The following is a 72089-nucleotide window of genomic DNA, read 5'->3' as shown; positions in this document are numbered from 1 at the left end:
GGATAGTGAATCCATGGAGGCAGGCGGACAGGCAGAGAACGGTGAGTGAGATGATTCCGGTGGTAAGAAGGATTGGAGGGAACAGTTATGATTTGATTTTTTGAAAAGCAAGAAGAAGAAGACAGTTAAAAGATGGGAAAATAGTTAGAAAGAAAACAACGGCTACAGACCCAACATTGGGCACAGTGTTTATCTAATTATATTTTTTGGTTTAACAGATTATATTTTTTTCTGTTAAATTTAACATTAAACAATAACTTTCAAAAATTTTAAAATAATAAATAAATAAAAATACTGGCCAAGTAGTTAAACTAAACCCCTATTTTTCTAAACAATCAGGTAAAATAACATTTTTTTTGGCTGAGGTTAACAGAATGTTTTTGTTTTCCTTATTTTTCAAAAATGCACACAATATTTTTTGTATATTTTTAACAGTTTGCAGATATTATGGAAAAAATACTCTCATGTACAGCTGCCCAAATAATACACTTTACTGCACAATTATAGTTTTAAATAACTTAAATAAATGTACTTGATTATCATAAGTAGATTTTATTTATTAAATTAATTATTTACACTATATCTTACCATCTTACATGAAAAATAATAATTTTGTCGACACTATCATATACAAATTATCCACAAAAAATGAATAATTCAATTATATGCAGATCCAGATAGAATGAAAAGTGCAAAATACAAATATTACACTGTTGTCTCGCAAAAGAAAATTAAAACTCAACCATTAAGAGTATATATCCTTATTTTTCTTTTTTTACAACTTTTAGACATGTGTTATCTTTACCTATCAATAATTTAGAGATTAAATTTTAATATTTTTTTTATTTAACTCAAATTTAAATTGTGCATGCTTTATTTTTCGAATATTGATTTTTAGTCTATTTTTGGATTAATTTAAGAACGAATTGCAGTTAGATTATCAAGATTTCTTAAACGTTCATATATTGTATTCAGTATTTACTTTTAATTATTAACAATATTATTTACATTAATTGAATATACATATTAATAATCTCAAACAATAATTAATAATATTTTTTCTTTAATTATTTATTGTATTATTTTTAAATAAAACACATCTAGCATAAAACTTAGTATATATACGTGCCTTGCACGTAGTATTCTACTAGTATATATATATACACAAATGTTGTATTATTTTTTTGGCCAATTAATGTAGCGATCTGGTATAAAAGATAATAAAATATTTGTGCTCTTATTATTGTACGTAGGCCGTCTTTTGTTATTTCGATGGAAAGTAAAAAATTGTACGCATTGCAAAGGAATCAATTAATACTAGGGAGAGGGGTTTGGTTTCTCATATCGATCGCAATGTCCTCAAATACAAGGAAATTAGTTAACAGCTTCATCAAACCAACCAATGACAACACTACTATGCTTTATACGTACGAATGTTCAAAAAAGAAAAACAAAATATTCAGCACATTCTCCTTGTGTTTAAGAAACAAACAGTTGTTATATCTACCTTTCTCATTAAAAGATTCTCCACGTCTTCATCAAAGTTTTCTGTTCCTAAAAAGCAATATATAATTCTTAATTACTACATATTTTTATGTGATACTCCTCTTTGTATGGTGTAATAACTTGATTCGTATTTTGTATAGGACATCCTCAAGAAGCTAAGGACCTCTTCATCCATACCAACGTCCAAACTTTTAACTTGAACTACAAGTTAATTAATCTCAAACGACAAGAAATATCTTCTCATCATTTTCGTCTTCCTCTATCATATTCATATTATATATAATCAAAATAATGTTAACAATTCTCATCAAACAATCAAATTACCAAAACAAACCCATCAATTCTTATACCAAAAAACGACATAAATTTGTGCTTAACAAAATGGAGCTTCCTTCTTATAGTAAAACGACAGAGAATATTGTGTTCTTTGACTTAGAAACGACAGTACCCAGAAGAGCCGGTCAACGGTTCTGGGTACTAGAATTCGGGGCAATTGTGGTTTGCCCTCGAAAGCTAGTGGAGTTGGAGAGCTTCAGTACGGTGATCAGGCCTGGAGATTTGTCTGTCGTGTCGTTGAAGTCTTCTCGGTGTGATGGGATTACTCGTGAGAAGGTATCCAAAGCGCCGTCGTTTGAGGAAGTTGCTGATAAGATATTTGAGGTTTTGGATGGCAGAATATGGGCAGGGCATAACATACGAAGATTTGATTGTGTTAGGATTAAGGAGGCCTTTGCTGATATTGGTAGGCCTTCTCCTAAACCTGTTGGTATGATTGATTCTTTGCCAGTTTTGACTCACAAGTTTGGCAGAAGAGCCGGTAATATGAAGGTATTTATATCTAAATCAAAATTAATTAACCAAAACCCTTGTATATATTTGTTCATATTATTACAAGCTTTTATTTCCTAGATATATAGTGGTTATTTATTATAATGTAATATTTGAGTTTTGTTTATTATATATCATGTTTAGATGGCAACATTGGCTGATTATTTCGGGCTTGGGCAGCAAAAGCACAGGTATATACATATATACAATTATAAGACTATTAAGTAATTATATTGATCATGTTTTAATTTATAAATGAAATCGAAGTATCAAACTGACTAATTATATTGATAATTAATTTTATTTAACAAGTACAATCTACTTTCTTAATTAATTAACAGAAGCCTTGATGATGTTCGGATGAATCTTGAAGTTCTGAAGCACTGTGCAACTGTTCTTTTTCTGGTATGAAAATCAAAAGTCCTGACATTCATATTATAGCTATATTATTATATAAAAAACGTCATACAACATATATAAATACCAAAATCTGTATACCAATTATTTATTTTTTCTCTTCATTCAAAAAAAAAATTATTTATTTTTTCTCTCGTCAAATTATTGGCTGTTCAAATAAATGAATTTGACATAGAAAACAATGCGGGTTTTGTTGTTGAATAATTAATAATTAATTAAGGAGGCAAGCCTCCCAAGCGTATTGAATAATGGAAGCTGGCGTATGGAGTGTAGTAGTCCTATAATGACAAGAAGTAGAAGCCATGGAAAATTCTTGTCCCAAGAACGAGAACGAGAAGAACCAATAAGTCGAAAATCTCCCCCAACTTCTTATAGTAATATTGGATATCAACGACCTGTTCCTTACACAAGGGCAAGTTTGGGAAAGGTTTGCAATATTATCACGATAAATTCTTATAAGATCAACATGCATATATAGATATATATGAACTGAAATTGATAATATATATGTATGTATATACAGATGACAGAGAGAGTAAAAAATCTGGTGCTATGTAAGGGCAATGGAAATCAGCCTTTAATCAGCCAATTACTAAGGCATTCTCATTCGCTGCTCCGCTAGCTGATCACAAATTAAATCTACACAGTACAGAAAGAGACAGAGAGTAATGAATCGCCCGACCACGTCGATTTTTGCTGCCTCATCACAACTCCTATAATTTAATGTATTTATTAATGAGTATTCTTTCTTCAGTTAATGCATGTATAGTACAGATATGTTTAGATTATTAATATAGATCGATATATATTTTTTTTTATTGTTGATTTTATATCATTAAATACTAGTCCCTCATTCATTTATTAAATTGGCAGAAGGAAAAAAAGAATCGGTATCATGAAAAATAATATTACCTCACATTCTTCAGCTTACACAATTGAACAAAGATGCTTGTTTTTTATATATAGATCGGATATTGAATACTTTTTCTCTTAGGGAAATAGATCAAATATAATCTAATGGCTGTAAATTTCAACTACATATAAAGCTAGCGTATTTTGCAATGCCATGCGCAGCAGTGAATTTCCAGTTCTAGGATTATAAATAATGTGCAATGATTATAATCAAGAATTATGCCTTCACAAAATGGTCAATTGTAATGTAGATGTGGACATTCGATTCTAGGGAGATAAGATAAATCACCACAAGAAGAAAAGAGTTTAGGTGGCTAACAAAGGTCGGCCTTAAAATTTCTTAAAGTTACTAAAAATATTAAAGTCGTCCCTAATAATCTTTGTCCAAATAGTGTAAGAGCATCTTAATGGTAGCATCTTTTAAGAATGCTAAAAATTTACACATAATCTAAAAATATATTATTTTATTTTATCTTTCTTCCACATCGTTTTTGGCACTCTTACTTCTAAAAACATTCTAATGTATAACACTCTTTAAAAATACTATAATTATGATCTCATACATTATTATTTAATATATATATATTTTTTGAATAAAACTTAGCAACTTTATTAACTAGCAATCATTAATAACAATAGAACGCACTTCGTTGGAACAATCCTCCAACTGAAGCACACAACTTGTAGAGAAACAAGAATCCCTGGCCAAAACATGAGCCAGCTTGTTTGCAGATCGTTTGACAAAACACAACTCAACATTATTTAAGGATAAGAGAAGAGTACGAACATCATGAACTAAAAGACCAAAAGAGATTGACAAAGTAATTTGGCTTTGCACGGCTTGAACACAAACTAAGCTATCAGCTTCCAAAATCACTTGTCCCCACAAATGACGGTCAATCTAGCTTAAAGCTTATTTGATGCCAACAATTTCAGCTATTTCACGTTGCAGCCGCCCCATCTTTCCCATCGCGTAAGCTTCTACCAAATTACCGTTGGAATCTCGAGCCACACAACCAAAACCAAACCGGCCTTCTCGCTCAAAAAAAGCACCATCAATATTAACTTTGATTAGCAGGTGCAGTCCAACGCTCAAGCACACGGTCCCCATCAATCAACGGAGACAGAGAAAGATCCTTTCTTTTTTGAGCGGATTTGTATTGATCAAGCAGAGTTCTTGCTGAAGCAAACACATTTGCAGCAGTACGGCTCCTTTGTTGCCAAACAAAGTCGTTACGGGCACGCCAAATTGACTAGCTAACAACCGCGACTTCCTCCGTCTCTTCCTGCCTACCACGACTGAACAAAACCAGCAACCAATTGCAGAATGTGTCGTTCAAAAGGCTGCCCACGTCTACCATAGTTTTATGCCAGCACGCACGAGCAAAATCACACCCCACCAAAGCATGGTAGATCGTTTCAACTAAAGCATTACACAAAGGACATGTAGAATTAATAGGAAAATGATTGTTCTTCAACTGAAAACAAGTAGGAAGCGAACCCGAAGCTGCCCTCCATAGAAAATTACTGACTTTTGGTGGAACCTTCAGATTTCACAGCTCCTTCCAAAAATCCGAACCACCATCATATTAGGCCAGGCCCCTTTCATTTCTTGCAAATATTTATAAGCACTCTTGATCGAGTACTGTCCGAGGCTTTCATATTTCCAACTCCCACAGTCATTTGTAGCAGTTGTACTTAGTTGAATAGATAGAATCAGCTCCTGATCTCAAACATTAAAGAGATCTCTAATAATCTCCTCATCCCAAGCACGGTCGTCCATTTTAAAAAGGTTGCTAACATACTAGTTTTCTAGAGCAGGATGAGTTGAAGAGACAAAACTATTGGTCTAATGAGGAAGCCAAGGAACCCTTAATATTGAGATTTGATCACCCGTACTAATAGTTTGAGTGACACCTGCTTGTAACAGCCCTTTAGCTTCAAAAATACTCCTCCATATGAAGCTTGGGTTATCTCCCAACTCAGCCGAAAAGAAAGAACCGTGAGCATAATATCTTGCTTTGAAAACTTTACTCACCAAGGAGCAATCATTGACTAGCAAACACCAACATTGCTTTCCAAGAAGAGCCAAGTGAAAATCCCGCTAGTTTCGGAAGCCAAGGCCTCCAACATATTAATTTATAACGGCTCAACCGGTCCGAACTCATCCAACTAACACCTGCTTTCTGAATAGAATCGGTTTGCCACCAAAATTTTGTCATAAGACGCTCCAATTCCTTGCAAGTGTCCAAAGGTAACAAAAAAACACTCATAGCATAGCTGGGAATTGGTTGCGCAACCGATTTCAGCAATACCTTTCCTGCTCGAGATTAAATTCGTCCTTCCCAACCCTGAATTCTCTTTCTTATTTTGTCTTTCAGAAAATCAAGAATAGCGTTCTTGTTCCTATACCAACCGAATAAGGGAGCCCCAAATAAGTGCCATTCTCATTCGCCTCACATATATCGAGCATTTTGCAAATTGTATCTCGGTGATAAGTGTTGGTGTTGTTACTGTAGAAAACAGTCAACTTGTTAAAATTAATCTTTTGCCCCGAAGCCATCTCATAAGTGTACAATAATTCTTTCACATTATGTGCTTCTTTCTCTGTAGCTTTACAATAGATGTAACTATCATCTGCAAAAGCATGTGTAAAATAACTAGAGCTCCTCTAGCAATTTTGCAGCCCGTTATTAAACCACTTTGTTCCTAGCTACGCAACTGCTTGAGAACCCCTCAGCACAGAGGATAAATAGATACGGTGAAAGAGGATCACCTTGACGAATGCCTCTTTGTGCAGTAATAGGACCTAACTCCTTACCCCCATGGGAAATCATGTAAGAAACGGTACCCACACAAGACATAACTAAATTGATCTATCTTCCATCAAAATCAATCCTCTCGAGCATGGCCCGAAGATATCCCCATGCAAGACGGTCGTAAGCCTTACTTATGTCTAGCTTGAGCGCCATAATACCATCACGACCCCTTCTTTTCCTTTTCAAATGATGTATTATCTAATAGGAGACCATAATATTATCGGATATTAGATGACCTTGAAGAAACAGACTTTGAGCATCCGATATAATAGAAGGCATAACCACTTTAAGCATATTAGCAATGACTTTTGAAACAATCTTATAAAGAACATTACAAAGCGCAATAAGTATTAAGTCACCCATATCCATAGGTTGTTTCTTTTTAGGTATTAAAACCAGATTAGTATTGTTTAAACCCACAAGAAGATTTCCAGAACTAAAAAAATTACGTACCAGTTGTATGACATCTCGATTAACAACCAGCCAACATTTTTAGAAAAATGCTGGTGTCATTCCGTTAGGCCTTGGAGCCTTGTCAGGATGCATTTGGAACAATGCTTTTCAGAACTCATTATCGGAAACCGGCTCAAGCAACTCCATATTCTGCTCTGCTGTAACACGAGCTTGCACACTACTTGTACCTTCTCTCCAGTCCGCATTAGATGAAGCAAAAAAAGCAGAAAATAACCCACCATTATTTGTGGAAAACCCGAAGACCGATCCACCCAATTGACATTCGATTCTTTAAGCTTTGAAATGAAGTTATTACATCTTCAATTAGTTGCAAAACCATGAAAAAATTTACTGTTGTTATCACCTTCTTGCAACCACAATTGCCTCGATTATCATTGACGCCAAAAAACCTCACATTGGGTATAAGCTTCATTCAGATTGTTCCTTGCCAGTTTATAATTTTCCACCGAGGTATCATCTCTCCCCAACTTCCACCTTTGCACTTCATTTTTACATTGTTGAATTTGTTGGGTTTTATGCCCTAAATAAAACTCATTTCAATATAATCAGATTTACTTATTAATATAGATCAGAAATAACATTTAATGTTGCATGGTTCACATGATTTATTTCATGATTATATGTACATAATGTATAAAGTCATCTGAAACCCTTTTCACATACTTGATCCTGTTTATTGTGCCGTCAACACATTGGAAAGTAAACATGACTATGTGAATAAAGTTTCCTAGATTTATCAGACACAGGGTTTTACTGATATTATAATCTACAACAAGAGTTTACTTGCATTTGGAGAAGTGCTATGTTCTTTCCAGAGCATTGGTTAAAGTAAAGCTCAGGTTGGATGCATGGAGTATGCATCGGAAGGGACCGATATTGAACGTTGACTTAGATTTATTAAATTTACCGTAATATCTATTCAAGTCAATATCGTCTAGTTGATCCTAGATCAAATGATCTTAATCCTGTTATGATTAGGCTCAATCTTGAAAGGCTATTCGTGTTCTTTGATTTGTTAGTTAAGCCTACTTTTAGGTCAGGGTGATACGTACATTTTGGGAACACGGTAGTGCAATTGAGTGGGAGCGCTATCATAAACATGGAATCTATAGCTTCTATCTGGCGAATAGCAAAGGATGATCTCCTTCGAGCTTGACCAAACGAACATAAATGGTGGAGTACTCATTTCACATAAGCTGAAATATCATTTATACGGGGTCAAGTGTTTTAAGGAATAAATACATTGTAGGGTGTAACGGTAATTTAATCCCTTTACAGTGTAGATCATTCATATAGAGGATCATTGATCACATTAGGATTATAACAATAGATAACTAATGATGTGTATATATGGTGGAACATATAGAGCATTCTATATACTGAGAGTGCAATTCTAAGTTCTATGCGTGGATTCAACGAAGAATTAATAAGTTAGTGAATTTTAGTGCTAAATTCTTGATCTACTTATTGGAAGCTCGGTTATATAGACCCATGGTCCCCCCACTAGTTGAGATAATATTGCTTGTAAGACTCATGTAATTGGTTTTGATTAATCAATTATAATTCTCAAATTAGACTATGTCTATTTGTGAATTTTTTCACTAAGTAAGGGCGAAATTGTAAAGAAAGAGTTTATAGGGGCATATTTGTTAATTATGATACTTTGTATGGTTCAATTAATAAATATGATAAATGACAATATTATTTAATAATTATTTATAGTTATTAAATAGTTAGAATTGGCATTTAAATGGTTGAATTAGGAAATTGGCATTTTTGAGAAAATCAGATACAAAAGGTGTTAAAATTGCAAAATTGCAAAGCCCAAGGCCCAATCCACTAATGCTTGGCCGGCCACCTATTGTAGCTTTTTTAAATTAATTTTTTTCATTATTTTAATGCCATATAATTCAAATCTAACCCTAGTGGAATGCTATAAATAGATAGTGAAGGCTTCAGAAAAATTACACTTTTCTTCTGACACTTTTTGAATCAGAAAAAACTGACCCTTCTCTCTCCCTATCTTTAGCTGACCACTCTCTCTCTTCTTCCTTAGAATTTTGAAATCCTTAGTGTATGAGTAGTGCCCACACACATCAAGCAATACCTCAATCATAGTGAGGAAGATCGTGAAGAAAGATCATCAGCAAAGGAGTTTCAGCATCAAAGATTCAGAGAAAGAGATCCAGGTTCAGATATTGATAATGCTCTGCTACAGAAAGGAATCAAGGGCTAGATATCTGAACGGAAGGAGTCATTATATTTCGCTGCACCCAATGTAAGGTTTCTTAAACTTTATATGTGTTTATTTCATCGTTTTAGAAAGTTCTTATTTAGGATGTTAATAAACATACTTGTGAGTAGATCTAAGATCCTGGTAAAAGAATTTCCAATAACTGGCCTCAGAGCCATGACAATTGATTTACTTGCAAGAAATTTGGACTTTAAAACGATTGTTTGTATGTTTTTTGGATGGTATCATGTTGTATTGAGTGTTATTTGATGATTGATTGATGTTTGTGAAATTTTCGTGAAAAATAATTGCGATTTTATCTCTGGAATTATTTTTATTGGATAGTATGGAAAAAATTAAGCAAGTTAGCCTTTTTGAATTAGTTATGATTTTTTGAAGATTTGGAAAAATTGGGGCTGTGCTGATTTTTTCCTGCGATCGCAAATCTGTCCGTACAGTTTCGAATTTTTTTGTTTTTCTTCAATTTTTCATACTTTTTCATGGAATTAACTTCCAATTTTTTGTATAGTTTTGTATTTATACTATTACTATTCCTAATTCAATTCTAATTATCATTTTGAATTAATTTAATATTTTTAAATTTAATTCAAGATATTAGTGTAATTTGAATTTGAATAGAATTAGTATCTATCTTCTTGCTTAAAAATCTATCTTATTTTTAAATTTGATTATATCTTATCTTATTTTTAAATTTAAGGTCAGATTTTATAAGATATTTATAAAATCTTTTAAGATATTTTTAAGATATCTTATCTTTTAAGATATTTTTAATTATATCTTATCTTTTAAGATTTTTTTTTAAATCTTTTTAGATATTTTGACCTTATTTAAATTTAAAATAAGATATTTATAATCATGTAATTTTAAATAGATGTAAGATATTTTGCTAACTTTTAAATTTTGTTATTTTATTTATTTAAATTTAATTTGAAATCTAAAAAGATATTTCATTTATCTTTCCTAATTTTTATTTAATTTTTATTTATAAAATAACATTTAAAATTTAAAAGTAGTTAGCAAATTTTTGAAATGATATTTAGGTTGGTTGAAACCTAATTTTTCAAAAATGGTAGGTTTAATTTTAAATTTAAATTTTTTAATTTTTCGAATTTTTTTATTTTTTTTAAATTTTCGAAAAATAAATATTTTATTTATTTAATTAATTATTTCGAAATTAATTATTTAATTTAAAATTAAATAAATCCTACATCCAACTATCCAGCTAACCTTGTTGCAGGAGTATGTGTTTTAGCTTATGACCTAGCAACATGATAGGACCCATCCAAAGTGTGCCTGTGTGAGCCTATGTGTTTAATTTTATTATAGATGCATATAGGTTAATGTTGCTAAAATAAATTATCATAGTTCTTGATAGAATTTATTTAGGCCCATTTAGTTTTTGGGCCTATTCAATTAATAACAGTTGTTCTTATTAAGGTTAAATTCCTCTCTTTTGGGCCTTGTGTGAGAGTTGGGAGCCATAGAAGTGGGTACGACATACTGAACCCAGCACCCCCTCACATGAACCACCCCAATTGTGAAGGCCCATTTGCCTGATTTGAACAACTGCACTAGGTTAATTACACTAGTTTAACCTAATAAAATTGATTAGCAACATAATTAATTTCATTTATTTTGAAATTAATTTAAGAAAATTATAGTTTAAAGAATTTTTTATTCTAAGCTAAACTATATGTATTTTCTTGTATTTAATTAAATATAGAATTATAACCATCTAGATTCTTTCTAGAGCTTAATTTAAATTTTTCATTAAATATTCCTATTTAAGTTGATATTTAGTTATCTACAACTAACCAACTTAAATCTGAATATCTTTTGAATTTCAAATTTCAAAATTAAGTTGAGGAATTTTAGGTATTGGTTATTAAGATTCTTTAGATATTTTTTAAGTTAATATCTTTTCGAATATTAACTTAAAATGAAATATTTTAGATATTTTTTAGGTTAATATCTTTTCGAATATTAACTTAAAATGGAATATTTTTGAATTAACTGGTTACAACTTAATTTTTGATATTTAATTAAATTTAAATTTGAAAAATATTTAAGTTCTAGATTTTTTCTAATACAACTTAAATTAGATATTTGTTCAAATTTTGTGGAAAAGATACTTAGTCAAATAAGATATTTTCTAGATAGTTATTTCTAGACTACTTATTATTTCTAATATTAAATAGGAAAAGTATATTTTTCCTAGTATTAAACAAGAAATTAATAATTAAGCCTTCTCTACACTTAATTATTTATTTCTTGAATTTAATACATTTAATTAATTTGAAAATTAAATATCTAAGTTGATTTTTATCATCATACTTAAATATTTCTTTTTTCATGACATTTAATTAAATAGAAAATTATTTTTAGTTGAAATTTATTTTTTCAACTAAATTTAAATAATTTTCAAAATATATTTTTTTCTTTATTTTATTAATCAATTTTCGAAATTTCATTTCTTAAATGCTGGAATTTCGAATTTTATTTGAAAAATAGATTAAAGTTGTAAATTATTTATTTTAATTTTGGACCAACTTAAATCAATGATTTTTTCATTAATTGATTAATTTAAAATAAATTGAATTAAAGTATATTATTAGAAATTGAATTAATTAGTCAAAAGAAAATCTAGATAGGTGATATTTTTGCTTGAAGTATTTTTCTAGTGTATTTAATTAAATAGAAAATTAATATTTAAGTTGATTTTAATCATCATACTTAAATATTTAAAATTTTTCTTATATATATTTAATTAAATAGGAAAATTATATTTTTTGTTGTAAATTAATTTTATTAATTAATTTTGGGCCAACATTATTTTAGAATAATTTTTCCAGGATTTATTTTTTATTTTAATATGCATTTTTTGAAAATTGTATTCTTATATACTTTAATTTTTCGAAATGCAATATATATTTATAGAAAATTAAATTTGAGTTGTAAATTAATTTAAATTAATTTTGTAACAACTTAAATTGAATATTTTTCTAAATATTTATTGGAAATTATTACTAAGATGGAAATAATTCATGTTATTTTCATATCCATCTCAGTAAAATTTATAAATATTAAATTAAAATTTATATTTAGAATTTTTCATTCTAAATTGGAAATTTTAATTAAATAAATATATATTTAAAATAAATAGAATAAATAAAGAGAATCAAAGAAAATACAACTCACTTTAAATAATGAGCTTGATTATTATTAAGACATTCGATCTCCATTGTGGGTTTTACACCGCGTTTGTTTTAGTGAGTAATCCTCCCTAATGGAGGAACGTTCATTAGCAATTTCGCACCGTTTAACCTCGCATGATAAGTAGTTTGTAAGTGTTTTGTATGGTATGGATCACCCTAATGGTGGCGACCATACTTGACTTGCAAATTATGAAACAATGGTGGAAGCTCATAAGATAGAATTGCCTTGACTCTCGCCTAAACGGGACAACGCTGAATTCCAATCTTGATCGAATAAAAGGTTGCTAGAATGGTTATCATTTTAGATGAGCTGACAACTCTATTCAATGGATGATGCTTTGACTCTCACCTAAACGGGACACTGTATCAGTTTGTTGAAAAACCTTGGAAATTATTTAGGATTGTATGTTTTAGTATTTTCACTTGTCATTCCTACTTGCTATATGCTTATAATTTCTGAATTGTGTATGAATTTATATTGAACCATGTTATTTTCTGTTACTAAGTTGTAGTTTAATTTCGAATCTTCATTGTTGGTCTAACTTGGCTTGTTTATCTAATGAGATAAATCCCTAGTGGATTTTCACCATTAGACATACATAATAGTGTTAGATCTCGAAAGATAAATATTGTATATGCGACATCTAGCTGTTCATCAATTGATGAAACCTTAGACTAGTATTTTTACGATATGAAACAAGAAGATTATATAAATAAGATTACTTTGACTTTCGCTAATCGAAACATCGTTAGATTCTTATTTTAAACGAAATTATTCTAATTCCTCTTAGCTTATTCATTTCGAATTAGCTCAATAATATATCATTGGATGAATGGTCTATAAATCATTTCATGTCATTATATTTTCTCTTAAGAAATTAAATGACGCTTTTGATTATAATCCCGAAATTCTATTCCCAATTGATATAAATCCTCAATCTTAGAAATCTCCTACTTGTATGGGCAAATCTGACTTAGAATTTGTACTAGTAGTGGTGGTCCAAGATAGAATTACTCATAATATTTGGTATAAATTTAAGTCTTTGACTTTAATTTTAGAATCCAAACAGAAATTTTATTATATTTCTAATTCCAGAATACAATACAGTTACACTTTCTCAAGTGTTTAATATCCATCTTTTATTAATGGATTCAAACTGTATGGAATATGAGTTAGGTATTCTGTGACCAGGATCCACTTGCACTATACTAAGAATTCTTTTATAAACCTATGTCATCGAAAGACACTACCACATTTTTTTAATCTATGGCATTTGTATCTTGTTCATAGTGGATTTGACAAGATCAATCTCTGCAAAGAGTTAATATGCCTATATCCACTGAAAGTAGTTCATCTCATTCGCAGATGGATATACATTCAGGGGTGGATATGAGTTTTTCGTTGTATTCTTAAAACGATAACTCTAGATTATACCTTTTAGCAAAGAAATTTGAAATGTTTGAAAAATTTCATTAATTTCTATCAATGGTTAAAACCATTAAGGTAAGTGGTTAAAGATCTTGCGAACTGATAGGGGTGGAGAAATAGTTAGTAGATATGCAGTTCAAAGATCATTAAATTGATTTTTGAATTATATCCAAACTTACCTCCCCAGAAATTTCGAGTTGCATATTGATGATTAGTTACTAGTCGTTGCCTAATTCCTTCTATGGTAATACAATTTCAGAATGATGTAATGGTTGGCTACTTAATGTAAATCATTACTAGATTCATGGATGACCTAATCATAATCTTAAGAAAAGCTAGAACTGTTAACCATGGTTTCTTAGCTATTCTAAGTGATTAGGGGTGGACCATCCCATTGTCAATAGATAAGAAAGTGTTTGTTCAAACAAATACTACTTTTCTAAGAAAATGACTAAGTCTGAAAAACAAGTAGCAAATAAAGGAGATATTTTTCTTGATTCCAAAAGTGTTCTATCATCTTATTTGATATATGATGATCCCACTGCCTCTGTTGTCTTGTCACAACCGAAGAGATCAATACCATTTAGTTTTCTTAGACATAATTCACGGTACCTTGTCGTAGTGGGAGAGTTTCTAGGAACTCACCTTCTTATGACTTGGGAGACACTAGTGATTAAAATCCATTGTGAGTTTAAACAAGTAATGGATTGTCAAGATAAGAAACTAAGAAGAAAGCCAATAGAACTATGGTTTAATCCATTCACATGGAATAACCTAAAGTTTTCTATTACAAGGACATAAAAGGAAATTTTTGTTTATAAGTCCATTCAATGGACTTAACAAAACTTCCTGTTCCTAGTATTATAGGTTTGAGTTTATCTAAACCTATGGCTTGTGGTATACCTGGTAATTACTTACTCTAATGCAAGCAACTTACTTTAGTAAGATGCTGAAGCATTTTCTTTCTAATGGCAATCTATAGAAGCTTCACAACTTCTTAGACATAGATTTTATTTATCTAAGGAAAAGTCTTAACTATTTCAGAAAAGATAAAGCCATGAAAGAATTCCTTATATCAACAGTGAGAGGTCTTAGATATGCTTTTGTATGCCTTAGACCAGACACCTGCTGTTGAGTAGGAGTAATGAGTAGGTATCAGATTAATCCAGGAGAAGAACATTGGAAGACAATCAAGTAAATCTTAAGATAAAGAAGAGGAACTATATGTTAGTCTATAAGGGTGTGTTTAAAACTCTTAGACTACACCATATCAGATTTCGAAATTTGCCTTTGTGCTAGTAAATCTTTCTGATAAGATGGTGGTTACTCTGGGGGTGGAATAATGATTTTGGAGAAGTGTAAAAGCCTATCTGAAATCTCTAGGTCTACCAGAGAGGGACTGAATGTTAAGCTGCAGGAAATGTACTTATTCAGTCTAAGGAAAGTTATATACATTTTTGGCATCATTCCAAATTGCCTTAAACTACTAGTGTTAATTTCCTGATTAACCAAAAGTAGTTGCCAAAGATATAGAATCCAGTATCCCAAGAGAGTAGACATATAGAGAGGAATTTCACATTATCAATGATTTTGTGATTAAGGAAGAGTAATGGTGGAGAAAAGGTTGTGGTTAATTCAACCTTTCAGATCCTATTACGAGGAGTTTACTACTACTACACTTGATTTGTATATCAATGTGTTGAGATTATTTGAAACACACTTTTTGTTTTATATTAGTGCAAGTGGGAGTTTGTTGGGTTTTATGCCCTAAATAAAACTCATTTCAATATAATCAGATTTACTTATTAATATAGATCAGAAATAACATTTAATGTTGCATGGTTCACATGATTTATTTCATGATTATATGTACATAATGTATAAATTCATCTGAAACCCTTTTCACATACTTGATCCTGTTTATTGTGCCGTCAACACATTGGAAAGTAAACATGACTATGTGAATAAAGTTTCCTAGATTTATCAGACACAGGGTTTTACTGATATGATAATCTACAACAAGAGTTTACTTGCATTTGGAGAAGTGCTATGTTCTTTCCAGAGCATTGGTTAAAGTAAAGCTCAGGTTGGATGCATGGAGTATGCATCGGAAGGGACCGATATTGAACTTTGACTTAGATTTATTAAATTTACCGTAATATCTATTCAAGTCAATATCGTCTAGTTGATCCTAGATCAAATGATCTTAATCCTGTTATGATTAGGCTCAATCTTGAAAGGCTATTCGTGTTCTTTGATTTGTTAGTTAAGCCTACTTTTAGGTCAGGGTGATACGTACATTTTGGGAACACGGTAGTGCAATTGAGTGGGAGCGCTATCATAAACATGGAATCTATAGCTTCTATCTGGCGAATAGTAAGCAAAGGATGATCTCCTTCGAGCTTGACCAAACGAACATAAATGGTGGAGTACTCATTTCACATAAGCTGAAATATCATTTATACGGGGTCAAGTGTTTTAAGGAATAAATACATTGTAGGGTGTAACGGTAATTTAATCCCTTTACAGTGTAGATCATTCATATAGAGGATCATTGATCACATTAGGATTATAACAATGGATAACTAATGATGTGTCTATATGGTGGAACATATAGAGCATTCTATATACTGAGAGTACAATTCTAAGTTCTATGCGTGGATTCAACGAAGAATTAATAAGTTAGTGAATTTTAGTGCTAAATTCTTGATCTACTTATTGGAAGCTCGGTTATATAGACCCATGGTCCCCTCACTAGTTGAGATAATATTGCTTGTAAGACTCATGTAATTGGTTTTGATTAATCAATTATAATTCTCAAATTAGACTATGTCTATTTGTGAATTTTTTCACTAAGTAAAGGCGAAATTGTAAAGAAAGAGTTTATAGGGGCATATTTGTTAATTATGATACTTTGTATGGTTCAATTAATAAATATGATAAATGACAATATTATTTAATAATTATTTATAGTTATTAAATAGTTAGAATTGGTATTTAAATGGTTGAATTAGGAAATTGGCATTTTTGAGAAAATCAGATACAAAAGGTGTTAAAATTGCAAAATTGCAAAGGCCAAGGCCCAATCCACTAATGCTTGGCCGGCCACCTATTGTAGATTTTTTAAATAGATTTTTTCATTATTTTAATGCCATATAATTCAAATCTAACCCTTGTGGAATGCTATAAATAGATAGTGAAGGCTTCAGAAAAATTACACTTTTCTTCTGACACTTTCTGAATCAGAAAAAACTGAGCCTTCTCTCTCCCTATCTTTAGCTAACCACTCTCTCTCTTCTTCCTTAGAATTTCGAAATCCTTAGTGTATGAGTAGTGCCCACACACATCAAGCAATACCTCAATCATAGTGAGGAAGATCGTGAAGAAAGATCATCAGCAAAGGAGTTTCAGCATCAAAGATTCAGAGAAAGAGATCCAGGTTTAGATATTGATAATGCTCTGCTACAGAAAGGAATCAAGGGCTAGATATCTGAACGGAAGGAGTCATTATATTTCGCTGCACCCAATGTAAGGTTTCTTAAACTTTATATGTGTTTATTTCATCGTTTTAGAAAGTTCTTATTTAGGATGTTAATAAACATACTTGTGAGTAGATCTAAGATCCTGGTAAAATAATTTCCAACAGAATTCTCCCTTTAAAATTACCTGTAAACTCCTTCCCCCAAACCACCAACCGCTGCCCACATCTTTGAATTTCTGCTACACTTTAACAGCACCGCAACCATCCCAATAATCTTTGCTCAATTGGTAACAAAGTGGTTCACGTAACCATGCATTTTCAAAGCGAAAACAAGTGACCCGTTGCTGAACAGCAGTAGTAAAAAGTTCAAGCAAAATGGGCGAATGATCGGATGTCGATATCTCAAGATTGTGAAGTTTAGTCGAACTAAACATTTGCAACCAAGCAAGATTCGCTAAGCCTCTGTCCAGACGAACTTCAATCCAATTCGAAGTACCCCTACCCCTTTCCCAAGTAAAAGGATAACCACAAGGCTCCATGTCTTGTAACCCACTGTCATTCAAAGCTTGTTGAAAACCATTTATTAAGAAATCAGGATACCGATTCCTCCCCTTTTATCCTCATGAGCACACACATTATTCATGTCGCCCATTACGCACCATGGTAAGCTTGAGTTAGCAGCCAAAGAGCGCAAAACATTCCAAGTTATCATACGAAGCCCTCTATTTGGTTCCCCATAGAGCCCCGTAAACCTCCATTCTGCCATACCCTCAATTAAGACTTTTACATCAATATAATTAAGTGAGAATCCTAGGACCGAAAGCTCCTTTTCAACCTTCCAAAGTAATGCCATACCTCCACTTTTTCCTTGCACATCCACCACCATCATTCCTTCAAACCCCAAGGAAACCTGAACCCTCTCAAGCTGAGCTCGATTATTGAGAGTTTCAGACAGGAAAATTAAACTGGGTTGCTTTTTGATCACAAGATCCTTAAGGAATTGAACAGCCCATGGGTTCCCAAGCCCATGGAAATTCCATGATAAGATTTTCATAATGGGCAATGGGCCTGGATACCAGCACCGACTAAGCATGTGTTTGTTGAACCCTTCTCAACTTCGTTCATATCCACCTCATCCCCCACTTCATTCGGCTCATCTATTAAGCCAAACTCCATTCACCTTCTCTTTGAATCAACCACCAATAAACAATCCTCTTCATTTTGAGTATTTATTTCATGATTTAAATCAGTCAATATATCCCTGTCCATGTTTATAGGGATATTTCTAGTACTCATTGATCTTTCTAACTGTCCACATTTATCTCCTTGTTGACCCATGTTTTCCTCCACAATCATAGGGATTTTCATGCCACCACCTGTAGCCGATTCTTCCGTTGCCTTGGAATGATGAACCAATCCGACAGCCATGGTAGCATCATTACCAGAATCATCTTCCATAGCCACCATGAATTACTTCAGCTACTTAGCTCCAATTATATGATTCTTACATACTGGCTTGACCCTCATCCATTCCCCATATTGTTTAACAATTCTTCCATCTAGGACATTAAAGGGTCAAGGGAAAAATTTATCTGAATGGCCCATTATCCCACATATGAAACAGAATGTAGGAAGGTGTTCATACTTGAAGTTCACCCAAAATTGGATACCCTCTGTGTTTCGCAACTTCATACGCCTCTTAAGTGGCCTCGTAATATTGATGGTAACACGAACACGTAAATAATCTCTCCATAACCCTAAGAAGTGCTTCTTATTCGATTCAACAAACTTACCAATGTAATTTACAATATCTGTGACTATCGTTGCCGTTTTAAATCCCGATCAAAGATCATGTAACTGTACCCACATATCGACCTCATTTAGCTCTAGCATTCTCTGATCTTCCCCCGTCCTCAGCCTTTTGAAAATCAGCAAGAACTTATTGAACATGCATAGGCTACGATCAATCATGATTTGGATATCTAACTCATGGTAGAATGAAACAAATATCGATTAGTATCCAATTCTTTAACGAACATTCCTTTACCCAGTTGCCAAAGAGATGCGATCAAATGTTGCATAGCATCAAAATGAATGGATCTTTCTGTCAAGAACCTTCCAACGATGCACCATCGATCATCATAATTATTTCCCCGTAGTATCACTAGCATCATAGGATAATAATGCCTCTTCTTCATCATCGATAGTGACAATCATCATAATCTCCGCTGCCTCCATTCGTTGATAACTACTCGACGCCATGGACAGCCAAACGAACCCATAACCAAGAACCAGTAACTAACGTCAGAAACCAATAAAACAAAACCAATTAAAGAAACTATAGAACCATGTCAAAAGACAAGATATTTATACTAGTATAATACTAATCCTAATACTAGTATAATACTAATCCTAATACTACAGAGACGGTTAAAACTACTAATACTAGTATAATACTTAGGCTAAAAAATAATCATTAAAATATTAATACTAGTATAATACTATTCCTAATACTAAAACTAGTTAGGGCCTACACGAGCAGGGGAGAACACTTTATTCATAATAAGTTTAATCTTTCTTTCCCTTCCTTTGAGATAAGAAAAATACTCTAAGCTTTTAATATTACAAAGGCAAGACTTGTTTAAATTGAATAACCAAACACTTTCGAAAACAATTTGTCAGCACATTGCAAAGATTTTCTTCTTCTCTTTTTTTTTTTGAAACCAGACAGATTGCAAAGGTTCATAGACCAACGTCTCCAACATAGCATCAATAACTTTTTAGCTTCAATTTTTATTAAAAAGAATGAATAGCATCAATGCTACAACATAGCATCCATGCAAATTTCTAGAATGACATCCTTTTTCTCTCCAATGGTATAGCATCTCAATATTTTGCCATATAATATGTCCACCTCACTAAGCATCCTCCAAATTTAAACCATTGGAGATGCTCTAAGACCTCCGTCATAAATGTGGTGAGACCCACTTTTATTATTTAACATCAACCCCATCTTCTCTCTCATCCGTACAAGCTTCTATCTCTTAAGCTCTCTTTTTCTTTCTTTTAGCAAAACCCACAACCACAACTATAGCGAGTGGAGCTTCAGTGAATATTTTCCAACTACCATACGAACTAACGTACCATGTCATTCCTAGGCACGGAAGATCTCACTCCCAAAGCGGATCCTCCTCATTCGCCACCTTTAGCAAGAGATTTTGAGTTAAAGTTTAGAGATTCAAACTTTGAACATATTTTTCCGTTACCTCCTGTGTCCATTCGTCTTCAATAGTTGACTCAACTCTTTGAGAAGAACAATCTCCACTAAGCTATTTCGCTCATCTTATTACTTTTTTGGGTGATGCTTTTATAGCTTTGCTCTTTTGTACCATTTTGACAAGTAGTTGGTACAAATGTGATTTACTCATCGAGGTGGTCGTTTTGATATATACTACCCTTATTTTTTAGCGACATTTTCAGTGCACCGATATCTATCGCCGCCGATCATCATTTTGCATCGCTTAAGTAAGGTTTCATAAATACAAAATTTAAATATAGCTATATTACATGTCGTTGTTGGACTTGGTTTTGAATATAGAATGTAATGATGATAAGAGTTTGCTCATTAATTTGATGGAAAAGGTAATATTTAGGATTTTGACTAAATAATTAGAACTTGCAACTTGAGAGCTTAATATCACATTTTTGAACAAAGTTTAACGACATGCTAAAGGTAGGGATTAAACTTAATTATTAACTACTAGAAAAAGGATCTTTCTCTTCCATTTTTAACTTAGTTTATCTTTAGTTTTTAAAAATACTCGCTACTGAAGTCATTTGAGGCGAAGATGTAGGGTCGGAATAAATCAAAGAGTGCCTATGTCTTCAGTTATTACAAAATAAGCGAAGACAAATGTGGAGTCTAATTTCAAGGTTGCGTCAGGGAAGATCCTATGTCTTCGATTATTACATAATAACCAAAGAGATAGGTCTTTTTTGTCTTCAAAGAGATAGGTCTTTTTTGTCTTCAGTTATTATGTAATAACCGAAGACGTAGGGCTGCTCGTATGTTTTTCTTCTTTTGTAATTATTTGTCTAAATCAGAATATTATTTTAATTTTAATTTAATTTTAATATATTAATTTTTTTGAAATAATAAAAATCTAATTATAAGAATAAACATTTATTTTGAAAGAAAAAAATCAATTTAATTATATTTCAAAGTTAAAGGTTACAAAATATAATTTAATTATATTATAACAAAGTTAAAGTATACTTTATAACATGCTAATAAGTCCTTACTAATAAAAACACAAAAAAAGTACTATTGCCTAAAATTAAAAGTCTAAATCTAACTAGTACATGTGCTGTGTATATATCGATAACCATTGATATTGCAATAGTAGTAACTCTGTCTCCACATCGTATTTTTGCTTCTTTCTAAACTACAATATTAAAATGTACATTAGTTATATAACACTTAAATATAAATAACTTACCCAAGTGATGCATTAATGTTTGACACATGGCAAAAAAAAAATATCTTGGAGTTGAGTAGTCGAGTCATAGCAGTCGACTTGGGAGGGGTTCTTAGTCCTGCGGTGAGGTTGACTTCGAAAACTCTAGAATGGGTGTTTAGATCGAGCCAAGTTGTTTCCAAATTACTATATTTCAGTATTTTGTACCATGAAGCATCCAAGTCCAAGGCCCGCAAGCTGAAAATACACGAAACAACACCTCAGAAGTCAACCTAGGAGCCTAGGATTTCACCTAGTGCCCAAGTCGACACCCCTACTAGGGTTTCAGTTTTTGAGACCATCTTAGTGCAATTGGGTCAAACTTTATATGGGGACATGAATTTAACATGTCACAAAAATATTTGAGGTATCAGAATCAGATTCGAAGCTCCTTCATATTTTAGCACCTAGAGCACCAGGTGCCCTAGGCACCTAGTCCCAGGTTGACATATTTTCAACCTAGGGCAGTTCCAAACATCAAACTGAAGAACCATCTTGAAAATTTTGTCCATCTTCATTAAAAATGTGGAAGCAAGTGCTTTGAGGGAATCAATCCGGAGGCCGAAAGGGGAATCCAGTGCTCAGGTTGACATTTTGTCAAACTCTAGCCTTTCCAAGGAGCTTTTCTGAGAATTTTTCCAGGAATATTCTCCATTTTTGTCAAAGATAATTAAGATACAAGTGTTTTCAGGAATCAAATAGAGCCATTTTGTGCCAAAAACTAGACCTAGTGCCCAGGTTGACACCTACTGCTTGGCCCAACACCCAGTTTGACATTTTGTCAACTTGGGTCATTTCCAATCATTATCCTAGAAAAATATTCCAGGAATTTTTTTTGTCATCAGAAATAACGAAGATACAAGTAAACTCGGAGAGAAAACGAGAATCCCAGGGGCATGAAAGTTGAGCCCTACGCCCTGTTGACAATTAACCTAGTGTGCTGGTTTCAATCATCCAAATGCATGGTCAAAAAAGAGGTAGGAGACCTTGTACTCGATTTCAAGAACTTCAAAAGTATCAAAACGACATCTTGAAAGCTCCAAAAAGAGCACCCAACGCCCAAGTTGACATATTACCTGGTTCGCTTGGTAGTATACAAGGAAACACTTTACGTCTTAGTCGATGGGAGACTATACAAGAGACGATTCTCAACTCCCCTTCTAGACTGCATCAACAAAGGAGTGGCACAAAAAGTCTTTTCTGCTGTACATGAGGGAGAATGTGGTAAGCATGCTGGGGCTATCCATGACCCACAAAATTTTAGAGCAAGGGTACTATTGGCCAACCCTACAGAAGGATGCCATCGAGTTTCCTAAAAATATGTGACAAGTGTTAGAGGCACGCAAGCTTAAGCAGACACTCGCCTACCGAACTCACCAACTTGACAAGCCCTTGGCCATTTACCATGTAGGGGATAGATAGAAATGGCACACTGCCAATAGGTATAGTAGTGGAAAAATATGCAATCATGGTAGTAGATTACTCCACCAAGTGTGGGTAGTGCAGATAATCACCAAACAAGTGGTTTCACTCATCAACAAATTCATCATATGTCAGTTCAGAATACCTTACAAGATCATCAATGATAAAGAAGCTCAGTTTAAAGGGGAGCTACTTAACTCGTATTACAAAGATAAGGGGATCCTAAGAATTTTCTCAATAGTGGTCTACCCTCAAGCCAACGGTCAAGTTGAGGCCATACATAAGATCATCAAAAAGAACCTCAAAACCAAGCTGGAAAAGCGCAAAAGCCTATGGGTTGATAAGCTTCCTAACGTGCTATGGCCCTACAGGACCACACCTCGATCCACCACTGGAGAAACTCCCTTTTTTTGTGCTTAGAACTGTGAAGCGTTATTCCTTATCGAGGTGCACAATTCAAGGAATCGAAGAATGAGGAGGCTTTGACAAGGAGTTTGGACATCCTAGAAGAGAAAAGAGAGAAGTCCTAGATGAAATTGGCTATATATCAAAAAAGAGCAGTCATATATTACAACTCTAGGGTGCATGTGCACGCCTTTAAGACCAGAGAAATTTTGCTTAGAAAGGTGCTCCCAAACACCAAGGAGCTTAGAGCTGGAGTACAAGGGAAAACTAGGAAGGTCAATATTGCATCGCATAGATCATCCTTCTATGCACATACAAGCTAGCACACATAGATGACACAGTGATTTCCCGAGCTTGGAATGTAGAATACTTAAAAAATATTACCAGTGAGGAGATGCCAATGGTCCCTGAAAGCCAAGTAAGGAGTTAGTTTTATTTTAAAATTGTTTATTTTTAATCAAGGGATACATCCTAGATGCCTTCCAGTTGCATGTGTGTGCCTTTTATGTAGATGTAAAAGAGGGAGCTAGAAGCAAACGATCACATTTTAATACGGTGTAACATGGACTTTTAATGTCAAGTTTCAAATCATCAACATACTTCCAGCAACCAAAAAAAGTTAGACTATGACTCAAGTGCCCACGTGGCACACATTTAGGGGCATAGGATATTACATAGAAAAAAAAAGCTCTTAGGACCACAGGGATTAGCTACCCCTACAGCCTGATAAAAAGTGAACATTTAAAGACAACCTTTTACTCAAAATGCACAACTCTAGAATGACAGGAGTCATTTAACCAAAGAGTGTTTGAAAGACACTCGCAATATTGTGGAATTTTAAGCCACCATTTTATACTTAAAGCCAAGTAACAAGAAGGCCAAAGGTTGGGAAATCTAACGGTTGGGAGTGAGACAAAAGATGAGAAGATGGTTCATAATGACCCTTGAAACCGTTCAACTGCCAAAATCAAAGGATGCATTTTTTTGAAAAAAATATTATGATGAAAATGCCCTCTGTATTTATTAAAAAGTACTTTTTATTAAAAAAAACTTTTTAAGGGGAAATTGTTATACTCGAAATTTAGCTACCATTTCAATAGAGGACACGTGCCAAGTTAAGGGGAATATGGATCGATGAAATCTCTTTTGATGGAATAACTCATTAATTGTGTAAATAACAGAGTATACTTGTGACTCGCTGACTATAAGGTCTTATGCGAGGTAAAGATATACAAACTGTTACCTCGTGTATTAACGAGAAACCATACATTATTGGAAGCAGAAAGCGAGACATCAACTTCGTTATATCTGAGAAGACGAAAGCGATGCATATCGATTGAGAAGACACTTAGCATATAATATACAAACTCAGTATATCAGTTGGGTAAAGTCAAGGCCTAATAAGCGAGGCACCTATCTCGCTATAGGAAGGAACACTCCTGTTACTTTCACCAATCAACTTCAGACATCTTTCAGTAAGACTTATAGTCGTAGCAAGTCAGAAGCTGACATTTAAATGACTGCTGAAGTACTCTTTGTAAATAAGAACTGTGATTGTCAAAATGAAGCATTAAGCCTTCAAGCAAAGAAGCAACGAGGCATACATTGTTAACCTCGGAAAGATAGGGGAAAAAGCTCCAGCTTGCTATCAAGGTCATTAGAACCGAGTTCTTGTCGAGACATCCCAGAACGCTATGATTTAAGACGTGTTTAAACACATGATCATTTTGACCCAGTAAAAGCGGATAAATCACAGCTGTGTGATATTCAAATAATAACCGCATTTATAATACCTTTGGCTAGTTTTACTTAGAAATTTTATTGGTTTTTTAATTTTTTTGAAGTGTTGAGTTAATGATATGGGTTGTGTGTTAAATTTTGAGTTTTTTTATTAATTTATTTGGAGATTGTCATTCTAATATTACTGTGTTTTTTAGTTTGGGTTGCGATATTTTTTCATTTTTGCTAGCTCTAGCGACCACTATTATTATTGGGAATGTATTTTTCAATATGATGGGGTGCTGTTTGAAGAAGTTATAGGTTTATTCTATATTTCTGAGAGCAGATTTGTCCCATGTGACTCGCAATAAGAATTCTGCAGCTCATAGCCGCAAATATGTCTTCCGGTTAGACGATGAGCTATCCTGATTCGAGAAAATTCTACTGCCGTTGTGGTTTGCTGCTTTGTTAATCATGTGTGACTTTGTTCACCACGTCAAAAAAAATATTTTAAAATTAGATGACATGTCACGCAAACTCAATGTGTGTAAAGCTATGCGTAGTTATTGTGTGGATTTTTTTTTTAGATAATCATAATACCTACATATAAGATCTGCATGAACTATACATTTTTTAAATAACAACATATACTAAAATTGTAGTCTTTTATACTATATAGAAAGTTTTGAAAGTTAATAAATTATTTTAGATAATAAAATACAATAATATAATATAATATAAAAATAACTAATTGATATATTAAGACTTAAATATAATTAAGTTTTAGTAATAACAAAAAAATATTTCAAATTATAAATACAAAAATGAAGTTTTTTTCTTAAAAAGTAATTAATTGATTTATTATTAGTAATTAAAATTTTACTTTTGAACCCCAAAAAATTGAATAAAAAAAGAAATAGAATTTTAAAATCACTTCTATTTCAAGCATATTATAATTTATTAGTACTACGATATTTTTAGATAATACAACAAAATATTATTGTAATTAGGATTTGTTGAAGTATTTTTGTAATTTAATTTGTATATATACTAAAAATTTCAAATTTAAAAGTGAGAACTCTGTATAATAGTAGAAAAGATTCAATTACATGGATTTTAAATAGAGTAACCCTTAAACTAATCTAAACTAAAATAATTAACATTATTCAATTTCTATACATGCAATCACAAGCGAAGTATACATTGAACGTAGACACTAGATTCTTCTACTTCTTCTTAATTTATATTTATTTATTTTTATTGTGGGGATGACACTAGCTATATTCTTCTTATTTAGTGGTACTTGAGGAAAAGATACTTTCAGTAAAATATTATTAATGGGAAAAGTGTTGTGTTTTGATACATTAGTGTTGACAAAACCCTTTGAAAAGTATGAAGAAAAAAAATCTTTTTAAAAAGTAGAGGTCCATATTTGAGAAATCGATCTTGCACTGCGTAGAATCAATAATACACAAAAATATTGTTTAAAAAGTAATGAAAATGAATAATAATGGCAGTAGATCGATTTGGTCAACATATATATAAGTTGAAAATACATGTGGCATGAAGTGAGAAGCCAAAATGTATCACTGTATTATCTTGGATGAGATTTGATTATATTAAAAGTCATGAAGCTACTTATAATTACTTCACTTTGATTTAATAAGTTCCACTGAATTGAAGCCCTAAAGCCTTGCTAGGTACAATGAACCTAGACACTTATAAAGATGCTATTAGAATTTAAACACCTATATGTATACATAAATAATTCTGAATGTATCATATTTATGTGTATGTATATATATCATTGCACTATTATAACATGATTGTACTTTTGCTTTAACTGTCGTCAAACCAGGACAGACGACAAAAAGGGTGTATAGAAATTAAAACTATCGTATTATTACTGTAGATACATGCATATTAACCAAACAGGTCTCTTTTAATTAATTATGATCATATGTATCTAGACAAGACATACATATATATTGTAAATTATGTGTTTAACTAGTCGAACTTAGACGTGTATCATCGATCATTTAGTTTTATCTACCAATACTATATATATATATTTATTTATATGTAAAGAAAATGTTAGTTATTGATTATTTTAGCAATTCCTATATAAGTTTTAAGAGTATTATTTCATTTTACACAGTACATAATATAGTTATATAAATATATATATGGAAGAGGTTTCAATGGTTACATTTTTATTGTAACCATCATGGTTACATTTTTTTTAAGCCATTGGATTACTAGTAAATGGTTGTGATTAATTTGGAAATTAAATAAAAATAAATAATAAATAACTTGTAACCTGGAAGTAACCTAATCATTTATTTCCTTATAAAACTTTAATTAAGATTAATTATATTTTAAAATTAAATTAATTATAATTATTAATTAATTTTTTGCAATTTATTACTATATAAGGATCTTTTAGCAATTTATTTTTTTATACTTAAATTATTTAAAATTTTATAGCAAAACTTTTTATAATTTAAAATTATACACATATAATTTCATAATTTAAATTTTATTATACTTGTAATCTTAATTTTAAATTATTACACTTAATTATTTAATTTTTTATTTAAATATTTAAAAAGTAAAAAATGAAATAAGTTGAAGGATTTTTTAGAAAAAAAAATGGCTACACTTGTTATCGATTGATTAGCTTGAGGCCTCATACTTAGACAAAAAATGGCTGCACTTGTTATCGATTGAAGGATCTGAAAATTTATTATAAGAAGAGAATTTTAATTTGTGTCAAAAGAAGTTTAATTTTTGTAAAAAAAATAAATTTTATTGTAAATATTATAATTAAATGGCTTAATTATTAAAATAATTCAAGTAAGGATTTAAATATAAATATTAATTACTAAAATAGGTCTTGTTAAATATTTTATTAATTATTTTAAGAGAATAGTTAATTATAATTAAATAATTCTAAAAAAGGAATGTCTATTTAATTAATTATTTTAAGAAATTAATTAACTATAATTAATTAAATCTAAAAAGGGAAAGTCTACCTATTAGTAACCTGCTATTACAGGTTAAAGAAAAATGTAACCATATAGTTACAATAAAAATGTAACCATTGAATAGTCACCCAATTTATATATATACTAGCAAAAAACTACGTGCGAGGCACGTATACTAAATTTTATGCTAGGTTTTTTCTATGTTATTTGAAAGTGAGATTATTATTGAATACTGAATGCAATATATTAGTATTTAAGAAAGCTTAATGATTTAAATATGTTCTTAAGTTAATCCAAAAATAAATTAAAATTTGATGTTCCAATACTTAAAGAAATATTACTTAAATGGGGGTAAGATAAAAAGAAAATTAAAAATCAATCTCTAAATTGTTGATAATTGAAAATAGCATTAGTCTAAAAATTGTAGATAAGAAAACTAATGATAGTCATTGGTGGATTTCAATCTTCATTTTCTTTGATAGAGACAATAGTGTAATTTTTGTATTTTACACTTTTCATTCTAGCCGGGTCCGCATATATCTGGATTATTCATTTTTTCTTTGATAAATTGAATATGGTAGTGTCGACAAAGCGGCGGTGTTCTTGCAAACAGTGATGTATTTTCATTTAAGATGATTAGACATGGTGTGCATAATTTATTTAATTAAAAAATCAACTTATGAAAGACATGTAAAACTATTTAATTTTTTAAAAACTACACCTCTGCAGTATATTTTATTAGTTGGACAGCATTACACGAAAATATTTTTTTCACAATATCTGCGAACATGACAGCAGATGAGCTCTTTGTATTGTCATCAAGTTCAACATATGCTATAGCACTGTAAAATGCATAATAAGATTGTTAGTATATATTTTTTTTATTATTTTAACTTAATTTCAATAACATCATATGTTTTTTGTAATATACCGTGGTGTAGGAAATCCTTCTTGGGCGCATGTTGGCTTGTCACATATGATTTTTTTCATCGCGATTGTATAAATCTATTTTTTTATGACATGCGTCACATGACATGTAATAAAAATTCTAGAGAGTATCAGTTATTTTTATTGGCGCCTCAATCCAAAAATATTTTTTCTACATCCAAATCAAATGGTGTTAATAATAGTAAAGATATTGTTATTCTTCTGATTGGGCCTGCTCTCATCAATGTCACTCCACCTCAAATCGATCAAAAGGCAGAGAAGGCGAAGTGGGCAGTGCAAATTTTGATGGTATAAGCGAATATTTAATATCAGTTCAAATATTAGTAGGATTTGTTTTATTATTATTTTATTATATATAAATAATATTTTATTATTTTATTAAATAAAAATAAAAAGTCACCCATGAATTTTTCATAAACTAAGAATTTCGATTATATAGGCACACTTTATATAGAATAGATATATCCGAGTCGAAATTTCTTAGAGTTCATTTGCCCTTTTAAAAAAATATATTATTTCTATTTAATTTTAGATGAGTGTAATATATTAGTGTATGTATGATTGTATGTAATTTTGTGTAAATTGTGAGAAAAACATTTGAAATATTGTTGCAAATTTCAAATTAAAGTTTTCACCTACATTTTTGTTCGTTTTCCTTTAGGTATATTAAAAGTTTACATTTATTTGAAGAAATATTTTCACCAGATTGTCGATGATTAATTTTGTTTATTCAATTGTATACAAATAGTTATCATTATTTTTTATATATATTAAATCAAAATAAAAACACAATATTTTATCTAATTATCAAAAAAAAAATTGAAGGAGTGAAGGTAGCTAAATGTATACATATAGTTGAATAGAATTTTTACTTTAGTAGATATTTTTTGCTCCTAAAAGTTCTGCTAAAATTCAAATGGTAACATTCAATTGGTTAGGATTGCGTATTATTGGTGTCCTCGCTACTTAGTGAAATAAAAACTCATAAATAAATAAAGAAAAGTAAATAAAAATATCAGTTATATAGGATGGTATAAGCGAATATTTAATATCAGTTCAAATATTAATAAGATTTGTTTTATTATTATTTTATTATATATAAATAATATTTTATTATTCTATTAAATAAAAATAAAATAATTTCTACGGTGGCCACTTCATGACGATGAGCGGTGGTGGCGGTGGAGGATTATCTCCGGCAGCGCGTTACGCTGCGGTTGAGAAGGCCAAATCTCCACCGGGGAAAGTCAAAGGGATTCATTTCAACATTGGAAATAATTATAATAATGATAATGATCATATACATCAATTCTATGGGATGGAGATTATGGATCATGATCATCATGGGATTGTGGAGATAAATAATAATAATAATATTAACAACAACAACAATAATAAGGGATTGTTCAGTTCGGGGATCTTGTCGCCGGGACCGGCTTCGCTTCCGCCTATTCATCCCAACTTTTTCTCTCCACCGTCGGATAGCTTCTTCCATGATCTGAGCCCTGTAATTCATCATCATCATCAAGGTAGTAGTAATAACAATTACTTCATTTCTCCTAGGATGATTTCTTCTCCAAATACTCCATCAATTGACTTTTTACTCAGCAATATTTTCTCATCAACAGATCAAAATTTGTAGACATTATTAATTAATTATTTTTTTTGTTTTGATTTGGGTACAAGAAACAACAAGAGATTTTTTATTTTTACTTTTATAATTATTTTAATTATATATTAGATTTGTTTATAATAATTATTATATGATTGATACATTTATAGAAAAGATTATTAATAAATGCCACGTATGTACATGTGTCATATGAGGTAGGGTAGGGTTTATATATTTTAATATTTTCTCTTTTTTTCCTTGGTTTTTAATATTTTGGGTTTTTGTGAGACATTAGATGGAATGGTACTTTAGCAGATTGTTAACTATATATATTTCTTACATTATATATAATCATGGGTATATCACTACATATATATATGCATGATCATGTGGTGATGATATATGTACTAATATATGTATATATATTAGCATTTTTGGATTACCATATTTTTGTCATATACTCTATATTGTTATCTGAGAAAAAGAACAATTTTCTTTCTCAATTCAATATAATGATCTTTCCGTTATTAATTTATTTATGTCTCACTAATTAATTATAATTTCTTCATTTCATCAAAAAAAAAAATTATAATTTCTTCATCATTTGTCTCATGCATATCTAACTTTCAGCTTTTTCAATTCGAGTTCTATATATATATATATATATATTTTTATTTTCTAAATTTCTCATAAACCAAAAATTTCAATTATATAAATAAAAACTCATAAATAAATAAAGAAAAATAAATAAAAATTTCAGTTATATAGGATGGTATAAGCGAATATTTAATATCAGTTCAAATATTAATAAGATTTGTTTTATTATTATTTTATTATATATAAATATATTTTATTATTTTATTAAATAAAAATAAAAAGTCACCCATGAATTTCTCATAAACCAAGAATTTCAGTTATATAGGCACACTTTATATAGAATAGATATCTATTCTATATAAAGTGTGCCTATATAACTGAAATTCTTGGTTTATGAGAAATTCATGGGTGACTTTTTATTTTTATTTAATAAAATAATAAAATATTATTTATATATAATAAAATAATAATAAAACAAATCCTATTAATATTTGAACTGATATTTAGCATATTTCAACTCTATATATAATCACAGCTATAACTCTAGAAATTAAAAATATATACATAAAAAATAAATTGAACCTTAAAAAAAATCGTCCCCAAATTTCAGGTTCTGATCCAATTGGGTCTTCTTTTTATTCGTAAATCATACCCCAATTTTTAAGATTAATTTTTCATTTTCTAACATTTTGGGATTTTTGTCTCCTTATTAAATCTTTTCAAATCTGCATTGTTTCTATCAAAATTAATGAACTCACATCGTTGTTGTGTTATACGGAGACTAAACTATGCCATTTGTTATGTTTAACCTTCACATCAAAAAACATGTTGTTATATTCTATATTTGGATTATGTTAAAAATTTGATCTTATGAATACGTTTAATTAGCTTAATGTGTTTTACTATGCAATATATTCATATACAGTCCTTTTTCTTTTCTATTTTCGAAAGGATTAGTTAATAAATATAATATATAGCTTTTTCTTTGAAATAATATATAGCTTTTTTTCACTCTCTCTAAAATGAAATAACAAAAAAAAAAAAATGAATTATCCATGCGCGTTGGGTCCACATGAGTCAAAAAAATTATAAAATTATCCTTTACAAAAATATACACTGATATTTTTTAAATTTTTTTTTTGATGATTTTAAAAAATATTATAAAAATAATATCAAAACAAAAAAAAATTACTTACCCTAATTTCGTTTTATCTTAAGAAAAAAGAAAATTAATTTTCTAATTATTTTTTTTTCACAGGAAAAAATATTTTCGTGTACTGGTGTCCAATTAATGGATTATACTGCAGAGGTGTAGTTTTAAAGAAATAAAATAACTTTACTTGTCTTTCATAAGTAAATTTTTTTAATTAAATTAATTATGCACACCATGTCTAATCATCTTAAATGAAAATAAATAACTATTTGCAGGAACACCGCCATAATAGAAACTTTTCATTTTTTTTCTTTTTTTTATCAATTTTTTTTTCTTTTTTAGTAAAGATAAATATGAAATTTTAATTGCATAGAGTTTTATTTTAATAAAATATATTATTTAAAATAATTTAATAGTATTTTGTTATAGAATACTATCACTTTTTGTTAAACATGATTTTCACTTTTTGTCAACACTACCATATTCAATTTATCAACGAAAAAATAGACAATCCAAATATATGCGGACTCGGCTAGAATGAAAAGTGCAAAATACAAAAATTACACTACTGTCTCTATCGAAGCAAATGAAGATTGAAATCCACCAATGACTATCATTAGTTTTCTTATCTATAATTTTTAGACAAATGTTATCTTCAATTATCAATAATTTAGAGATTGGTTTTTAATTTTCTTTTTATCTTACACCCATTTAAGTAATGTTTCTTTAAGTATTGGAACATCAATTTTTAATTTATTTTTGGATTAACTTAAGAACATATTTAAATCATTAAGTTTTCTTAAACACTAATATATTCTGTTGCTCCTAAAATCGCCCAATGTACGTGGACCAATCAGGAAGGGACACGTGGATCAAATTACTTGAGAAGAACTGCTAAGTCTTTGTATGACACCAGGAAGCATTATTCGCATGGGTCCCGGAAGATGCACCCGGAGTACAAGGTACTCCCGGAAGCGAGCATAGCTTAAAGGCACTCCGGGATGTGTCAGGTCTCTCTCGAGAAGTCGAGTCGCATTTAATGCCGCATGGGAGGAAGCGTGTTGGGACTGTAACACGCAATAAAGTCTGACGGCACATCCCCCAAACAGCAGCGCCACAGTAATGATCATTTAAGTCTAGCGACGGCTACTCTGCGAAGAGTCACGTCAATCATAAGACAAAAAGGACATTCTCCATAAAAACCCTACAGCACCTAGGGATTTGACCATGCATCACCCATGGTATATTCATCGGAAATGCCCAACTTTATGGAGACTTACAGACACATGTGTAAGAACAATTCTAGGGATTGCCCCACAAAAACACTATAAATACCCCCTCAAAGCTCATTTAATGGGGTCGGAGAATCTTAGGCAGCAGAGCAAACAGAGAAAAAACTCACCAAGAACATTCTTTGTATTAAAGAGAGAAACATTCTCCCAAGTGTAGAATCTGTATTAAAGACATCCATAAATATCAGTGGCTCGTGGACTAAGGCTCATTAACGCCCCAACCACGTAAAAAGTCTTCATCTCGCTTTCTTACAGCTCATTATTATATTCATATTTTATTAGTTGCCGAAAACCTCGGTCAACATTTTGGTGCTTTCATTGAGAGCTGAGGAAAGCTGCTTCACAACAAGCATTTAACTTCACAACAATGGTGGAGACAAGAGCTACACGTCACCCTCGCCCTCTAGAAGACGCTCAAGATCCCAACGAAGAGGATGTAGCCTCAAGGGCAGCAGAGGAGTCCGAGGAAGAAGTTCCAGATGAAAACCACGAGGAACACCTCGACGAATACGCTTACGATGATGGAAGCTACCAAGAGCTGGTGCTCCTCAGACAAAAAGCCATCGATCACGAAGCTGAGATCGAAGCTCAGAAAGTGCAAAATCAAAAGATGCATGAGGTGATGCTAGCCATGCAAAAAGCCATGGAGGCAGCTGGCATTCACGTGCATCCCAAGGCAATGGCCGCTGGACTCGATGGGGAGCCAGCTACGTCTTCGCCCAATTCCCAGCAGCAAAGGCCTAGGGAACCCTGGCCCTATAAGGCACCTGGCGAGGAAAACCAAACAAAAAACCCTACTTCTGCCCCTGGTCGAAAGAAAAAGGCGCAGGATCCGCGTAAGGTCCGCTCAGATTTCCCTAAAGGGAAAGGTCCGCAGAGGGGCAAGCCCCAAAGAGGGAGTCTTGGCCCTCAGGATCGAGGGGACCGAAAGAGCGTTTCCGTGCACCGAGCCGGGGGTAGAGGCGAAGGAGGACGAGAGATGTCCACCCGTTGATTTGAGAAATCAAATCAATGGGAATCAAGGAGACCTCCGGGATCACCTTGATCGAAAAGATACGGACCGAAGTCTCCTCGGGTGCGTAAACGAAGGGATTATGGCAGAGCTTGCCATCCTTCGAAAAGATATTGCCCGAGTCTCCCGGAGGCAGAAGGGAGATGACTCCGACTCGGATAGTGAGGACCGGGAGCCCTGTGCCAAGCATATCCTGGAGGCGGAGCTCCCTAAAAACTTCAAAATGCCCGAAATGGCGGCATATGCTTGGGAACTCAGGCCCCGGTGATCACCTGTCACGATTCAACCGAGTCATGACAGTCATGCGGGTCAGCAATGACGCCAAATGCCTATGCTTCCCCCTCACTCTGAGCGGTTCGGCGGAGGAGTGGTTCAAGAAGCTAGAACCAGGATCGGTGGGATGTTGGAACAAACTCCAAACCAACTTCCGGAGACAATTTGTCGCCGCGAGGAAGGTCAATTTGGAGGTTAGTGCCTTGACTAACATCAAGCAACTACCCACCGAGACCTTGAAGAATTACATCAAGAGGTTCCGAGAGGAGGCCTCGAAGACCAAGAAGGTTGACGACGGACAACAGCTGGCGCTTCTCCAAGCGAGAATCCGTCTTGGGACTCCCTTGGAACGAATTACGGCAAGAAGGCGGCGCTAGCCTTTAGGACTTCCGAAGCGAGTCCAAAAATATATTAACCTCGAAGAAGCCCGGATCGTGGCTTACGGAGGCTATTATCCCACGGGATAGCGGGGTACATGCCGGGAGTATCGCCCTCGGGTGCTGTCCCGTTGCGACCCCTCGGTTAGTGGCATACGGTTTACGCCACTCCGGATACAACCAAGGCCAAGCTCTGCCCCCGGCATCTTCCCATTACGGCAATCCGTCCGGGGTGAATGGACGGGTTCCTTCACAGGCTGCCCCAACCGCTAGCTTATCAGGCCCTACTCAAGGGTCTAGAAGCAAGAGGTCTTCCAAGGGCAGCACCCGAACGGGAGAAAAGCGCCAAAAGAAGGGGTACACACCCCAATATACCCAGTACACAGAGCTCACGGACTCTCAGGAACGTGTCTATTTTGCCACAAGGCAGAATACGCATTACGGAGACCCCAGCCATTGTACAGGGACAGCTCCCGGAGAGATCCGAGCAAAAGGTGCGAATATCACAACGACGTCGGCCACAGCACCAACGAGTGTAAAAATCTCAAAGATGAGATTGAGAATCTGATCCAGTTGGGCCACCTCTATGAGTGGATCAAGAATAGGTTACCCCACCTTAACCGGGGCGGGTGGCGGGGGCATGCCTTCGGGAACACCGGGGGTACGGCGGGAGTATTGCCTCCGGTTTGCTCCGCAGTGACACCCGGCATATACCCGGACTACCGCCTCGGCCTAATGGACGGGTAGCCATGATCTCCGGAGGTCCCCATATCGGAGGAAACACTCGAAAGGAGCGAAAGAGATATGCCGAGGCCGCAAGGCACAGTGAGGTGTGGGAGGTCACTCAACTCCCAGCTCAAAGGCCTCGGCTAATGGACCAACCCATAACGTTCACGGAAGAAGACGCCAAGACGGTGCGTTTTCCTCATCACGACCCACTGGTCATAGAGACCCCCATTGCAAATAAAGTGGTGGCCAGGGTCCTGATTGATAATGGAAGTTCCGTGAACTTGCTCTTCAAAGAGGCCTTCACTGCGATAGGGTTGACCGACCGGGACCTCTCTCCTAGCGGATCGCGGCTCACGGGGTTTAACGGGACAACTCTAATCCCGATGGGAAAAGTCGGGCTCCCGGTTACCTGTGCCGGACACTCCACGAGCACATTTAAGTATTGCACCTTCGTGGTGGTAGGCGTCCAACGACTACAACGCACTCTTAGGCCGACCGGCCCTCGTCGACTTTGGTGCAATAACTTCCATCCGACACCTATGCCTAAAATTTCCTACCCAGGAAGCCGGAGTCGGAACGGTGAGAGGAAACCAAGGAGAGGCCAGGCAATGTTACAACGTTGCCACCCACTTGCCAGTGCTCATGGTCCGGGGCCCCCGAGTAGAGAAGGCTGAAGAAGACGAGTTGGATCCTCGTATAGGATCCGAAAGGGTCGTAGAACCAATGGAGGACGTCGAAGAGATACCAGTGTGCGACGACGACTCCACCAAAGTACGTCGGATAGGGAGAGGCCTAGATCCGGAGGAAAAGGATAAAATAATAAAAACAACGAAGGGCGCCATTGATGTTTTTGCATGGCGCCAAGAGGACATGACCGGCATCGGCCCTCATGTCATCACCCATGTCCTCAACGTCAACCGGACATGCCTCCTATACAACAAAAGAGACGCCCGTCGACTCGGCGAAAGCCGAGGCCTTAGAGAAAGAGGTGGATAAACTTTTGTCCAACAGCATGATCCGCGACGTATACTATCCGGAATGGCTGGCCAATCCGGTCCTGGTGCCCAAGCCGAACGGGACTTGGCGGGTTTGCATAGATTTCACAGATCTAAACAAAGCCTGCCCAAAGGATTGCTTTCCGTGCCCGGGATTGACCGGATGGTGGACGCCACCTCCGGATTCAAAGCTGCTATCTTTCATGGATGCCTATCTTTGGGTACAATCAAATAAAGATGCATACGGCGGACCGGGAGTGCACTAGCTTCGGGGCCAGATAAGGGGTATACCGTTACCTAGTCATGCCTTTCGGACCGAAAAACGCCGGAGCAACCTATCAAAGAATGGTTAACGGATGTTTAAAAGCCTCACGGGACGAAACATGGAAGTATATGTAGACGACATGCTCGTCAAATCCAAAGCATGCAATAGCCATGCAAACGACTTAGAAGAATGTTTCGAAGTCGTCCGAAGATACGGCATGAAGCTCAATCCGAAGAAGTGTACCTTCGGAGTCAAGTCGGGAAAATTCCTGGGCTTCATAGTCAGCCAAAGGGGGATTGAGGCGAACCCGGAGAAAATCCAAGCTCTCTTGGACATGCCATCCCCCAAGAAACATAAGGACGTGCAAAGTTTGACCGGAAAGGTGGCCGCATTGAGCCGTTTTATCTCACGATCCACGGACAAGTGCATACCCTTCTTCAACATACTGAAGAAATGCCAAAAGTTCGAATGGACGGACGAATGCGAGGAGGCATTCAAAAGGTTAAAAGACCATATGGCCAAACCTCCTATCCTATCAAAGCCCGTCCTTGGAGAAGACCTGTTCCTTTACTTGGCGGTCTCCGAACATGCGGTCGATCTTGCATTGGTCGGGAGGAAGGAAAGATCCGGCATCCCGTGTACTATGTTAGTAAACGCATGATAGGGGCCGAGACAAGGTATCCGGTCATTGAAAAGCTGGTATTCTGCCTCCTGATGGCATCGCGGAAGTTGAGACCATACTTCCAAGCCCATCCAATCAGAGTTTTGACCAATCATCCACTCCGGCAAGTCCTCCAGAAACCTGAAGCCTCCGGAAGACTCCTCAAATGGGCAATGGAACTGAGTCAGTTTGACTTGCATTACGTGCCCGGATTTACGTAAAAGGCCAAGCCTTGGCGAGACTTCATCACCGAATGTAATGAAGCCGAGGCAACGACCAATACTCCGGAGCCACCCATCCCCACTTGGAGAGTATTCGTGGATGGAGCTTCAAACGAAAACGGTTCGGGAGCCGGAGTGGCTATGATATCACCCACGGGTTGCGGCTCCGAGCGGCACTCGATTCAACTTCACGGCTTCGAATAATGAACCCGAGTATGAGGCCACGATAGCGGGACTAAAATTGGCCAAAGTCAGTAGGAGCCAAGAGGGTGGAAATCTACGGTGATTCCCAGTGGTCGTAAACCAAGTATCCGGAGAATACCAAACCCGCGGCGAAAGAATGGCCGCATACGTAACAATAGTCCGAGAAGCTGCTCCACGAGTTCACGGACTATAAAATAGAAAGAATCCCCAGAAAAGAACGCTCATGCGGAGCGTGCAGCTAAGTTAGCCTCGGATAGTGAGATCGAAGAGCCGGGGGTAGTACCGTGGAACGCTTGGCGAGCCAAGCATCAAAATAAAAGAGACCACACAAACGGTTGGGCAAGAACCCAGTGGATGGTCCCCATCATAAAATACATAACCACGGGTGAGTTGCCCCAAGAGAGGGCACCGTCTCGAAAGATTCGGTATCGGGCTCATCGTTATGTAATGATGGATCAAATTCTCTACGGAGAGGACTCGGCATGCCTTATTTAAGGTGTGTATCGGACCACGAAGCTAGACAAATCATGCGGGAGGTCCACGAAGGGTTCCGGAGATCATACGGGAGGACCCAGCCTCTCAAAGAAAATATTGAGGCGGGGATACTTCGGCCAACAATGAAAAAAGATTGTATAGACTATGTCCAAAAGTGTGACTCGTGCCAAAGGTACGCGAACATACCGAGAGCTCCTCCAAATGAGATCACGGCGATGACAAGCCCACGGCCCTTCGCGGTACGGGGCATAGATCTCATCGGGTCTCTACCTACGGGAAAAGGAGGAGTAAAGTATGCAATAGTAGCGGTAGACTACTTCACCAAATGGACGAGGCCGAGCCTATGAAGACAATAACCGCTAAGAAGGCGTTGGACTTTGTTGTCAAAAACATAGTGTGTCGATACGGCTTACCTCACAAAATAGTCTCGGACAATGGAAAGCAATTTGATTGCGAGGAATTCTTCGACACGCAACCGACACGGAGTAGTGAAAAGCTTCTCCGCGGTAGCCCGGCCTCAAACAAACGGCCGGGCGGAGGCGGTCAATAAAATCCTAAAGGTCACCTTGAAAAAGAAGGCTGGCGGCTTGTAAAAATAACTGGCCTGAAGAATTGCCAAGGGTATTGTGGGCCTACCGGACGACCCCCAGAACCACAACCGGTCACTCGCCGTTCTCAATGGCATACGGTTGTGAAGCAATGGTCCCGGTGGAAACATTATTCCCATCCCACAGGAGAACGACCTACGATCCGGCCACCAATCAGGCCCTGCTCCAAGAAGCTCTGGATCAAGTCGAAGAACTCCGGGATGAGTCCCAAATACGGATGGCCGCTTATCAAAAGAAGGTGACCAAGTATTTTAACTCCAAGGTTAAAAACAGAAAATTCGCTATCGGTGACATGGTCCTAAGAAGGGTCTTCCCAGCCACCCAAGAACCCGGAGTAGGGGTACTTGGACCAAATTGGGAAGGACCATATGAAATCGAGGACGAAATCGGCTCTGGCACTTATAAATTGAAAAGAATGGACGGAACTACTGTCCCAAGAGCCTGGAATGCTGATCACCTCAGAAAATACTACCAGTAGCGAATTAAACTTAGCTTTCGTTCAAAGGGTTTGTACCGTCCAAATGTATGCCTCCTCTATATTAAATAAAGCTGAGTGCCTTAAAAACAAAGTTTCTATGCCACTCAGGGGGGTACTAGGGTATACCGCACGGACAAACAAAAACAAGCTAAGTAAAATATCCTGACCCAAAGGGCAGGTCAAGCTAAGTAAAATACCCTGACCCAAAGGGCAGGTCAAAAACATGCGCAAAAATAAAAGGCGTAAGTATGAAATCCTGAGCCAAAGGACAGGTTGAAATATATAAAGTGTGGAAAAAAGATCGCACATATATATAAATAATAATAATAAAATATCCTAGCCCGAAGGTTAGGTCATACACATATAAATGGCCCGGGGACAGGCCTTAAATTGTCTCCCCTTCAAATAAAAGCTGCCGCCTGTAAGTAAATTGTTCTAAGGCAGCAGCAAGTATGTACAAAGAAAAAAAAAAGAGTTATGAAAAGAACGGGTACAATCTGGGTCAGTAATATGGCAGCTCAGTCAGCCCGCGGCGGAAGACGAGGTCCGATCCGTGCCTCAAGCTCAGCATCAAGTCTCTTCTTCTTCTCCCGAAATTTGGCAATCATGTCCTCGGGTTTGGGATAGAAGGAAAGCTTGATACTCTGATCGTTGGTGGCCCAAGCCATGTAGACACCATCATCAAAGCGCTTCGGGCACCGGGCACAGGAGACGGGAGAAAGGAGCTCGGCCCTCTTGGCCTTCCTAATAGACTGATCTTTATAGTCCCGAAGCTCCTTCAACTCCGCAGCCAGAGCGGCCTTGGATTCGATATCCGACTGGTGAGTCTCCTCTAGAGACCTCACCTTGGCGGCCATTTCGTCCAAAGCCTCCCTGGCCTCCCGAAGGTCTCGCCTAGCCTTCTCGGCAGCCTCAGTCTGAGCCCTTAGCTCCTCCTGATGGTGGGCCTCCATCCTGCCTCTCCGCTGGGCCTCGGCCTGGATCATGTCCTCCGCCTGAGCCTCCCTCCGGATGGCCTCCTCCTCCCTGGCCTTGGCCCTCTCTTCCTTAGCCTTGGCCGCTGCTTCCTGGCGCTCGGCAGCCTCCTGGTAGATCTGCCTCTCCGCTGTAAGGTCTTGGAGGACCTTCTTGACGTCGTTCATGTCCCCAAAATCGGACAGAGCGAAGCCATGGCTTATGATGTTCTTGGAGAGGCGACCGGCCCTCGAGTACAAGCTGAGCCATAACGGGGTATAAGGAAAAATTTCTCAAAGGAAGAAAACAAAATACAAACACCAAAAAGGAAACGCAAGAAGTTGCAAAGTACTTACCACTGTGAGGGAATGGCTGAGGTCCTGGACTTGGAAGATGGAGTTCAGGGAAGCGCAAGTGGCAAACCGCTTGGGCGCACAGCGTGTAAGCTGAGAAGCGAACTCACCGGTCATTTCCGCGGCGAAGGGAGCCAGAGTGGGCCCTAGGAGGGGACGGAACCAGTCTGCCAAAGGATCCAGGTTGAGGTTCCACGGATCATGATAGTCCGGATGGTTAATACTCGCCTCAACCTCCGCTCGCAAAATCCTCCTAAGGGCCTCCACATCGGCATATCCTCGGGAGTACTCGTCCATAGCATAGTTATGTTTGGCTATGCGAAGCTCCTGCCTTGCCTCATCCCCCGGAATCGGGGTAAGCTCAATGCGAGGAGGAGCAGGATTTTCCTCCATCGGAGAAACCCCGCCGTCTAGGCCATGAGCGGGAGTGTCGGCCCTCCGAGGCCTCTTCGGCTCGTCCTGGGCGATCATCTTGCCCTTACGCTTGCGAATCAGAGCCACTTCAGACTCCTCGTCCTCCTCTGCTACCACTGGAAGAGCTTGAGGTTCTCCAGCACCCTCGGCGGCTTCCTCCGAGAAGTCCCACCCTTTCCCCTGGCCTTCTCCCGGAAGCACCTCCTCGTCATCCACCAAGTCGATGGTTTCGGGAGGAGCGCCGGAGGAAACCTTCAAGGAAGGGGCCGGGGGAGAGGGGGTGAAAGCCGGAGGAGCCACCGGAGTATGGATCCCAGCCAGCCGTTCCAGGATGGCATCCATGGAGGTACCTGTTCCAATAAAACAAGCAAGTGTTAAAAGTCCGTGAGAAACTACTTACAAAAAGGTGCAGCAAATAAACTACTCCTACCCGGACTCCCTAGTTCGGCCCTAGCAAAGTCCCGAACTTTAATGCTGGCAGCATCATCTCCAAGATAACTGTCCGAGGGCCGAAACCAGCTGGACGCTATGTAAGCCGACGGACCTAAGGGAATAGGTTCCGGAGGGCCGGGGCCCATCCGGGACCGACCTAGGTAATCTCCTAAGTTTGTAAAATAAAACTCCTTCAAATGATCCCCCCACCGGGTCGACGGCATCTTAAACCTACGGAGACGCTCGTCGAACCCTATGGGCCTACGACTGGTATATTCATCAACGGAAGGGACATATTGAATTATCAAAGGAGACTTACCACCGGCACCGAAGTGCTAGCACGGGAGCGCCCGAATTTGGTTCGGGGACCGAAGGCCGAGGCGGGAAGTGCAGTTCTCAGAAGAACCTTCAAGACGAAGGGGTCCCCCGGCGGAAGGACCTCCAATCTCTTCTTGAAGTATCTTGTCAAAAAATTTTGCTTCGGACTTCCCGCCAATGGCTTGGCTCCTCCGCACCACCGGGCTCCCCACGCGAAGCCCTCTCCCAGAGGCGGCACAGGCCGGAATACGCCTTCTCCTGGGCCTTCCGGTAGAGATAATCTTGGTACTTCTTCTCTGCCGTAGCAATAAGCTCATCCCGGAAGGCCTTCTCCGCGACTGGCGCCCTCACGTTAGGGCAGATAACCTTGGAAAGGTTGGAGTCATCCACGGATTGGTGAGAAAGGATAAGTTTGGCCTTTCTACAATTCTCCGTGGTGACCAGGCCCCCGACGTCAAGATCGGCATTGTCGTAGGAGGCGAAGGCTTGGGCCCTTCGAAGGAAAGCCTGAGTGGTAAGCGTCCGCTGGTAAGGTGGGATCCGCACCCACTCCGTGAGAAGCTCCGGATGGTCCACGGCCCTAAAACCGGAGGAGAAGAAAAATCGGTGGCGGTACTCCTTAACATGAGTCTGCCTATTATACAGAACCTTCCCTTCGTTAGCAGGGTGGATCCGGAACCCATAAAAACCGTCCTTAAATTTGTCCCCTTTCTTGGGGACGGATACAAGTTCGTAAAAATATAAAATCTCCGCCGGGCTGGGAGACCCCCAGCCGCGTGCGGCGTAAAAAATAAATAAGCCTGAGAGCAGGCGGTAAGCTTGAGGAATAAGTTGGTATGGCGCAAGGCCGACAAATACAAGAAAATTGACAAAATAATCCTGGAGCGGGAGCATTGCACCGGCCATCAGATGGGTCTGACTCCAGGCCCCGAAGCCATCATAGTTGAAGTTGGGCGTCTCCGAGTCACGGGGAGGCCGGTGGAAGGTCCCCGAAGTAGAGGGTTTGATTCCAGCCACGTTAATAATGTTCTCCAGCTGGTGAGGGCAGGTCAGGGTCGATCGAAGCTCGGCCGCCTCCCAGCCAGTGGCACGGGACTTGTACCCTTCCTGGGCAACAGGTCCCAGAGAAACCTCCTCCAGGGTGGCAATATTCTTCCCCTTCTTCTTCGAGGACTTCGAGCCAGAAGCAGACATGTTATGCTCTGAGAAAAACAAAAAGAAAAAACCCAGCAGTTAGGCCCCGTATCAAACCCTAAACCAGAAAAAAGGGAGTGGGGGTCCCCTAACCGCTGGAAAGAGGCCCCCTCCGGACACGTGTCACCTGGGAAACTCGAAAGAGAATCCCTGAACAAGTGTCGGGTGCAGTAAAGTCGCAGTAACAGTGGTTTTGCAAAAAGGAAAAGAAAAGTCTTCCTATGCCCTAAGCAATCGCTAAACGAAGGATACACGGCCTTCTTCAAACGAAACTGTACGCCTACAACTAATACAGTAAAACGTAAAAGCAGAACTCAAAGAACTCGAACACTCACGCTCCAGAAATCTCTGAGTACGAACCCAGAAAACAAACAAAATAAATGTAAGCATGTTAGTGTCTAAAGATGCGAAAAACTTACAGTTGATTGTTGAACTGGGAGGACTGGGTATGGTTGAGCGAGAGTTGAAAAGCACTGGCGAAATCGAACACGGGAAGATTACAGAAAGTGTTTAAGTGTTAAGACGGTTTGTGCTACTTTGAGGAATTTTTCTCTCTGAGAAATTCGAGCAAAGATGGTAAGGAATGGAAAGTAACCGAAATGAAGGAAAGGTGGTGGCTTTTATAGGCAAAAATGCATGAGGAACAGGCGTCTTCACCTACCAATCGTACGGCAGGGGAAACGCACGATTCGAATTCCCAAAAGATCAACGGGCTAGATCAATCTACCATTAAGGCGGTGCAAACGTTTGAGTATCCGCCTGACACCATCAATGCGCCGCATCAATCATGGGGCGTGAAACGAATCGACCTCTGCAAAAGTGAATCACTGCATTTAATGCCATTATTAGACACACCTTCACGCGCCCCAAGTCGTATCATAAGACCGAGGAGGCGGCTGGAAACATTCCTACGAACAAGCGTATTGTCACATTAAATAACATCATTTAATGTGCCCCCACGCGCTCGAGACTCGAGCTGGGGAAACAAGGGGTCAACTGGAGACACTCGAACAAGCCTTGGTTTATTTTTACTAAGTAAACAAGGCTTGGGGGGTAAATGTTGCTCCTAAAATCGCCCAATGTACGTGGACCAATCAGGAAGGGACACGTGGATCAAATTACTTGAGAAGAACTGCTAAGTCTTTGTATGACACCAGGAAGCGTTATTCGCATGGGTCCCGGAAGATGCACCCGGAGTACAAGGTACTCCCGGAAGCGAGCATAGCTTAAAGGCACTCCGGGATGTGTCAGGTCTCTCTCGAGAAGTCGAGTCGCATTTAATGCCGCATGGGAGGAAGCGTGTTGGGACTGTAACACGCAATAAAGTCTGACGGCACATCCCCCAAACAGCAGCGCCACAGTAATGATCATTTAAGTCTAGCGACGGCTACTCTGCGAAGAGTCACGTCAATCATAAGACAAAAAGGACATTCTCCATAAAAACCCTACAGCACCTAGGGATTTGACCATGCATCACCCATGGTATATTCATCGGAAATGCCCAACTTTATGGAGACTTACAGACACATGTGTAAGAACAATTCTAGGGATTGCCCCACAAAAACACTATAAATACCCCCTCAAAGCTCATTTAATGGGGTCGGAGAATCTTGGCTGCTTAAGAGCAAACAGAGAAAAAACTCACCAAGAACATTCTTTGTATTAAAGAGAGAAACATTCTCCCAAGTGTAGAATCTGTATTAAAGACATCCATAAATATCAGTGGCTCGTGGACTAAGGCTCATTAACGCCCCAACCACGTAAAAAGTCTTCATCTCGCTTTCTTACAGCTCATTATTATATTCATATTTTATTAGTTGCCGAAAACCTCGGTCAACATATTCCATTCGGTATTCACTTTTAATTGACAACATTATAAAATATAATATTTAGATACACATAATAATAATCTCACCTAGTAATTAATAATATTTTTTCTTTAATTTTTAATTGTATCACTTTCAAATAACATAGAAAAAAACTAGCATAAATTTAATATACATGCCTCGCACGTAATTTTTTGCTAGTATATATATATATACTAGTTAGAAGTTACGTGCCGAAGCACGTAAATATTAGTCTTATTTAGAGTTTAGTTCTTTGTTGTTTTGTTTAAATTGTATCTAAATGTATGATCATGTGAATCATTTGTTTTATTAAAGTAATATGTGTGCTATCATATTTGATTAGTAAAATATAATTGGGTATATTTAAGTCATAACAAAATAATACTTATTATTTACTTATAGAGAATTTAGAGGAACAAGATATAAGTTTTGCAAAATTTAAAACAAACATTATGTAACTAAAATTAAAGAAAATGTTCGATCTTAAAATAGAAGAAAAAATTATTAAAAAAGTCTTAATATATGGAATATTATTTGAAAAACTAAAAAGAGTATAGTGAAACTTCTCCCTACTCTTCCATTGGTTCAGCTGCTTGAATGGTGTATTGATTGTACTTTGAACTCATAGTAAAATGCTTATCTTCTGCACTAATTCCCTTATCTTCATTCTTTCTTTTCCATTCGAGTATACTTTATTACTTGCCTCATTGTATTTCTTACCAGACAGAGATTCCCTTCTATGAAAGCACCCGGTGCCAATATAGCAAGGCCCTCCATTAGAGTCAAATCCTCGAAGATCAACCTTGGGATCATCATATACATGCATTGGTTTGGTCTTATCAAATCAAATTAAAGAAAATGGTGCTCAAAAATCTCTGGCTATGGGCAAATTTACCTCCATTATAAGTCTCAAGGAACTGCTGTAAATATCATTCTCTGTGAGATTCTCAAATGCTTGTGGAAACTGAACATATGCAATCTCATGACCCTTTTCTTTATCCAAAAAGAAGTACATTGCATCTCTCACTGATTCTAAGTAGTTCGAATACATGTCACAGTCCACGTTGAGAATTATCAGAGCATTGCTGATTTGGGCCGATTCTCTTATCTAGTAGGACACAAAAAGATTAGTGCATGTTTGGCATCATAACTAAAAAACTGTTTTTTATTTTTAAAAACAGAAAACTATTTTTTGAAAACAATTTGGTTTGTTTGGCATTGTTTTTTAAAAACAGTTTTCAGAAAACAAAGTTACAAAAAACAAGAATTTTGAAAACAACAAAATGTTGTTTTCTGTTTTAAAAACCAATTCACTTTTGGTCAATATTGTTTTTAAAAAACACTAATCAAACATGACTTATTTTTAAAAACTTCAAAAACTATTTTTTGTTCTCATTTCTAAAAATAATTTTTTGAAAACAAAAAACAGAAAACAATACCAAACATGCTCTTAGCTTTTAAGTTTTCTTTCTTAGATAGCTATAAAAAAAGTATTCAGCCAAAGAAAAGCTTAAAACCAGTGAGTTCATCGCCCCTACTTTGAAGTTGTGGTGGTATTGGGGTCTCTTTTCACGTGCCAAATATACCAAAGTTGGCAAAGCATGCCCATCAATGTCCACAGCCTTGGGATCTCTTCCATGTTCCATCGATAATAATATGTACAAAGCATATATGCATGGGAAAGGAATGAGCATTCTTACATACATAATATAGTCACTTGTTATTTAACCTTAATCACAGATGGTTACTTTTACAGGATTTAATGATCAAGATCCTAATTTCTACTTTTAGTAAGTAGAGCATTAATACCATCAGAATTATAATGGTAGTAGGATATTAATTAATATGTATGAATAGGTAAATGGTAATGCCTTGAAACCGAGTCCCACTCAAGAAACCCCTTGTGTGTTCTTCGTAACATTTCTGAAATTTTGCCAACTTTTGTAGCACTTTTAATTCTTGTCTTCATGTCTTCATATAATCTCTATAAAAATGAAAAAAATACATGATTTTTTTTCACATATAACCTAATTAATCTTCAAATAAAAATATAACTACTTGCTATTTTGATTAGGTATCTCTGTTTTGTTTTGATTTGATATTAAGACAAAAGGGATCTCTGTTTTAATTAGTGTGCATATTAGATTTATTATAATATGTCTCAGAGAGAACTATAACTTGACTCTAAAAATACATGAGAATTTAAAAAGCCATATATCTTTTAAAACATAAAAAAAATGGTACAAAGATTAACAAATTGAAATTTCAATAAAAATAATTAAAGGCAATGAAAATTGCACAACATAGAATAGTATAATGCAAACCCATAAAACCACTATGTAGAAGAGGAGAGTTGCTTCACATATAAATATAATATACCTTGATGGAGGTCCATTGACCATGATGATCATCGAGTGGTTGAGAAGCTTCATTGTTGGTCAAATAAGCCTCAAGAGATCTGGGTTCTATTTTGAACTTGTTACAGAAAGGAAGCCATTTCTTTGAGAATTCGAGAGGCCTCTAACGAGCATAAAATGTCAACTCCGAAGCACCATCGTCGAAGGTACACGCTAAGCTTGTGTGGAGGGTAGTCATAAGCCATCACTGACAACACCGTGTTCACCACCATCAACGGTGGCTCTGCTTTTGGGTCAGCTGTGCACACAAATATGTCCACCCCCGGCAAATCCTTCTCCCCATACCTGCTATTTAATTACAAGTTATATATTACTATTAGAATATATACTATACATACATGATAGAGATATGGATAATAATATGCTGACTTGTGAATTAGCCTGTCTTTGAAAGTGTGACGATATACGGGATTCCATCGAACCACAAGTGTGACAAGCCAATAAAGAGTGAACCAAAGCTCAGACAGAAACAATCCAATCCAAACCAATAAGATGACTACTGCATCTTCTTCTTCTTTGGTTGGGAATGGCATATACCTTAATCTGTACACAAAAATAAAGAATATCCCCACTAACATCATTCCTTTAAATCAAATACCATGACATGTTTCTTTATGCAAATATGTTAAACTACAAAGATACACTAAACATAACAAACAAGAACTAAATTTTATCATCACTATCATTATACATAAAATCTATCCAAAAAGCATGTCTACGACCAAAAAGATTTCTTTTTGGAAGAAACAAATCAAAAGGAAAGTTAATGTAAGTCATTGACATCAACACAATATCAAGTGTATCTTTAGGGAGTTGAAACTTCACTCCACTTCACCTGAAGAAGATGTCAAAAAAAAATATTTAGTGTATAAAATGAATAAGAATAAAATGCAGTAAAATGATTAGAAATAACTATTCTCAATTATTAGAAAAATCAGTAAAATTACACATCAATTAAATAAAAAATAAAAAAGAAAGAAATTGAACATGGTAAAAATAATATCTAATCTATGTAGATTATAGAGAAAGAAAAAGCATAGAAACAATAAGTTATATAGTAAAGTAATCGTATTCTATATACATTACAACCAAGCAACATGTTATTATGTCAAAGCTTAGAGGAAGGCATACTATTTACTCTAATTAAAAATACCAACATATAGTGAGAGAGCTTTGTATCTCAATATATATAGAAAACAAACAACAATTATATTAAATAATTAATGACATACCTCAATAGCTAAAGAGAGATCCCCTTTCTTCTAATTTTATCACCTTGCAACTTCATCTGTGAAATTGTATTAACCCTCTTTCCTTTCCCTCTATTTTTTCCAGTGGATAGATATGATATATATTCCGACCATAATCTAAATTCACATATGAGTACTCTATTAAAAAATTACCTTATTGATAAGCATTATTCAGTAATCTTTCAAAAGGAAAAATCAGTTCAATGTACCTTTGAGAACCATTTGTAAAACCTTGAAATTACAATTTTCAATTAAAATTGAAGGTTGAAACTCACGTGGCCAAGAACTTGTGTTGATACATTTCAGTACTATAAATGAGGCTGTAAAATAAAAACTTGTGGAAACTTTTCCAAGAGCATCCCTCTGACCGTCAGTACCAGTGCTTCGACCAGAAAATGATGCACCCAATAAGAAATGTTGATCTTCACAATAACAAAAGTACAACAAAGTATAAAATTTTTGATAACAAATACAAAGATTTAATATTATAGTATTCTTATAATTTCAAAATAGTTATGGTAAATCAAATAGACCTTTCCTTTTACCATTCCTGTAATGTCCACATATAGGCCTAGAAAAAAATGAGGAACACCTAATGAAATACCAACTTCAAGAATTTCATCTTTTGTGATAGGAAATTCCCTCAATTTTCTTAGCATGAACCTCTTAAAAAAAATCCATTGAGTAACAATAATAATTTAAAAGAAGAAGATAACCTGTAAGAAAATGGTGCCTTCTTTTTCTGGAGCTTTGACCTGAGAGCCAATATTGTCATAGAAGAGAAATGAAATGGGAATCCTAGCACCCCATTTGTCCCAATGAGACCATGTCGCCCAGAATTTAGGGTCATGATGCTGGGATTGGCTTTGATAATACGAGTGGGTTCATGGGCACACCAATGAATCGGATTGGGATTTAAGGTGTGGAGAAAGGAATTACAATTGATTGGGAGTGGGAGTGGGAGTGAGAGATCTTGGTTAGGTTAGGGCTTTTAAAACTAATCGTAAGGTCACAGAGAATGGAAGATGCGATCATTGTTGCAGTCGTTCTCTGATTTTGATTTCTTCAAATGTTGGGATTGGCTTTGATAATACGAGTGGCTTCATGGGCACACCAATGAATCGGATTTGGATTTCAGGTGTGGAGAAAGGGATTACAATTGATTGGGAGTGGGAGTGGAAGTGGGAGTGAGAGATCTTGGTTAGGTTAGGGCTTTTAAAACTAATCGTAAGGTCACAGAGAATGGAAGATGCGATAATTGTTGCAGTCGTTCTCCGATTTTGATTTCTTCAAAAGAAGAGAGGATCGATCAATTGCGATTTTGAGACGTTCTTTGAATTCGTGAGGCCATTGTTAATAATCGATAGATCGATTCGTGAGACATTCTGTTTAAGGTTTTTTTTTTCCTTTTTTTTAGTTTTGTTTAGATAAGAAGAATAGGTTAACGACGTTACTTAAAACGTTAAAAGGAAAAAAAATGTTCCGTTAAACCAAGAATTGACGTTAAACCAAGAATTGCCGTTAGATAGGCACTTTTAATATATAAAGATATATGGATACACCTATGATTTTATAAGAAATTTTGTTTGATAAATAATTGGGAAGGTACAATTGGATTTAAGAATGTAGATTGGACGAATTATTTTATATTTGATATTTTTAATAGTAAATTTTCAATAATTTTTTTAACATAATCAAAATCAATAAATCTTCTAAATATTAAAACGAACATATCAAGTTTCGAATCATTATAAATTTTACGTGCTAGAAGTTTTTTTTTTAATACAAAAATACGAATTATTGACTTTACATTGTTATATTTTTATATTGTTTTCATGTTTTCTTCAATCTTTTTTTAGGTTTTTTCATAGGCTCCATAAAAATACAATAAAAAAGTTAATTAAATTTTGTAAAAATATTTAAATTTTAATTTGGTCCTATAAATATTAAAATTGCAGCAAATTAAATGATTAACCTAATTTTTTTTTTATATATATATTTTACTATAATTTTTCATATATATAATAAGTGAAGATTTGATTGTTTAAGTGGATATAATATGTACATAAAATAGTTAAGTGGATTTAATATGTACCAATATTGTGGACTAATGTAGTCTGCAAAACAATATAATCTAATCTACTCTTGTACAAATATTAGCACTTTGCAAAATGAACCTGTTGTTATTATAGCCAGATTATTGTTGATATTTTACATTACAATACCATCATCAATTTTTTTTAAATGTTATTACAATCAAACTCTTTCTAATAGCACTTACAAGTACCTTTTCTTATTTTATTTTCAAAGTGTGTTAATGCAAGTGAAGTGAAGAGGTACATTTGGACCACAAACAAAGAAGATTGACACCCCTTAAAAAAGGATTAAAATTAGGAAAATTAAGTAGTGGTACGCACAGGAAATTTTGCAGTTGCATAATTCATCACAGCTTCTCCCACAGTCAAGAAGATCCTTCCTTCAATTTTACTCACAAACTCAGCTAGTTTTAGCTTGTGAATCACTTGCCATCTAGGGTTGGCAATAGCTATCTGTAGAAAAGGAAAAGAAAACAAATGAAAGATCAATTAGTCAACTTAAAAAAAAAAAAATACGAGAGGTAATTAAAATTAATGCTTATCAATGCAAAAAAACTAAAGTACCTGGATTCCTTGTGCATTCAAATTTCTATGCATATCTTCAAGACAAGCTATTCCTGATGTATCAATATTCAGCAAACCTAGACAGACACATGTAATTGTAGATATTATTATAATAAGCAAGTTGTACATGTTATAAATCATGTTTGATCGATGAATTTATTATTTCTTTTATCCAATATTGTTTTTTTTTCGCACCCATCAAATTTTTAAATCTTTTCAAGGAAATATATACCTATAATGCATATCATAAAATGAAATGCATCTATCTTTATATATTAATTAATGTATAATATATTAATAAGAGGAAATATATCATAAAATACTTATGTGTTGTATATTGAGTATACAAGAGAATGAGAATGTACTCTTTATATAAAGAGAGTCCTTGATAAAGAATACCAACAAGAACTAAAATAATAAACTAACTAAAATAATATATTAATAAGAGGAAATATATCATAAAATCCAAAGAAAGAAGAAGATAATTTTTAATAGAAAAAAAGAAAATTGAGGGTGAACTATCTTCTGATCAAGAACATCAAGAGCATCTATTTAGGGAGCAAATCATTTTTCGGGAGGAGCTGCAGACATCCCATGAGGATTCATACTAGTAACTTGAGTAGTCACCATTGAAGATTGAATCAAGAAATCAATTTAGAAATTTTGTGTTGGGATTTTTTGAATTTTTACTTATGATACCATATTAGGAAATATAATATTAATTTTATTGAATGAGTATCATAAGATACTTGTCTGCTGTATATTTTGTATGTACTCCTTATATAGGGAAAGCCCTTGATAAAGAATAAAAGAATAATCTCTAAATGTAATTAACTATCTTTATTACAACAAGAATTGAAAATAACAAAACTAACTAACACTTAGACTCTCGCTCCTTATAATAATAATAATAATAATAATAATAATAATAATAATAATAATAATAATAATAATAATAATATTATTATTGTTGGAATGTTGGACACCATCTATATGCATATTAATATGATATTTGTTTGCTTTGAGACTAAGCTTTAAGGATCTATTGTCCATCCATATATACTCATAATTTTTTTCCATTTTTAATAACTATTGAACTTTGTTGCACACTCAAACTATATATATATATATATAAATATATAATAATATAAAGAGAAATTATGGATGGATTACTTACTAGACATGTCAAGAATGAGAAGTTTATAAATAGTCCTTTTGGTATTTTCTTCTATGTCCTCCGATATCCAGTTCATAATCCTTCATGTGTATATATAACAAAAATTTGTATGTATTACTAGAAAATATAATCTAAATATATTGTGTCGTACGGGTTTTAAATAAATAAAATTATCAATATATATATAAATAAACCTTTCTCTGATGAAGTTAGCATTGGCAAAACAAAGCAAGGCGGGCTTGATTCGAATAATGATTGTTCCAGGAATTTGAATGGCCATCGGATATTGCTGAATATCGCAAAACACATCAGTTCCCGGAAGCTTTCCTAGGGTTTCCGTCCCCGGTCTTATCGATATCAGAATTATCTTTACAAACGATATTGTCACCTGCAAAATCATCACAAACATATTATATTTAATTTAATTAACTCTGTCTTCAATATTATTATACTGTATATCTATCACATGTACGATTACGTCTTAGCTACGTACCTAGTTGGCTTGTATATGGGTGTGATGAGTTATATCCGTGAAATATAATTGTAAAATAATTTAATTCATTATAGAAAAATATTTATTAATTTAACTGTGACACTTTCATCAATACTATGTATGACTATTTTCAATTACTGAATTGTTTTTATTGGTGGCCATAATTAATTTATTAAGATTTTACTATCTTAATCATTTTTTTTTTCAAATGGTCTAAATTTAATAACAAAATTGGTGGCACTTAATTCCTTTTTTATACTCGAAGGATAATACATTATGATTTATTATAATTATTCTTAAACATAAATAATTTTAAATAGAAAGCATATTATTTATATTTTTTACTAAGAGCTCTGAACATCAAAGGGTATAAACCCCTGTTCGAATGGGTTAGGATTTTAATATTAAAAATTAGGTAAACTAATCAAAAACATTATATGTGCATATTTAGGTACACATAAACAATCCTCAATGGTATTTAAAAACAATTTACTAATGTAAAGGTAAATAGCATAAGATTTAAGTAGTTTTACGGCTAATATTTTTAATTTTTAATGTAAGCAATAATATACTCATAAATGTGTGTGTATATATATATATAAAAAGGAGTATGACATGAAAAATTGTAAAGTACTGTATTGTCGTAAGCAGAGAATATATAAAAGCTATAGTTTGAAGTCCAAAAAAAGATAAAAGAATAATAAGAAAAGAGGTCGCTATATATATAGGTGTGTATATCTATTGCACAGGAGAGTAACTTTATCATTCAGCTATATCGTTACCTTTAATTAGAATCATATAAAAAAAAAGCTTTTTATTGATAAATGTTTTGTGTTATTTGTACACCCTAGAAATTGCAAAGTTGAATCAATGGTGGAGAAAAGTCCAACAATTAGATAAACGCGCACATGATTTGCCCATCATACCTAGTAAGAAATTTGCCAATGGGTCCCTGCAGCCACTACACTAGGTGTATACTTCTATAAAATCTTAAGATATAGGGACACAATTTTGTAGTGTAATGTACTTTTATAGAATGTATTATGTAGTACATTAAATGGGTTTCAAAGTACGTTACTATTTTTTAACTCTAATTACCCATAGATTAACCTCAACCCTTAGTTCAAATAACTCTCCATCTAACGGCTGTGGTACAAAATCGTCTCCCTATATATACACGTATTTATAATTTAATTAAAAGGCTTACCGCAACTGTAAGACCGATCTCAACAGAAGCAAAGAGAACCCCAAAAAAGGCACCAATACAAGCTAGAAAGTCAAGCTTATCAAGCTTCCAAATATGGTAGGCTGCATTGAGGTTGATAAGTCCAGGCAGAGCTGACAGAATTATGGAAGCCAGTATTGCTGTGGGTGTGTAATACAGCAGCTTTGTCAAAAATTGAAGAGATATCAGAACTGTAATGCCCATCACTATGTTTGATACCAGCGTTTCACAACCTGCACTGAAATTCACTGCAGTCCGGGAAAATGAACCTGCCCCATCCGGCCCCCATATTATCATCATCATATTTTGTATTATAATATATATAACCGAATAAATATTTATTATTTATAATGATCATTTTAATAATTACCAGTGGCGACATAACAAGAAGTTAAGGATCCAATTATGTTCATGGATCCCATTGCCACCATCTCTTTGTTTCCATCAAGGTGGTACCCTTTCATTGTTGCAAAAGACCGACCCACTGCAATTGCTTCCTGCATTAATTAATAAATTTAAAATAATCATAACATTCTAAAATGCTTAAGGTTTATAGTTTTATTCTAATAAAGATAAATAAATAATAAAAGAGTAGTTATTACTGTTAATGCGACAACGGCGACAATGAGTCCGATTTTTGCCACTTCCCAAACAAAGGGGCTATGAAGCTGTAATTGATGAAGTGAGCTAGGATTGATGCCACCTTTGATATGTTTAACAATTTTAACTCCATTTTTATCAGCTTTTGCTACATATACAATTAAAGTTGATAATATAACTGATAACAATGGTGCAATAGCCGGCAACCAAAATAGTTTCTTGTTCTTTTTACCCTGCACAATTTCACAAACACGTTTATTACTATTTGTGAATTAATCAGTACAATATAAATCAATTAAATAATTTTAAATAACATCATTAACCAACAATTGCAACAAGTTGTCACCTTTATGTGTTATTGATGTCCTCATTAATTAAGTAATCACCCAATTATATATTAAATTTATGTGCTTTAATTAGCTATATAATTAGGTAATTCTGTAAAATGCTACACTTGTTCATTAAAATAATAATTAAACGAGCATTGTTATTTAATATTTTAGATTACTTAACTCGGTGACATGTCATTTTTTAATTGCTTAGCAATTCTCGTATTAATAATTTTTTTTTTTTGAATGATCGTATTAATAATTAAATAGTAGAATTCAATAATAAAATGCACCATATCAATTGCGAAACATATGATCCCAATTAATGTTATTAATTACTTACCAGAAATCTAGTGAAAAAGATAAAACCCAGGAATGAAATACCAATGATGAAATTATATGGACTCCACTGCAATAAAAGAAGCAGAAAAGCATTAACAAATATATAAATAAAGCTTTAAAATATAAAAGGAATATGAAATTAAATAAATTATTAGAAGAAGGGTACGAACACATACAGGATGGTGAATTGAATTCCAAACAGCTTTAGTGACAGAGATAATATCTGTTTTGTTGGTAAAGTGAGTGAGTCCAAGTAATCCTTTCAGTTGTTGAAGCCCAATAATGATGGCGGCACCAGCCATAAATCCCACTATTGCAGCATGGGAAAGAAAATCCACCAGAAATCCCAGCCTATACAAATTTTACATATTAATTAATTCAAAAGATCCAAGTTATTATTTAAAACATAACTTATTACGAGTAATAATATTGGAAGAAATTAAATTAGTGTGGTGTTATTATGAAGACACACCTGAAGAAACCGAAGGCTCCTTGAAAGATACCACAGAAGAAAGTTGCAGTTAAAACAAAGTTCCTATAAGTGATTGGATCAGTTCCGGGGTCTACTATTTTCTGAATCATTGAAGGTAAAAGTAGTGATACCACAGCCACTGGTCCAATCGCTATGTCTCTCGAAGTCCCCATTACAGCGTAGATAAGTGGTGGTACAACACTTGTATCTACAATTATAGTTAATAATATTCATCATTCCATATATAAATATCCAATTAGTAATTAGTAAGGAAATTAGAAAACCACTGAAGGTACATGACTTACAAAGGCCATATTGAGGATCAAGTCTTGCTAAAGTTGCATACCCAATACTCTGATCAGATGAAAGTTTATTTGGTCATTTATTTTCAAAGCTTTAACTTTATGCATTAATATAATATAAAAATGAATTACGTACGTACCTGGGGAATACAGAGGCTAGCAATGGTTAAACCAGCCATTAAATCATTCTTGAACTTGGCTGCGCTGTAGTTTCGACCCCATACGAGAATAGGAAATATGTTTCGGTTAACAAGGAGCATGCCTTTGGTGAAACTATTCTGGCTTTTCAGAGATTTACAGTACTTGTTTCTCATCGAACCAAGGGTGTCCCTAACCGAGTCTGCCGCCTCACGGAATAGCCCCGGTGGTTCAGGGGCGTTGAGAACCCACCTTGACCTTTCAACGACGCCGTTTTTCTCGATGTCTTCGCTGACGTTGTCGTAGACTTGGGTCATTTCAATGCTGTGGTAGTTCTCAATGGAGCCAGTAGTGGTAGTTGTGATACCACTGCTTGATTTTTTGAAGTGTTTGGGAGAACCAACAGCTGGGAAGCTGATTGTCTCTTTTTCGGTTTCGTGGTCTGCTCCGGCGTTGTAGTCGGTGGGAGAATATGGATGAGGAGCAATACTACTGAATCCCAAGTACTTGGCCCTTTCGTCACGGCCATCGGTGTCTCCCATGGCAGAAGAAGCCATGGTTTTTGAAGTGTTCGGGAGAACTCGCAAGGTCAAAAATAAATGTTTATGGTTTTGGGCAGTAAAGAAAGCAAAACACCAAGCTTTGATGCTAATAAAGTGCATTTACGTTTCATTGAAAGGATCTTATAAAAGGAGTGGATCCAATTAATTATTCCTTACCCAGCAAAAAAATAATAATCAATTAATTATTCCTTACTATATTTAATTCTTTACTTATTTCTCTCCGTACAATTTAAAGTTCATGTCATCACTCTTTTTATTTTTATTTTTAATATATTATAAATATCAATCCAAGAATACGTAGTACACTATTTGGTATACCTCTACTTTTTAGTTCAATTTTTTTCTTGGTCTAAATTGTAGTTATTTACAATTATTAATAAAATTTTTAAAATTTTTAAATAATTTATTATGTCTAAATTAAATTCCAATAATTATATCCCGCACCTAAGAAAAAACAGTCACATTTACAATAAAATATTTGAATCTTATTTTTATTAGTATAAGACTAAAGATACAAAAATTGTATTATATCATGAAACAAAAAATAATTTGTGATTTATTTGCATCAATATTTATGCTCAAATATACGATTATAAAACTTGATACAAAATTTAATATATAATTAATATTTTTTTATTAAAAATATAAAAATTATAATAATTTTATTATTATTTTATCATGTAAAACTATAAATAATAAATGTAAAAGATTTATAATTTAATGCTAAAATTAAATATAACAATATAAAAAATGATCTAAGTAGAAATAAAAAGTAGTACATTTATAGTGATGCAAATTTTACATCAGAGAAAATGTTGTTCTAAATTTGTTATAACATTTGCTATGTGCCAAATTTGCATTACTTTTTAACACACTATTCGAGTTTATTTTTTGGCTAACTGAGCTATATTACGACAAGAAAAAAATAATATTGGCACGACTAAATTAGTGCCAACAAACTTAAATTTCAGTGTCCATCGATATTTTGGCACGAGTTGTCGTGTCCTTTTGGTCCTGCCAATAGATTCGTGCCACAAAACGTCAACGAGCACCACAAATAACATCGTGCTAATTGACTGATCTAATGGCACGACACATGTAGTACTCATTTAAATTCGTTAACACACTGTCAGCCATACTATTAGGTCGTGCCCAATGAGTTTTATTTAAAAAATAATAATTTTGTAATTTAAGATTAATTTATATTTATATTTAAAATATATATCGAAAACTAATAAAAATTAATTTATAAAAATATTTTCTACTATATGAATTAGAAATCCTAACTACAATAAAAGCATTCAAATAACTAAATACAACAATCAAAATAAATGTTCAAATAAAAAATACTTATAGTGTCACATTCATACAACATTTAAAATAATTATTCAAATAAACAATACTTATATTATTACGAATAACAATACTATAATCTTAATTATGTGGACTCCTCCTCCTCATCATATTTGTAGATAGCAAGGGTGTTGCGAGACTTTTGGCATTTGCAGGTTGTGTTGTATGTGTGGCATCTGCTGCATGCATCTAAGACGCTGGTGGCATTTGTTGGATTGATGGCATCGAAGGCATCTGCTGCTTATATATGCGGTGTCTGCTGCATAGAAGACATCATCACAACGATTTTTCGTTATCCAACTTTAATCAATCGCCATCTAAGAAAAATTTTAAATGAATAAGATTACTAAATTTGTTTAGCTCATATTCAAATTTTTAATTTTAAAAAACTTAAGCTCACTTATTATGAGGAATTATCTTTTATTATTATAAATTCATTATTTACATACATAATTATTTTAATTATTAAGCTTATTCATTATTTTTAATTATTATGAATTATTTTTTTCACTTAAATTATTTTTTTATATATATTATTCAAAATTATAGAATTTTTAAGTTGATTAATTAATATATCGTATATTTTTCCATTTTGAATAAATTATAATGACTATTATGATAAATTATTTAATTATTAATACATTTAGTGATTATAAATTAGTTTTTATTTGACATCTTACATTTTTTCATTATAAATAAATGATAGCATATTATGAAAAATTAAGCTTTTAGTTAATTAATAACTATTCACCATACAAATTAAAATATAAATTACTTATTCATTAAATTATATAATCGTAAAAATAGTAACCTAATAAAATTTTGAAGTTACTTAAATTTTAATATTTCAATTTTTTATTAAGTTAAAAATGAAGTTTAAAATTAATTTATAATTTATTTTTATTTTTCTACCACAATTTGGGTAACATAACAACTATAATTCGACATTCCTAAATTTTTTAAAGATTAAACTAACAATTACAACAGCTTACAAGAATAACAATTAAAACAAAATAACATTTCATAATACATATTTTCACATATATAAATGCAATACATGTCACAGAACATACTTTATTATGAATGAATATCTAAGATATTTAAACTCTTATAATATACATATCCATATTAATAATCAAAAAATAATGAGCCTATTCTTAAAATACAAGTTCTTCTCAAAGATAGAGATCTCATAAAAGAGAGACTAACTTCTACAAAGAAAATCATTCAAAAATAGTTAGTAATATACATATGTGACAACATACATATACACAAAATATAACCAAACTAACACAATTTTTTTTTACCTTTAAATAAAAATCAAACACTTATACATTCATACATTTACATTCACATAAATTTGTATACTGTTTGTATATATTTATACATTCACAATCATAAACACATATAAAATCCTAGAAAAAAAAAATTCAACCAATTATCTAATGTATAAGAATATAAAAACACTTTAAATTATTTTACCATTTAGACATATACTGATTATTAAAACTAATTTTAAAATAATAAAAAAAAAATCTAAATATATATATAAACACACATGGCATATATAATATTTTTTTTACATATTTAAAGAAAAAATAAACATATAAATAGACACACGAGTTTAAATGGACTTTCCATTTGTTAAAAAAAGTTTAAATGAATTTTATATGTGTATTTATTGTAAAAATTCAAGAAATAAAATCATATAAATTATTTCGCCTGGCTCTAGGACTTCTACCTCGGTCACGAACATTTGGGAGAATCTGAACTCCCAGACCACCACTGGATCCGACCGAGTTACCTTGACTCCTGGTGTTTCGCCTGGCGTCCATACTATTAGAACAACCTGCATAACCAAGAGCTAGTCTGGTCAGATGTTGATCAAGTATACTTACTAATTTCTGTTTATTTTGGAAATTTAAAATATGCGCCTATTCAACTATTAGGCTACTAACATGTTTCCTAACAGGCTTTTCTTAAATTATATTATTGAAATAAACTAAAGCGATAAAAGCTTACTGGACCTTGAAACGAGTTGATCGCTGATGATGATTGTACATGTCGTGACGATCTTTGGAAGACAACCTAGCGGCTCTGATACCAAATTGTAACACCCTAACTATCTTAGGCATGTTAGAGTGATTTTTAACTGACTGTGCAGCTCGTTGCTAATCAACGAGGTTATCAAAAATCGTAATTAATTAAAATTTAGCTTATTTAATTAAAAACATAAAATAGCATATATATAAAATTCTCGGATCTCATTAACAAAAGTATTTACAAAAGTTTCACTGTACATAAACGAAAGTCTATCGCCTAGCGACTATACAAAATAAGCATGATGTCCCAAATATCGTATGCTCCAGGCCTAGCCGCCCTGACATGTACAATCTGTTGGAATTTATTTTACCAAAATCTTAGATCTACTCACAAGTATGTTTATTAACACCCTAAATATGAACTTTCTAAAACGATGAAATAAACACATATAAAGTTTAAGAAACCTTACATTAGGTGCAGCGGAATAATATGACTCCTTCCGTTCAGATATCTAGCCCTTGATTCCTTTCTGTAGCAGAGCATTATCAATATCTGAACCTGGATCTTTTTCTCTGAATCTTTGATGCTGAAACTCCTTTTGTTGAATGTCTTTCTTCACGATCTTCCTCACTATGATTGAGGTATCACTTGCTGTGTGTGGGCACTACTCATACACTAAGGATTTCGAAATTCAAGAGGAAGAGAGAGAGAGTGGGTTCGGCCAAAGATAGGGAGAGAGAGAGGCTCAGTTTTTTCTGAATCAGAAGTGTCAGAAGAAAAGTGTAGAAATTTAGTGTAAATTTCCTGAAGCCTTCACTATCTATTTATAGCATTCCACTAGGGTTAGGTTTGAATTATTTGGCATTAAAATAATGAAAATATCAAAGGTAAAACCCTACAAAAGTGGCCGGCCATGCAAGGTGGATTTGGGCCTCACTTTTTGCAATTTTGCAGTTTTCTCAATTCTGCATCTGATTTTCTCAAAAACGCCAATTTTCTAATTCAACCATTTAAATGCCAATTCTAACTATTTAATAACTATAAATAATTATTAAATAATATTTTCATTTATCATATTTATTAATTGAACCATAAAAAGTATCATAATTAACAAATATGCCCCTAAAAACTCTTTCTTTACAATTTCGCCCTTACTTAGTGAAAAATTCACAAATAGACATAGTCTAATTTGAGAATTATAATTGATTAATCAAAACCAATTATATGAGTCTTACAAGCAATATTATCTCAACTAGTGCGGGGACCATGGGTCTATATAACCGAGCTTCCAATAAGTAGATCAAGAATTTAGCACTAAAATTCACTAACTTATTAATTCTTCGTTGAATCCACGCATAGAACTTAGAATTGCACTCTCAGTATATAGAATGCTCTATATGTTCCACCATATAGATGCATCATTAGTTATCCATTGTTATAATCCTAATGTGATCAATGATCCTCTATATGAATGATCTACACTGTAAAGGGATTAAATTACCGTTACACCCTACAATGTATTTATTCCTTAAAACACTTGACCCCGTATAAATGATATTTCAACTTATGTAAAATGAGAGTACTCCACCATTTATGTTCGTTTGGTCAAGCTCGAAGGAGATCATCCTTTGCTTACTATTCGCCAGATAGAAGCTATAGATTCCATGTTTATGCTAGCGCTCCCACTCAATTGCACTACCGTGTTCCCAAAATGTACGTATCACCCTGACCTAAAAGTAGGCTTAACTAACAAATCAAAGAACACGAATAGCCTTTCAAGATTGAGCCTAATCATAACAGGATTAAGAACATTTGATCTAGGATCAACTAGGCGATATTGACTTGAATAGATATTACGGTAAGTTTAATAAATCTAAGTCAAAGTTCAATATCGGTCCCTTCCGATGCATACTCCATGCATCCAACCTGAGCTTTACTTTAACCAATGCTCTGGAAAGAACATAGCACTTCTCCAAATGCAAGCAAACTTTGTTGTAGATTATCATATCAGTAAAACCCTATGTCTCATAAATTTAGGAAACTTAATTCACATAGTCATGTTTACTTTCCAATGTGTTGACGGCACAATAAACAGGATCAAGTATGTGAAAAGGGTTTCAGATGAATTTATACATTATGTACATATAATCATGAAATAAATCATGTGAACCATGCAACATTAAATGTTATTTCTGATCTATATTAATAAGTAAATCTGATTATATTGAAATGAGTTTTATTTAGGGCATAAAACCCAACAAACTCCCACTTGCACTAATATAAAACAAAAGTGCGTTTCAAATAATCTCAATACCTTGATATACAAATCAAGTGTAGTAGTAGTAAACTCCTCGTAATAGGATCTGAAAGGTTGAATTAAACACAACCTTTTCTCCACCATTACTCTTCCTTTAATCACAAAATCATTGATAATGTGAAATTCCTCTCTATATGTCTACTCTCTTGGGATACTGGATTCTATATCTTTGGCAACTACTTTTGGTTAATCAGGAAATTAACACTAGTAGTTTAAGGCAATTTGGAATGGTGCCAAAGATGTATAGAACTTTCCTTACACTGAATAAGTACCTTTCCTGCAGCTTTAACATTCAGTCCCTATCTGGTAGACCTAGAGAATTCAGATAGGTTTTTACACTTCTCCAAAATCACTATTCAACCCCTAGAGTAACCACCATCTTATCAGAAAGATTTACTAGCACAAAGGCAAATTTCAAAATCTGATATGGTGTAGTCTAAGAGTTTTAGACACACCCTTATAGACTAACATATAGTTACTCTTCTTTATCTTAAGATTTACTTGATTGTCTTCCAATGTTCTTCTCCTGGATTAATCTGATACCTACTCATTACTCCCACTCAACAGCAGGTGCCTGGTCTAAGGCATACAAAAGCATATATAAGACCTCTCACTGTTGATTTAAGAAATTCTTTCATGGCTTTATCTTTTCTGGAATAGTTGAGACTTTTCCTTAGATAAATAAAATCTATACCTAAGAAGTTGTGAAGCTTCTATAGATTTCCATTAGAAAGAAAATGCTTCAGCATCTTACTAAAGTAAGTTGCTTGCATTAGAGTAAGTAATTACCAGGTATACCACAAGCCATAGGTTTAGATAAACTCAAACCTATAATACTAGGAACAGGAAGTTTTGTTAAGTCCATAGAATAGACTTATTAACTAAAATTTCCTTTTATGTCCTTGTAATAGAAAACTTTAGGTTACTCCATGTGAATGGATTAAACCATAGTTCTATTGGCTTTCTGCTTAGTTTCTTATCTTGACAATCCATTACTTGTTTAAACTCACAATGGATTTTAATCACTAGTGTCTCCCAAGTCATAAGAAGGTGAGTTCCTAGAAACTCTCCCACTACGACAAGGTACCGTGAATTATGTCGAAGAAAACTAAATGATATTAACCTCTTTGGTTGTGACAAGACAACAGAGGCAGTGGGATCATCATATGTAAGATGATAGAACACTTTTGGAATCAAGAATTAAATATCTCCTTTATTTGCTACTTGTTTTTCAGACTTAGTCATTTTCTTAGTAGTATTTGTTTGATCAAACACTTTCTTATCTATTGACTATGGGATGGTCCACCCCTAATCACTTAGAATAGCTAACAAACCATGGTTAACAGTTCTAGCTTTTCTTAAGATTTTGATTAGGTCATCCATGAATCTAGTAATGATTTACATTAAGTAGACAACCATTACATCATTCTGAAATTGTATTACCATAGAAGGATTTAGGCAACGACTAGTAACTAATCATCAACATGCAACTCGAAATTTCTGGGGAGGTAAGTTTGGATATAATTCAAAAATCAATTTAATGATCTTTGAACTGCATATCTACTTACTATTTCTCCACCCCTATCAGTTCGCAAGATCTTTAACCACTGACCTTAATGGTTTTAACCATTGCTAGAAATTAATGAAATTTTTCAAACATTTCAAATTTCTTTGTTAAAAGGTATAATCTAGAGTGATCGTTTTAAGAATACAACGAAAAACTCATATCCACCCCTGAATGTACATCCATCTGCGAATGAGATGAACTACTTTCAGTGGATATAGGCATATTAACTCTTTGCAGAGATTGATCTTGTCAAATCCACTATGAACAAGATACAAATGCCATAGATTAAGAAAAATGTGGTTGTGTCGTTTTGATGACTTAGGTATAGTTACATCAAAGAGTTCTTAGAATACTGCAAGTGGATCCTGGTCATAGAATACCTAACTCATATTCCATACAGTTTTAATCCATTAATAAAAGATGGATATTAAACACTTGAGAAAGTGTAACTGTATTGTATTCTGGAATTAGAAATATAAGAAAATTTCTGTTTGGATTCTAAAATTAAAGTCAAAGACTTAAATTCAACCAAATATAATGAGTAATTCTTTCTTGGACCAGCACTACTAATATAACTCTAAGTCTGATTTGCCCATACAAGTAGGAGATTTCTAAGATTGAGGATTTATATCAATTGGGAATAGAATTTCGGGATTATAATCATAAGCGTCATTTAATTTCTTAAGAGAAAATATAATGACATGAAATGATTTATAGACCATTCATCCAATGATATATTATGAAGCTAATTCGAAATGAATAAGCGAAGAGGAATTAGGATAATTTCGATTATAAATAAGAATCCAACGATGCTTCGATTAGCGAAAGTCAAAGTAATCTTATTTATACAATCTTCTTGTTTCATATCGTAAAATACTAGTCTAAGGTGTCATCAATTGATGAACAGCTAGATGTCGCATATACAATATTTATCTTTCGAGATCTTACACTATTATGTATGTCTAATGGTGAAAATCCATTAGGGATTTATCTCATTAGAAAAACAAACATGTTAGACCAACAATGAAGATTCGAAATTAAACTACAACTTAATAACAGAAAATAACATGGTTCAATATAAATTCATACATAATTCAGAAATTATAAGCATATAGCAAGTAGGAATGACAAGTGAAAATACTAAAACATACAATCCTAAATAATTTCCAAGGTTTTTTAACAAACTGATAGAGTGTCCCGTTTAGGCGAGAGTCAAAGCATCATCCATTGAATAGAGTTGTCAGCTCATCTAAAATGATAACCATTCTAGCAACCTTTTATTCGATCAAGATTGGAATTCAGCGTTGTCCCGTTTAGGCGAGAGTCAAGGCAATTCTATCTTATGAGCTTCCACCATTGTTTCATAATTTGCAAGTCAAGTATGGTCGCCCCCATTAGGGTGATCCATACCATACAAAATACTTACAAACTACTTATCATGCGAGGTTAAACGGTGCGAAATTGCTAATGAACGTTCCTCCATTAGGGAGGATTACTCACTAAAACAAACGCGGTGTAAAACCCACAATGGAGATCGAATGTCTCTTGATAATAAAGCTCATTATTTAAAAAGAGTTGTATTTTCTTTTATTCTCTTTATTTATTCTATTTATTTTAAATATATATTTATTTAATTAAAATTTCCAATTTAGAATGAAAAATTCTAAATATAAATTTTAATTTAATATTTATAAATTTTACTTAGATGGATATGAAAATAACATGAATTATTTCCATCTTAGTAATAATTTCCAATAAATATTTAGAAGAAAAAATATTTAAGTTGTCACAAAATTAATTTAAATTAATTTACAACTCAAATTTAATTTTCTATAAATATATATTGCATTTCGAAAAATTAAAGTATATAAGAATACAATTTTCGAAAAATGCATATTAAAATAAAAAAATAAATCCTGGAAAAATTATTCTAATTTAATGTTGGCCCAAAATTAACAGTTCTAGCTTTTCTTAAGATTTTGATTAGGTCATCCATGAATCTAGTAATGATTTACATTAAGTATACAACCATTACATCATTCTGAAATTGTATTACCATAGAAGGAATTAGGCAACGACTAGTAACTAATCATCAATATGCAACTCGAAATTTCTGGGGAGGTAAGTTTGGATATAATTCAAAAATCAATTTAATGATCTTTGAACTGCATATCTACTAACTATTTCTCCACCCCTATCAGTTCGCAAGATCTTTAACCACTTACCTTAATGGTTTTAACCATTGCTAGAAATTAATGAAATTTTTCAAACATTTCAAATTTCTTGCTAAAAGGTATAATCTAGAGTTATCGTTTTAAGAATACAACGAAAAACTCATATCCACCCCTGAATGTACATCCATCTGCGAATGAGATGAAATACTTTCAGTGGATATAGGCATATTAACTCTTTGCAGAGATTGATCTTGTCAAATCCACTATGAACAAGATACAAATGCCATAGATTAAAAAAATGTGGTAGTGTCTTTTGATGACTTAGGTTTAGTTACATCAAAGAATTCTTAGAATAGTGCAAGTGGATCCTGGTCACAGAATACCTAACTCATATTCCATACAGTTTGAATCCATTAATAGAAGATGGATATTAAACCCTTGAGAAAGTGTAACTGTATTGTATCTGGAATTAGAAATATAAGAATATTTCTATTTGGAATCTAAAATTAAAGTCAAAGACTTAAAATTATACCAAATATAATGAGTAATTCTATCTTGGACCTCCACTACTATTTAATTCTAAGTCTGATTTTCCCATACAAGTAGAAGATTAGAAAGATTGAGGATTTATATCAATTGGGAATAGAATTTCGGGATTATAATCATAAGCGTCATTTAATTTCTTAAGAGAAAATATAGAATGACATGAAATGATTTATAGACCATTCATCCAATGATATGTTTTGAAGCTAATTCGAAATGAATAAGCTAAGAGGAATTAGGATAATTTCGTTTAAAATAAGAATCCAACGATGCTTCGATTAGCGAAAAGTCAAAGTAATCTTATTTATATAATCTTCTTGTTTCATATCGTAAAAATACTAGTCTAAGGTGTCATCAATTGATGAACAGCTAGATGTCGCATATACAATATTTATCTTTCGAGATCTAACACTATTATGTATGTCTAATGGTGAAAATCCACTAGGGATTTATCTCATTAGATAAACAAGCCAAGTTAGACCAACAATGAAGATTCGAAATTAAACTACAACTTAATAACAGAAAATAACATGGTTCAATATAAATTCATACACAATTCAGAAATTATAAGCATATAGCAAGTAGGAATGACAAGTGAAAATACTAAAACATACAATCCTAAATAATTTCACAGGTTTTCAACAAACTCATATCAGTGTCCCGTTTAGGCGAGAGTCAAAGCTACCATTCATTGAATAGAGTTGTCAACTCGTCTAAAATGTTAAACATTCTAGCAACCTTTTATTCGATCAAGATTGGAATTCAGCGTTGTCCCGTTTAGGCGAGAGTCAAGACAATTCTATCTTATGAGCTTCCACCATTGTTTCATAATTTGCAAGTCAAGTATGGTCGCCACCATTAGGGTCATCCATACCATACAAAACACTTACAAACTACTTATCACGCGAGGTTAAACAGTGCGAAATTGCTAATGAACGTTCCTCCATTAGGGAGGATTACTCACTAAAACAAACGCGGTGTAAAACCCACAATGGAGATCGAATATCTTATTAATAAAGCTCATTATTTAAAGAGAGTTGTATTTTCTTTGATTCTCTTTATTTAATCTATTTATTTTAAATATATATTTATTTAATTAAAATTTCCAATTTAGAATGAAAAATTCTAAATATAAATTTTAATTTAATATTTATAAATTTTACTTAGATGTATATCAAAATAACATGAATGATTTCTATCTTAGTAATAATTTCCAATAAATATTTAGGAAAATATTCAATTTAAGTTGTTACAAAATTAATTTATATTAATTTACAACTCAAATTTAATTTTCTATAAATATATATTGCATTTCAAACAATTAAAGTATTCAAGGACACAATTTTCGAAAATACAAGTTAAAATAAAAAATTAATCATGGAAAAATTATTCTAATTTAATGTTGGCCCAAAATTAATTAATAAAATTAATTTACAACAAAAAATATAATTTTCCTATTTAATTAAATATATATAAGAAAAATTTCAAATATTTAAGTATGATGATGAAAATCAACTTAAATATTAATTTTCTATTTAATTAAATACACTAGAAAAATACTTCAAGCAAAAATATCATCTATCTAGATTTTCCTTTGACTAATTAATTCAATTTCTAATAATATACTTTAATTCAATTTATTTTAAATTAATCAATAAATGAAAAAATCATTGATTTAAGTTTGTCCAAAAATTAATTAAAATAAATAATTAATTTACAACTTAATCTATTTTTCAAGATAAAATTCGAAATTCCAGCATTTAAGAAATGCAATTTCGAAAATTGATTAATAAAATAAAGAAAAATATATTTTACTTCACTTATTTTAATTAATCATTAAATGAAAAAATCATCGATTTAAGTTGGTCCAAAATTAAAATAAATAATTTACAACTTTAATCTATTTTCCAAATAAAATTCGAAATTCCAGCATTTAAGAAATGCAATTTCGAAATTTGATTAATAAAATAAATAAAAAATATATTTTGAAAATTATTTAAATTTAGTTGAAAAAGTAAATTTCAACTAAAAATAATTTTCTATTTAATTAAGTGTCATGAAAAAGAAATATTTAAGTATCATGATGAAAATCAACTTAGATATTTAATTTTCAAATTAATTAAATGTATTAAATTCAAGAAATAAATAATTAAGTGTAGAGAATGCTTAATTATTAATCTCTAGTTTAATACTAAGAAAAAATATACTTAAAATAAATTGTACCAAAATTAATTATTTAAATAATTAATTTCACAATTTATAATATTTTCCTATTTAATATTAGAAATAATAAGTAGTCTAGAAATAACTATCTAGAAAATATCTTATTTGACTAAGTATCTTTTCTACAAAATTTGAAAAAATATCTAATTTAAGTTGTATTAGAAAAAATCTAAAACTTAAATATTTTCAAATTTAAATTTAATTAAATATCAAAAATTAAGTTGTAACCACTGTTGGAAATTATTTTACTAGGATCTTAGATCTACTCACAAGTATGTTTATTAACATCCTAAATAAGAACTTTCTAAAACGATAAATTAAACACATATAAAGTTTAGGAAACCTTACATTGGGTGCAGCGGAATATAATGACTCCTTCCGTTCAGATATCTAGCCCTTGATTCCTTTCTGTAGCAGAGCATTATCAATATTCTAACCTGGATCTCTTTCTCTGAATCTTTGATGCTGAAACTCCTTTGCTGATGATCTTTCTTCACGATCTTCCTCACTATGATTGAGGTATCACTTGATGTGTGTGGGCACTACTCATACACTAAGGATTTCGAAATATTGAAGAAGAAGAGAGGGAGTGGTCAGCCAAATAGGGAGAGAGAAGGCTCAGTTTTTTCTGATTCAGAAAGTGTCAGGAAAAAGTCTTCTTTTTTCTGAAGCCTTCACTATCTATTTATAGCATTCCACTAGGGTTAGATTTCAATTATATGGCATTAAAATAATGAAAAAATCAACTTAAAATACCTACATAGGTGGCCGGCCATACACTTAGTGGATTGGGCCTTACTTTTTGCAATTTTGCAATTTTAACACCTTTTGTATCTGATTTTCTCAAAAAATGCCAATTTCCTAATTCAACCATTTAAATGCCAATTCTAACTATTTAATAACTATAAATAATTATTAAATAATATTGTCATTTATCATATTTATTAATTGAACCATACAAAGTATCATAATTAACAAATATGCCCCTATAAACTCTTTCTTTACAATTTCGCCCTTACTTAGTGAAAAATTCACAAATAGACATAGTCTAATTTGAGAATTATAATTGATTAATCAAAACCAATTACATGAGTCTTACAAGCAATATTATCTCAACTAGTGGGGGGACCATGGGTCTATATAACCGAGCTTCCAATAAGTAGATCAAGAATTTAGCACTAAAATTCACTAACTTATTAATTCTTCGTTGAATCCACGCATAGAACTTAGAATTGCACTCTCAGTATATAGAATGCTCTATATGTTCCACCATATAGACACATCATTAGTTATCCATTGTTATAATCCTAATGTGATCAATTATCCTCTATATGAATGATCTACACAGTAAAGGGATTAAATTACCGTAACACCCTACTATGTATTTTATCCTTAAAACACTTGACCCCGTATAAATGATATTTCAGCTTATGTGAAATGAGATCTCCACCATTTATTTTCGTTTGGTCAAGCTCGAAGGTGATCATGTTGGAAATTATTTTACCAGGATCTAGATTTACTAACAAGTATGTTGGATTAACAACCTAATATGAATTCTAAAACAATGAAAATAAACACATATAAAGTTAGAAAACCTTACAGTGGGTGCAGCGGAGTAATATGACTCCTTCCGTTCAGATCTCTAGCCCTTGATTCCTTTCTGTAGCAGAGCATCACCAAGATCTGAACCTGGATCTTCTTTTCTCCTTCTTTGATGCAGAAATTCCATAGTCTTCCATACTATGATTGAGATACCACTTGATGTGTGTGGGCACTACTCATCTCACTCAAGGGAATTCGAAAAACAGAGAAGGAAGAAAGAAAGAGAGAAAGTGGCGGTTTCATAGTGTTTGAGAGAATAAACTGTAAAGTGTCTGTCTCAAAACTGAAGCCTTTACCTTCTATTTATAGAATACCACATAGGGTTAAAGTTGAATTATTTGGTATTTAAAAAATGAAAAATAAAATGAGAAATAGGAGCATTAAGTGGCCGGCCATTCATTGAGGGAAACAAATCCTTCCACTTTTCAAACTTTCCTATTTCATCATTTCTAGTTTCCCATTTTCTCAAAATTGCCAATTCT

The 72089-nt window shown here is 33.7% G+C and overlaps 3 protein-coding genes and 1 pseudogene across 3 annotated transcripts; 2 read left to right on the top strand and 2 right to left on the bottom strand.

The window, feature by feature from the left end:
• The first annotated feature begins 1622 nt into the window (after positions 1-1622).
• LOC115714575 (protein NEN4) lies at positions 1623-3679 on the top strand. The gene is made up of 5 exons (XM_030643315.2): positions 1623-2334; positions 2479-2525; positions 2676-2739; positions 2972-3178; positions 3275-3679. Exons 1-5 carry the CDS (start codon positions 1798-1800, stop codon positions 3371-3373), a joined length of 954 nt encoding a protein of 317 aa, XP_030499175.2. The 5' UTR covers positions 1623-1797; the 3' UTR covers positions 3374-3679.
• Positions 3680-30481: 26802 nt separating this feature from the next.
• LOC133036490 (uncharacterized) lies at positions 30482-31482 on the top strand. Its single transcript, XM_061113038.1, has one exon. The coding sequence runs from the start codon at positions 30493-30495 to the stop codon at positions 30973-30975; it is 483 nt and encodes a 160-aa protein (XP_060969021.1). The 5' UTR covers positions 30482-30492; the 3' UTR covers positions 30976-31482.
• A 14703-nt stretch (positions 31483-46185) lies between these two features.
• On the bottom strand, positions 46186-50904 carry LOC115725771 (cellulose synthase-like protein E6; annotated as a pseudogene).
• A 743-nt stretch (positions 50905-51647) lies between these two features.
• Positions 51648-57938, bottom strand: LOC115712267 (low affinity sulfate transporter 3). The gene is made up of 12 exons (XM_030640525.2): positions 57225-57938; positions 57088-57136; positions 56783-56990; positions 56487-56661; positions 56312-56377; positions 55642-55872; positions 55410-55536; positions 55022-55308; positions 53516-53709; positions 53322-53401; positions 52145-52221; positions 51648-52033 (listed from the first exon to the last, which is right to left on the bottom strand). Exons 1-12 carry the CDS (start codon positions 57882-57884, stop codon positions 51884-51886), a joined length of 2304 nt encoding a protein of 767 aa, XP_030496385.2. The 5' UTR covers positions 57885-57938; the 3' UTR covers positions 51648-51883.
• Positions 57939-72089: the final 14151 nt, after the last annotated feature.

Source organism: Cannabis sativa, chromosome 4 (genome assembly GCF_029168945.1).
Source record: "Cannabis sativa cultivar Pink pepper isolate KNU-18-1 chromosome 4, ASM2916894v1, whole genome shotgun sequence".
Classification (NCBI taxonomy): domain Eukaryota; kingdom Viridiplantae; phylum Streptophyta; class Magnoliopsida; order Rosales; family Cannabaceae; genus Cannabis; species Cannabis sativa.
The sequence above is the reverse complement of the archived record's forward strand: the minus strand, read 5'-3'. Positions and strand labels throughout refer to the sequence as shown.

Bases quoted from the DNA above. Each gene is read 5' to 3' on its own strand.
- LOC115714575 (XM_030643315.2), top strand. From the start codon at position 1,798: ATGTTAACAATTCTCATCAAACAATCAAATTACCAAAACAAACCCATC. The intron at 2,335-2,478 runs GTATTTATATCT...TATCATGTTTAG, and splicing joins GAAGAGCCGGTAATATGAAG to ATGGCAACATTGGCTGATTA. The intron at 3,179-3,274 runs GTTTGCAATATT...ATGTATATACAG, and splicing joins CAAGGGCAAGTTTGGGAAAG to ATGACAGAGAGAGTAAAAAA.
- LOC133036490 (XM_061113038.1), top strand. From the start codon at position 30,493: ATGACGATGAGCGGTGGTGGCGGTGGAGGATTATCTCCGGCAGCGCGT.
- LOC115712267 (XM_030640525.2), bottom strand. From the start codon at position 57,884: ATGCACTTTATTAGCATCAAAGCTTGGTGTTTTGCTTTCTTTACTGCC. The intron at 56,378-56,486 runs GTATGTGTTCGT...CTTTTATTGCAG, and splicing joins GGAATTCAATTCACCATCCT to TGGAGTCCATATAATTTCAT. The intron at 52,034-52,144 runs GTACTTTAGTTT...CCTTTTCTACAG, and splicing joins TGAATGCACAAGGAATCCAG to ATAGCTATTGCCAACCCTAG.